Source organism: Rutidosis leptorrhynchoides, chromosome 6 (genome assembly GCF_046630445.1).
Source record: "Rutidosis leptorrhynchoides isolate AG116_Rl617_1_P2 chromosome 6, CSIRO_AGI_Rlap_v1, whole genome shotgun sequence".
NCBI lineage: Eukaryota > Viridiplantae > Streptophyta > Magnoliopsida > Asterales > Asteraceae > Rutidosis > Rutidosis leptorrhynchoides.
Window position 1 is genome coordinate 336,168,523 of NC_092338.1, and position 72,089 is coordinate 336,240,611.

At 34.2% G+C, this 72,089-nt stretch overlaps 1 protein-coding gene and 2 long non-coding RNA genes across 5 annotated transcripts; 2 read left to right on the plus strand and 1 right to left on the minus strand.

Moving 5' to 3' along the window:
- Positions 1-15,806: 15,806 nt before the first annotated feature.
- LOC139853343 (alcohol-forming fatty acyl-CoA reductase-like) lies at positions 15,807-39,356 on the minus strand. Of its 2 annotated transcripts, XM_071842726.1 has the most exons (11): positions 39,339-39,356; positions 39,138-39,234; positions 38,894-38,997; positions 20,774-20,976; positions 19,060-19,160; positions 18,765-18,960; positions 18,162-18,323; positions 16,845-16,926; positions 16,487-16,756; positions 16,227-16,354; positions 15,807-16,140 (listed from the first exon to the last, which is right to left on the minus strand). In XM_071842726.1, the coding sequence occupies exons 2-11, from the start codon at positions 39,214-39,216 to the stop codon at positions 15,987-15,989; spliced, it is 1,479 nt and encodes a 492-aa protein (XP_071698827.1). In that variant the 5' UTR covers positions 39,217-39,234; positions 39,339-39,356; the 3' UTR covers positions 15,807-15,986. The 2 variants fall into 2 exon arrangements, with proteins under 2 accessions (XP_071698827.1, XP_071698826.1); XM_071842725.1 differs by lacking the exon at positions 39,339-39,356 and having other exon boundaries at positions 39,138-39,263.
- Positions 21,697-25,414, plus strand: LOC139852702 (uncharacterized). 2 transcript variants are annotated; one of them, XR_011761154.1, is made up of 3 exons: positions 21,697-22,592; positions 23,477-24,824; positions 25,300-25,414. It is a non-coding gene; the product is annotated as an uncharacterized lncRNA (long non-coding RNA). The 2 variants fall into 2 exon arrangements; XR_011761155.1 differs by lacking the exon at positions 25,300-25,414 and having other exon boundaries at positions 21,697-22,124; positions 22,438-22,592; positions 23,477-24,924.
- LOC139856149 (uncharacterized) lies at positions 25,522-26,731 on the plus strand. Its single transcript, XR_011761691.1, has 3 exons — positions 25,522-25,658; positions 26,061-26,429; positions 26,522-26,731. It is a non-coding gene; the product is annotated as an uncharacterized lncRNA (long non-coding RNA).
- Positions 39,357-72,089: the final 32,733 nt, after the last annotated feature.

Genomic DNA, 72,089 nt, shown 5'->3' on the forward strand with positions numbered 1-72,089 from the left:
AGTCTTTAATGCAAAAACAACCGCGCCTAATTCCAAATCATGCGTCATATAATTTTGCTCGTGAATCTTCAATTGTCTAGACGCATAAGCAATCACCTTCGTTCATTGCATTAATACACAACCAAGACCTTGCTTTGATGCGTCACAATAAATCACAAAATCATCATTCCCTTCAGGCAATGACAATATAGGTGTCGTAGTTAGCTTTTTGTTCAATAACTGAAACGCCTTCTCTTGTTCATCCTTCCATTCAAATTTCTTCCCTTTATGCGTTAATGCAGTCAAGGGTTTTGCTATTTTGGAGAAATCTTGGATGAATCTTCTGTAGTAACCAGCCAATCCTAAAAATTGACGTATATGCTTCGGAGTTTTTGGGGTTTCCCACTTTTCAACGGTTTCGATCTTTGCCGGACCACCTGGATACCTTCTTTGTTCACTATGTGACCGAGGAATTGAATTTCTTCCAACTAAAATGCACACTTTGAAAAATTAGCGTACAGTTTTTCTTTCCTCAATACTTCTAGCACTTTTCTCAAATGTTCTTCGTGCTCTTGATCATTCTTTGAGTAAATAAGTATGTCATCGATGAAAACAATGACAAACTTGTCAAGATATGGCCCATACACTCGGTTCATAAGGTCCATGAACACAGCTGGTGCTTCAGTCAATCTAAACGGCATAACCATAAATTTGTAATGACCATAACGCGTCCTAAAAGCAGTTTTTGGAATATCATCCTCCTTTACTCGCATTTAATGATATCCAGAACGTAAATTCATCTTCGAATAAACTGACGAGCCTTGTAGTTGATCAAATAAGTCGTCAATTCTCGGCAGTGGATAACGGTTTTTGATGGTAAGTTTGTTCAACTCTCTGTAGTCAATACACAACCTAAATGTACCATCCTTCTTCTTGACAAATAAAACAGGAGCTCCCCATGGTGATGTGCTTGGTCGAATGAAATCACGTTCTAATAGTTCTTGTAGTTGGCTTTACAGTTCTTTCATCTCGCTGGGTGCGAGTCTGTAAGGAGCACGAGCTATTGGTGCAGCTCCTGGTATAAGATCTATTTGAAATTCAACAGATCGATGTGGAGGTAGTCCCGGTAATTCTTTCGGAAATATATCGGGAAATTCTTTTGCGACGGGAACATCATTGATGCTCTTTTCTTCAGTTTGTACTTTCTCGATGTGTGCTAGAACAGCATAGCAACCTTTTCTTATTAGTTTTTGTGCCTTCAAATTACTAATAAGATGTAGCTTCGTGTTGTCCTTTTCTCCGTACACCATTAATGGTTCTCCTTCTTCTCGTGCAATGCGAATTGCATTTTTGTAACATACGATCTCTGCTTTCATCTCCTTCAGCCAGTCCATGCCAACTATTACATCAAAACTCCCTAACTCTACTGGTATCAAATCAATCTTAAATATTTCGCTACCCAGTTTAATTTCTCGATTCCGGCATATATAATCTGCTGAAATTAATTTACCGTTTGCTAATTCGAGTAAAAATTTACTATCCAAAGGCGTCAATGGACAGCTTAATTTAGCACAAAAATCTCTACTCATAAAGCTTCTATCCGCACCCGAATCAAATAAAATGTAAGCAGATTTATTTTCAATAGGAAACGTACCCATAACAAGCTCCGGGTCTTCCTGTGCCTCTGCCGCATTAATATTGAAAACTCTTCCGCAGCCTTGTCCATTGGTGTTCTTCTGGTTCGGGAAATTTCTAATAATGTGGCCTGGTTTTCCACATTTATAACAAACTACATTGGCATAACTTGCTCCGACACTACTTGCTCCGCCATTACTCGTTCCGAAACCATTTGTTCCTTTCGTTCTGTTAACCCCTGGTCTTTAGACCTCACACTTCGCCACGCTATGACCATTTCTTTTACACTTGTTGCAAAATTTGGTGCAGAACCCCTAGTGATACTTTTCACACCTTTGGCATAGCTGCTTCTGATTGTTGTTGTTGTTGCGGTTGTTATTGTTGTTGGGATGATTATTGTAGTAGTAGTAGTTGTTGTTGTTGTTGGGCCGTTTGTTGTAGTTGCGATTGATGTTGCGATTGTTGGGATAGTTCCGCCCATTTTCTTTTGACTAGCTTCACGTTGGCCTCTTCGGCCGCCTGTTCTTTAATTCTTCCCTCAATCTGGTTCACTAGTTTGTGAGCCATTCTACATGCCTTTTGTATGGAGGCAGGCTCGGGTGAAATTATATCTTCTTGGATTCTCTCCGGTAACCCTTTCACAAACGCGTCGATCTTCTCTTCCTCATCTTCGAACGCTCTCGGACACAATAGGCACAATTCTGTGAATCGTCTTTCGTACGAAGTAATATCGAATCCCTGTGTTCGTAACCCTCTAAGTTCTGGCTTGAGCTTATTGACCTCGGTTCTGGGACGGTACTTCTCGTTCATCAAGTGCTTGAATGCTGACCACGGTAGCGCGTAAGCAGCATCTTGTCCCACTTGCTCTAGATAGGTATTCCACCATGTTAACGCAATACCTGTGAAGGTATGGTAGCGTACTTCACTTTGTCTCCTTCAGCACTCTTACTTATGGCAAACACCGATTCAACTTTCTCGGTCCACCGTTTCAATCCGATTGGTCCTTCGGTCCCATCAAATTCTGAAGGTTTGCAGGCAGTGAATTCCTTGTAGGAGCATCCTACACGATTTCTTACGCCGTTAGTTGTATTGCTAGATTCAGAGTTATTGTTGGTATGTAGCGCGGCCTGTACTGCGGCTATGTTTGAAGCAAGAAAGGCACGAAATTCCTCTTCGCTCATATTCAAGGTGTGTCGAGTAGTCGGTGCCATTTCCTTCAAAATAGTCAAATGAAACAAGTTAATCATACAGAATATTAAGAGTAGTCAATAGTATCTCGTAGCATAATATGAACTCATTTATAAAAGCTTTTTCTTCATATTAGCGTTTTATAAGTTTAAATTCGGGTACTACCTACCCGTTAAGTTCATACTTAGTAGCTAATATACAATTCAACTACTACAATTCCATATGAAAAACTGATTATAATAATATATCACATACAAATATTCTTCAAACTTACAACTTCGCTATATTACATATAACATAAAATATAGTACACTATGATACAGGACAGTTTTGAAGATAAATCTAGTTAATACCCAAGTTGTTCAGCAAAGGAAATAAAGACACGTAATTTATAAGTCCAGAAACAAGTCATGCATTCTGGTTTTACTAAGACGACTTCCCATCCTTGGTCTTGTGGAAAATAACTGTTATGACCATTGGCTAGGCAGCATGTTGTAATGTCGTCAAAAGGACGAGGGTTTCGTAATGTCCAACAGCCCCGTAATAATCTAAAAACCTTGTTTCTCACCCCAACTACTGAATCCGTCACTTGTAGGAAAGTTTTATTTAAAAGCTGCAATCCGATGTTCTTTTTCTCACTTTGGTAAGAAGCGAACATACTAACCCGTAAGCATAGCATGCTTCTTTATGTTGCATGTTAGAAGCTCTTTCTAATTCACGAAATCCTATGTTGGGATATGTTGAGTCAAAATAGGTTCTTAACCCGTAGCGTAAAATTGCATTTGGGTTCCCCGCATTTAACGCTTTAAAGAAAACACGGCGTAACTTAAAGTCTCCCCAATGTGATATACCACACCTATCAAAGGAAAGCCTTTTATAAACTAAGGAATTTCTGAAAAGTCTTTCAAATGTTTGACAAGTTAATTTCGCCATAACTAAATGTGCTGATGAATTCTGACCGACTCTAGACAAGATTTCCTCAATCATATCCTCTGGTAGGTCTTCTAAAATATTCGGTTGTCTACCCTTAACGTTCATTTTGTTTTTATACTGTAAAATAGACAAGGATTAGATTCGTAATAATAAACAATACAAGCAATTTTTACATAGAACATAAAAGTACAAGCACACTACAATACATATAATACACAACATGATTACAACCCTCTAATCTGAATCACTGGTTTCTTCTTCTTCAGACTTGGTTCATTTTCCTAATTTTCTAGGAATATATGGTGTTCCTCTAATACGAGCTGTCGTTTTCCACAATGGTTTAGAAAAACCTGGTGGTTTAGAGGTTCCCAGGTCATTGTTACATTTTAAGAAATACGGATGTTGTCGATACATATAAAGTTCATCGGGGTTGGAATCGGGTTTCTCTATTTTTATACCTTTTCCCTTGTTATTTTCTTTAGCTTTATTAAATTGGGTCGAGGTAATTTCTATAACATCATCGGAATCCTCATCGGGATCTGATTTATTGGAAAATTGGTAATCTTCCCAATATTTTGCTTCCTCGGCGGAAACACCATTGACCATTATTAACTTTGGTCTGTTGGTTGAGGATTTTCTTTTATTTAATCAATTTACTATAGGTATCAATATTTCTTCCTCCGAAACCTCTTCTTCTTTTGGTTCCTCCTCTTCCGATTCCTCCTCTTCCGGTTCCTCTTCAGGAATTTGTGAATCTTCCCAAAATATATTTGACTCTTCATTATTATTAGGTGAATCAATGGGATTTGTACTAGATGTAGACATCTATCACACAATATCAAACACGTTAAGAGATTAATATATCACATAATATTTACATGTTAATAATATATAGTTTCCAACAAAAAATGTTAAGCAATCGTTTTTGAAGAAAAACACGGTCGAAGTCCAGACTCACTAATGCATCCTAACAAACTCGGTAAGATATACTAATACAATTTTCTAGTTCTCTAAGACCAACGCTCGGATACCAACTGAAATGTCCCGTTCATATTGATTATAAACGTTCCATATTAATTGATTTCGTTGCGAGGTTTTGACCTCTATATGAGACGTTTTTCAAAGACTGCATTCATTTTTAAAACAACCATAACCTTTATTTTATCAATAAAGGTTTTAAAAACATTACGTAGATTATCAAATAATGATAATCTAAAATATACTGTTTACACACGATCATTACATAATGGTTTACAATAGAAATATATTACATCGACATATGTTTCTTGAATGCAGTTTTTACACAATATCATACAAACATGGACTCCAAATCTTGTCCTTATTTTAGTATGACACAGCGGAAGCTCTTAATATTCACCTGAGAATAAACATGCTTTAAACGTCAACAAAAATGTTGGTGAGTTATAGGTTTAACCTACATATATCAAATCGTAACAATAGACCACAAGATTTCATATTTCAATACACATCCCATAGATAGAGATAAAAATCATTCATATGGTGAACACCTGGTAACCGACATTAACAAGATGCATATATAAGAATATCCCCATCATTCCGGGACACCCTTCGGATATGATATAAATTTTGAAGTACTAAAGCATCTGATACTTTGGATGTGGTTCGTTAGCCCCAATAGATCTATCTTTAGGATTCACGTCAATTAGTAGATCTGTTTACTAATTCTTAGGTTACCAAGCAAAAGGCGAATATTCGGCTTCGATCATTCTCCCATATAATGTAGTTTCAATTACTTGTCTCTATTTCGTAAAACATTTATAAAAGCAGCGCATGTATTCTCAGTCCCAAAAATATATATTGCAAAAGCATTTAAAAAGGGAGTAATGAAAACTCACTTTTACAGATATTTCCTTCCTCGGAAATAAGACTTGGCCACGGATCGATTCACGAACCTATACAAATATGTACATATATATATCAAAGTATGATCAAAATATAATTACAACCATTTTTAATATGTTTTAAAGATTTGAGTGTATTAAGTCAGCTGTCCTCGTTAGTAACCTACAACTAGTTGTCCACAGTTAGATGTACAGAAATAAATCGATATATATTATCTTGAATCAATCCACGACCCAGTGTATACACGTCTCAGGCTAGATCACAACTCAAAGTATATATATTTTTGGAATCAACCTCAACCCTGTATAGCTAACTCCAACATTACTGCATATAGAGTGTCTATGGTTGTTCCAAATAATATATATACATGGGTCGATATGATATGTCAAAACATTTGCATACGTGTCTATGGTATCCCAAGATTACATAATATATTAGAATACATGTATAATACAATAAGTTAGCTAGGATATGATTTGTATAGATTTGTTAAACATTTCTCGTAGCTAAAAAGATCAAAAATATCTAATCTTGTTTTACCCATAACTTCTTCATTTTAAATCCGTTTTGAGTGAATCAAATTGCTATGGTTTCATATTGAACTCTAATTTAAGAATCCAAACAGAAAAATTATAGGTTTATAGTAAGAAATTTAAGTTACATGTCAATTACTAAAGAGGTAGTCATTTCCGTCGAAAGAACGACACCTTGATGACCATTTTGAAAAACATACTTTCACTTTGAGTTTAACCAAGATTTTTGGATATAGTTTCATGTTCATATGAAAAATCATTTTTCCAGAAGAACAACTTTTAAATCAAAGTTTATCATAGTTTTTAATTATCCAAACCAAAACAGCCCCCGGTTTCACTACGACGGCGTATATCCGATTTTATGGTGTTCATCGTGTTTCCAGGTTTTAAATCATTAAGTTAGCATATCATATAGATATAGAACATGTGTTTAGTTAATTTTTAAAGTCAAGTTAGAAGGATTAACTTTTGTTTGCGAACAAGTTTAGAATTAACTAAACTATGTTCTAGTGATTACAAGTTTAAACCTTCGAATAAGATAGCTTTATATGCATGAATCGAATGATGTTATGAACATCATTACTACCTCAAGTTTTCTGGATAAAACTACTGGAAATGAGAAAAATGGATATAGCTTCAAAGGATCCTTGGATGGCTTGAAAGTTCTTGAAGCAGAATCATGACACAAAAATAGTTCAAGTAAAATTTTCACTCAAAATAAGATAGTTATAGTTGTAGAAATTGAATCAAAGTTTGAATATGAATATTACTTTGAATTAGAAAGATAACTTACTATAAATAACAAAGGTTCCTTGATCTTAGATGATTACTTGGAATGGATTAGAAAGCTTGGAAGTAGACTTGCAAACTTGGAATTATTCTTGATTTTTATGAAACTATACTTATGGAATTTATGAAGAACACTTAGAACTTGAAGATGGAACTTGAGAGAGATCAATTATATGAAGAAAATTGAAGAATGAAAGTGTTTGTAGGTGTTTTTAGTCGTTGGTATATGGATTAGATATAAAGGATATGTAATTTTGTTTTCATGTAAATAAGTCATGAATGATTACTAATATTTTTGTAATTTTATGAGATATTTCATGCTAGTTGCCAAATGATGGTTCCCACATGTGTTAGCTGACTCACATGGGCTGCTAAGAGCTAATCATTGGAGTGTATATACCAATAGTACATACATCTAAAAGCTGTGTATTGTACGAGTACGAATACAGGTGCATACGAGTAGAATTGTTGATGAAACTGAACGAGGATGTTATTGTAAGAATTTTTGTTAAGTAGAAGTACTTTGATAAGTGTCTTGAAGTCTTTCAAAAGTGTATGAATACATATTAAAACACTACATGTATATACATTTTAACTGAGTCGTTAAGTCATCGTTAGTCGTTACATGTAAATGTTGTTTTGAAACCTTTAGGTTAACGATCTTGTTAAATGCTGTTAACCCATTATTTATTATATCTAAAGAGATGTTAAATTATTACATTATCATGATATTATGATGTATGAATATATATTAATATGATACATACATTAAAATAACGTTACAACGATAATCGTTACATGTAAGTCTCGTTTCGTAATTCTTGAGTTAGTTGTCTTGTTTTTTCATATGTAGTTCATTGTTTACACACTTAATGATATATTTAAATATCATTTTATCATGTTAAATATAGTGTATCAATATCTTAATATGATACATATGTATTTAGTAGACGTTATCATAACGATAATCGTTATATATATCATTTCGAGTTTCTAAACTTAGTAATCTCATTTCTTATGTATATCACACATCGTTAATATACTTAGTGAGATACTTACTCATCATAATCTCATGTCAACCATATATATATATGTCTATATATACCACAACATGTAGTTTTTACAATTTTGTAACGTTCGTGAATCGCCGGTCAACTTGGGTGATCAATTGTCTATATGAAACTTATTTCATTTAATCAAGTCTTAACAAGTTTGATTGCTTAACACGTTGGAAACATTTAGTCATGTAAATATCATTCTCAATTAATATATATAAACATGGAAAAGTTCGGGTCACTACATAAATCAGATTCTCTACCGGATTTGGAGAAAGGTGCTTAGTGAAGCAACAAATCCCGATTAGTGAATTGGGTAGTGGATTAAGGTGGATTAGTTAACATCCACCCGAACCACTATAAATCTTTGTGTTATGTTCTTTACTTTACTTTCTGCATCATTACAAACATAAACACACCACACATGAGTTTGAGTTGTCTAACGTGATCAAGTATCGTTCATATTGTATTGATCATCGAAAAAGTTTTTAAAATCGTATTAAGTAACTATTCACCCCCTCTAGTTACTTACAGGTTGTAATGTAGGCTTTTATGACAAGGAAAATAGTAATTGTGATGAAAATTGGAAGATGATAGTGAGAGAATAAATGTAGTTCATTTATTCCGACCAAGTTAAGTACATCAATGTGTTTGTAAAAACAATGAGAAGTTTCTTAGTCAGAATCCGTCGGGTCATTAAACTAAATGACTTTAGCATTTAAATTCACTTAATACCTAAAAATATATCATTAAACTGTTTCGTTTAAAAAAATCCGTGATTTCACGGGTCATTTCACTAGTCAACATATATAAATTTTAATTTGATACAATTTTATCCTCTCGACTATTATAACTTTCTGCAAACTACTTCTTTGTCTTCTCAACTTCTTCCCTACTATAAAATATAAATATAAATACTAGTATTGAAACAAGCACAACAATATCCTCCATTGAGAGCCGTCTCATTAATTTTGATGATCATGTTAAAAATATATAATGAGTTCTTATAAAAATTAAACTTTTCAATAGACATATAAATTTAATATTACTTAAAGTAATCAACAAACAAAAAATTATCAAAAAACGCATCAAAATGTTTTATTATCAAATAGTTGTCATCTCATTATAATTAAAGTATAAATAGAACGATACTACTAACATTTCTTAAAATAAAAAAGTTGAAACTCTTTATTAGTCAATATTCTCTAATATATCATTATCATCGGTTATCTACATAATTTCTTTACAACTCTTAATTAGATTATTAAATGGTCATCTAAGGCGTGTACATGAGTTAAAACTTAATGTACATTCAACTAACAACATTCTCATATTTTTCGCATCTTCATAATATTTGCGTTCGTCTCCAACTTTTATTTTATTTGCGCAAAAATATTTTGAAATTTATGTATTTTTTCATTTCATCATTAAAAGAAAAGAATAATATATAATATAGGGTCATGTAGGGTTACACCCTTTGTTTTATCAAACAGTTTTCAAGCCAACGGATTATCCTGTCAAAAGTCGTGTTGTTTCGGTTAACGACTTTTCTCTGCAAATGAAGGGTTACACCCTTTGATTTCTCAACCGATTATAACAGATTTTTCCTCCGGAAATTCAGGCACATGCTTTTCATTCAAAATCACATAATACACACATCCTTTATAATACCATAGATCTGTATTGCTCCCGCCTGCAACTAAATCACGTTATTATTTAATTTCAATTAAGATTCCGTGATATTTGAGACTTGTAGGGTCGAGTTACTTAATTGTAAAAATTATTTCTTGGTTCAAGAACCAAACAGATTATTAATTATGAGTTGTAATCCTTGAATCCAATAATTTGCTTGAAATTTAACCGATCAATAAGAGCGCGACATGTGGCACGACAATCACATGTGATTGGAAAAAAAATTCAAAATTTTTTTATAAAACTTTTTTAAATTTTTTTTAAATTTTTTTAAAAAAAATATTGTTTTTTTGAATTTTTTTTAAATTTAGCATGTCAAAAATCAAATCACATGTAATTGTAAAATTCAATCACATGTGATTGTAAAACACAATCACATGTGATTCTGCATGTCAAATCCAATCACATGTGATTGAAAAAAAATTCAAATTTTTTTTATATAAAAAAAATTTCAACCGGAAACAAACTTTAGTTCGGTGATTTGATCAAATTTGTTAGCGTTTCGTGATCATATCTTCAAAATTTCATACTTTAATTCGGTGATTTGAAAATTTTGATTAAAAACTTGGTGTTAAAAGTTTTAGCACAAACTTACTGAAATTCGTCATTTTATCAACAAAAAAAAAAAAATTCAATCACATGTGATTGTATTTGACATGGAGGATCATATGTGATTGAGTTTTACAATCACATGTGATTGGCATGCAGAATCACATAGTGATTTACTGCATGTCAAATCCAATCACATGTGATTGGAAAAAAAATCGAAAAAAAATTTTGAAAAAAAAAATTAAAATTTTTTTTTTAAAGAATTTTTTTTTTCAATCACATGTGATTATCGCGCAACGTGTCGCACTCTAATTGGTCCATTGAATCTCAAACTTAAAAGTTGATTGTATTTGAATATCCCTCTATTAATTATATCCCTGTTTTTTTAACATACGTAAAAAAACTGAGGTGATTGTTGAAGCAATTTGTGACTTGGTCCTATTGACCGAGTTTTACTGATGGTTGGTGGTTACCCAACTCCTAAAAAATCGTGGTTTATATGAAGCAGGGTTCCGTTCCGTTTTCTTTGTTAGTAGATTAGGTACTTATATTTCCTATTCTTTAAGTAGAAGTATAAGTATGCTTTTCATTTGAGTTTGGTAATCTCAGTTTTCTCATTCAGGAATACACCTTATTGGTTTTGACCAAGGTACCTTTATGGTCCTAACTGTGATAGTAGTTCCAAGATGAATTTGTTGGAAACTAAACTTGATTGTGGGCTATTTGTTTTGAATTTTGACTTGCAAGTATATAACTATTTTGGATCAAGATTATAGCTCATTATGTAGAAACTTCTTGTAATATGTAGTAGTGAAAGTGTGTAGAATGTGTATAGAATAATCTTGTAAAATATCTAAGTCTAGAATTATCATGAGAATACTTAGGAAATATCTAGATATTAGATGATGAAGTATTCTAGACTAGTCCATGGTGTAGTATAAATAGATGGATTCACCTCTCATTTGTAATTAAGCAACAAAGCAATTCAATAAGCAAATCAAGTAATAAACAAAGCCTTCAAGATCAATCAAACATGTAAATCATCAATCCTCTCTTCCACAAATAATATACACATAACCTCCTATTTCTAACAAATTGGTATCAAGAGCTTGGTTCGACAAGATGATGACCAACAATTTCATCACGTTTCCTCGCCTCACAAAGGATAATTATGATCGATGGAGCATCCAAATGAAGACCTTCCTAGGTGGACAAGACTTATGGGAGATTGTGGAGGAAGGCTATGAGGAACCTACAGAAAAAGGTTCTCTCAGCAAGGAGAAAAAGTTATTGAAGACCAACGATCAAAAGGCTCTTTCCATCATCCAACAAAGTGTAGATGATGGAGCTTTTGAGAAAATTGCAAGTGCAACCACCGCCAAGAAAGCATGGGAGATCTTGGAGAATTCTTATAAGGGAGTTGATATGGTGAAAAAGGTTCGATTACAAACATTACGAGGTAAGTTCGGATCCTTAAATAAGAAAGACTCAGAATCAATTTCTGATTATTTTACAAGAGTCTTGGCGGTTGTCAATCAATTAAAAAGGAATGGTGAAACTCTAAGTGATGTAAGAGTCATTGAAAAGATTCTTAGATCATTAGATTCAAAATTCGACTATATAGTTGTAGCCATCGAAGAATCTAAAGATCTAGAATCAATGACTATCGATGAACTCATGGGTTCACTACAAGCCCATGAAGAGAGGTTCAATAAGAAAAATAAGGAGCCTTTGGAGCAAGCTTTACAAGCAAAACTCTCTTTCAAGGAAGAGAGCAGTGAAAAGACTCATCAAACGAGTCAACGAGGTCGTGCTCAAGTACGTGGCCGAGGACGAGGACAAGGATATATCAAACGTGGAGGTTATAGTTCTTACAGAAATGAAGAAAGAAGTCAAAATTTTCACCCGACAAGAGGTCGCGGGAGAGGCTACACAAGTAGAAGGCCAAGGTATGAAAATTCTCAAACCAAATGCTATAATTGTCATAAATTTGGCCACTATGCTTCGGAATGTGAGAAGTCTAACAATTACGTGCAAGAAAGAGCAAATTTTGCACAAGAAGATACTGGAGCCGTGGAAAACACTTTGTTACTAGCATGCAAAGGTGAAGATAGCAGAGAATCAAATTTGTGGTATCTCGACATGGGTGCAAGCAACCATATGTGCGGTGACAAAAATATGTTTGTGGAGTTAGATGAGGTAATAAGTGGAAATATCATCTTCGGAGATTCCTCTAAAGTCCCGGTTAAAGGCAAAGGTAAGATTCTCATCCGCTTGAAAAATGGAAGGCATCAATTTATCTCTAACGTGTATTATATGCCCAGTATGAAGACGAATATACTGAGTATTGGACAACTCTTGGAGAAAGGCTATGATATTCACATGATAAATCGTACCCTTTCTTTAAGAGACCAAAAAGGAGGTTTGATTGCTAAGGTGCCAATGTCAACGAATAGGATGTTCATGCTAAATATTCAACATGACATTCCAAGATGTTTAAAAGCATGTTTCAAAGATAATTCTTGGTTTTGGCACATGAGATACGGGCACTTAAATTTTGGAGGCTTAAAATTATTATCAAGTAAAGGAATGGTGAAGGGTTTGCCTCCAATTAATCATCCGGATCAAATATATGAGGGATGCCTTCTAGGAAAGCACTTCCGAAACAGTTTTCCAACAGAAGCTTCTAGTAGAGCGAATAAACCTCTAGAACTTATTCACACGGATGTGTGTGGACCCATAAGCCCACCATCTTTTGGTAAAAATAGATATTTTCTTCTATTCATTGATGATTTTAGTCGAAAGACATGGGTCTATTTTCTAAAAGAGAATTTGGAAGTTTTTGGAATGTTCAAGAAGTTTAAAGCGTTTATGGAAAATCAAAGTGGTCTCACCATAAAGGCGATGAGATCCGATCGTGGAGGAGAGGTCACATCCAAGGAATTCAAGGAATTTTACGACAACAATAGGTTACGACGTCCTCTAACTCTTCCATATTCACCTCAACAAAATGGTGTTGCGGAAAGAAAAAATAGGACCATTCTTGATATGGCCCGGAGTATGGTAAAGAGCAAAAGGATGCCTAAGGAATTTTGGGCTGAGGCAGTGGACTGTGCGACCTATCTAGCTAATCGTTCGCCCACTAGAAGCGTCAAGAACAAAACGCCCATTGAAGCTTGGAGTGGAAGGAAACCCGGCATCTCACACCTTCGAGTGTTCAGAAGTGTGGCATATACTCATGTGCGAGATCAGAAGAGGACGAAGCTCGATGATAAAAGCGAGAAACTCATATTCGTGGGCTATGACTCAAGTTCGAAGGGTTACAAGCTATACAATCCCAAGAATGGTAAAGTAATCTCAAGTCGAGACGTGGTGTTCGATGAAGAAGCAACATGGGATTGGAATGTTCCCGAAGAGGAGAACTACGACTTTCTCCCTTATCCATTCGAAAGTACTGCAAGGAATGAAGAATATCTAGAAGTTCAAGAACCTTCTAGTACAACATCTCCGCACTCTCCACGTACTCCAACCACTACACCTAATGAAGTGACACCAACATCAGGAGGAGAATCAAGTAGGCTACAACATCACACAAGGAGCATTGAGGAGTTGTACGAGGTAACACAGCCTATGGAGGATCTATCATTGTTCTGCCTTCTTGCCGATTGTGAGCCAATAAGCTATGAAGACGCAACAAAAAGTCAAAAATGGAAACATGCTATGGACGAAGAGATTCAAGCAATCGAGAAGAATAATATGTGGGATCTTACAACACTACCAAAGGGACATAAGGCTATTGGTGTAAAGTGGGTGTACAAGGCCAAGAAGAATTCCAAAGGTGAAGTTGAAAGATACAAGGCAAGGTTGGTGGTGAAGGGATATAGTCAACGAGCTGGCATAGACTATGAAGAAGTATTTGCTCCCGTTGCTCGTCTAGAAACTATAAGATTAATAATCTCACTTGCGGCTCAACATAATTGGAAGATTTATCAAATGAATGTCAAATCTGCGTTCCTTAATGGCCACTTGGAAGAAGAAGCCTATATAGAACAACCTTTGGGATACATCGTGAAAGGCCAAGAGAATAAGGTGCTGAAATTGAAAAGGGCCTTATATGGGTTGAAGCAAGCGCCTCGAGCATGGAATAGCAGGATAGACAAGTATTTCCAGCAAAATGACTTTACAAAATGCCCACATAAGCATGCTCTCTATACCAAAGTAAGCAAGGAAGGAGATGTTATGATTGTGTGCCTATATGTGGATGACTTGATATTCACTGGCAGTAATCCCAAAATGTTTGAGGAGTTCAAGAAAGCAATGGTTCGGTAGTTCGAGATGACCGACATTGGACTTATGGCTTACTATCTTGGGATCGAGGTAAAACAAAAGAAAGAAGGAATATTCATATCACAAGAAGGTTATGCGAATGAGGTGCTCAAGAAGTTTAAGATGAATGACTGCAAGTCAATGAACACACCGGTGGATTGCAATCTCAAATTGTCAAAAGATGATGAAGGATACTTGGTGGACCCAACACAATACAAGAGTTTAGTTGGAAGTCTGAGGTACCTAACCTGCACGAGGCCATATATTCTCTACGGAGTTGGACTAGTAAGTCGATACATGGAAGCACCTACAATAAATCATTTGAAGGCGGCCAAGAGGATACTTCGCTACATCAAAGATGATCATAAGAGTACGAGTGGTTTCGTGTTCTATATGGGAGATACGGCGTTCACATGGAGCTCGAAGAAGCAACCCATTGTGACTCTGTCAACGTGCGAAGCCGAGTTTGTAGCAGCAACATCGTGCACCTGTCATGCAATATGGCTCAGGAAGTTACTAAATGAGCTTAAGTTTTTCCAAAAGGAAGCTACAGAGATATATGTGGATAACAAGTCTGCGATTGCTCTAGCAAAGAATCCAGTCTTCCATGATCGAAGCAAACACATCGATACAAAATACCATTACATAAGGGAGTGTGTTACAAATAAAGAGGTGCAGATAAAGTACGCAAAGTCACTTGGCCAAGTTGCTGATATTTTCACAAAGCCCCTAAAACACGAGACATTTCAGAGATTACGGAATATGCTCGGAGTGACGAAATCAAGTTTAAGGGGAGCTGTTGGAAACTAAACTTAATTGTGGGCTATTTGTTTTGGATTTGGGCTTGCAAGTATACAACTATTTTGGATCAAGATTATAGCCCATTATGTAGAAACTTCTTGTAATATGTAGTAGTGTAAGTGTGTAGAATGTGTGTAGAATAATCTTGTAAAATATCTAAGTCTAGAATTATCATGAGAATACTTAGGAAATATCTAGATATTAGATGATGAAGTATTCTAGACTAGTCCATGGTGTAGTATAAAAAGATGGATTCACCTCTCATTTGTAATTAAGCAACAAAGTAATTCAATAAGCAAATCAAGTAATAAACAAAGCCTTCAAGATCAATCAAACATCTAAATCATCAATCCTCTCTTTCACAAATAATATACATAACCTCCTATTTCTAACATAATTATGAAAATATATATGTTGCTTTGTTTTCAATTTATAAGCTGTTTTTCTAGCTTCTATCAATGATACGCAACATATTTTCACCAATATTACATATATATGACAGATAACTATATAATACAATTCGTGAAATCAATCAACTTAGAAAATAAACACAATAATTTATCGTAAATTCGTATATCGTTGTTTTATACTAACAACGTTTAATCAAATTTGTGTACTTTGATCACTTAAATTCGCGTTGTCTTACTCCAGGAATGTGTATATGAAGAAAGTAATCTTCCCAATTTATTATTCGTGGATCAAAATAGAAGACGTTTTCTTCATTGCCGCTTTTTCTAACAGCCATACGTAGCTTTTCAGTATTCAAATCGTCATAGCTGACATAAATTAATGACAAAGTTAGGCAAGATATATAGTTGCACATCAATGTTGTATTAATTAACCAAGAATTAATGATACTTACAAGCTTTTAGAGAACAAGTAGGGTTTATAAAGGTCGACTAGCCGCAACACAAAGTTTATCTTTCGTTTAAGATTCTTGTATGTGACCCCAAATGCTTGACAAAATATGAGATTCACAAATGCAAGTACCTGGAAAAAAAAAAGTAAAAAATGGAATTTTATGTGACAAATAAGAGCATTCGATGTCAATATCGTCGTTTAAAACAAAAGTATTGCACACTTTTTATGTATAGATGTTAACTAGAATATGGGCGAATTAACCTTTAATGGAAACAAGTAACGAACGGTGATATATTTATAGAAGCTATCCATGGAATTTAATACAGTAACTTCTCCAACGATAACGGGATTTCCATCTTTTTCAATCCATGGATGCTCAGCAAAATACTCGTAGCCACATTTTTGAAATCTAGTGAACCTCATAGGGTTTGATACCGATGATCCGACATGGTAAATTGTTTCTGAACAAGTTTCATTTGCATGAGCCACCATTGCCGCAATCATAGCATTAACTACCATATCAGCCGGTACCTACGAATTTTGTACTTATTCAAGAAATGAAATAGAATAAAATTGCAAAATTATTCATTTAGTTTATTAGAAGTTTTATGGAAGTCACCACATCGTATACAGCTTCAGGATCACCTAGAAAGCATGTTAATTTGCCTTTTCCATAACCAAGAACCAAGCTGTCAATGGTCCTGCAACATTTAAATCAAGGATCATTTTTTTTTTGTGTGTTCAAAAGTTATAAGACCACCCGTTATGTAGAGGAAAAATTGATACTTTTTGGAGGAGAGATGAGATTTTGACTGGGACATAGCAGTGTCAAAATTTGAAGTTGTGTTATGGTTAATGTCAAATTTGAATGAGAAAATTTTGACATTTGAATGATGAGGTTAAATATGATTAGAAATTGGGTTTAGAATAAACAAATTGATAATATGGATATATACATGTTAAAATTTTGATTGGTTATTAACTAAATCTCACGATCCAACTTTAAGCGTCACGTTTTAACTGGTGAACTTCAAGCGTTAGATATTATGCCTGATAATGGGTGTTAGAGCATTCAAAGTCGTGGCGTTTTTCGCCATGTGCAGCATCTGACGCTGGGCTTCCCAACGTCGTCCACTCCGTGCCAGCGTTAAACCAATGTCGAGAACCAGCGTCACCCTTCAGTGTCGAGCCCAATACATTGAAAAGCAACGGTTTTATTCTTTTCTCTAATTTTCTTTCTTGTTTCTTTCTTTTTACTTTCTAGTTTTTTGTTTTTTATTTGTTAAAAGTTGATTTTTGCAGTTGTGAAAAAGATGGAGGAGGTTGACTAGATGAAAAAGAGGGGTGAAAAAGATGTTTATAGATTTAGGTTAAAAAGTACTAGGCTTAAAATAAATAAATAAAAACTGGATCAAATATGGGCAAAATTATTTAACTAGTTGGACGAAGATTATTTGTTAAATGATACTATTATATTCTTTTATATATTTATATTTATTTTTTATATTTATGTTATCAAAATAAATTAAATAATAAATAAAAATAATTTTGAATGAATAAAATAATAATTGAATAATAAAAAAAGTGTTAAAAATAATTAAATAATAAATTAGACACTGGAATTAGACACTGAACAATTTCTTTACATTGGACTTCAATGTTAAATTTTAATGTCTTGGAACACACTGAATTAGACAGTGAGTTCAGTGTCACAATTCATGTAGCTTCAAAGTTAGGTTGGAGTAAAAAATTTGGCGCTGCAATAGGGATAGTCTAAAGTAATTGTCTTTGCAACATTTAAGTTATGATAGATCATTGACACTGCTCGTTTCAATATAAATGTTTTTCAAATATTAATGTCACTATTTCGATGTACTAGTGTGTAAATATTTGTTCTTTTATGTCTATTCATAACAAAAGCTAGCTGAGAATCTACCTGATGCCTTCAACCCAGCCCGGGAAAGGTTCTCTGAATGTACTAGTGACGATGGTTGGGCGAAGAATAACAACGGGCATACAGCCCTTCAAGTGGCCAATAATCATCTCTCCTAACGCTTTAGTAAACACGTATGTATTTGGCCAACCGTAGTGATTTGCTCTGTAAGAAGAAAAAAGACTCAATAATATTTGTGTACAAAAACATAAAAGAAATTTATTCAATAATCAAGCAAGTATATAATTAAAATGATCAAGCATAAAGATGCACTGTGGAGTACAAATTATGTGACAATCACTCTCTGAATATGTTGGAGATAATTAGTTAATGGGTTGAAAATAAATCTCACATCGGAATACAAAGGAAATCAATGTGTGCATATAAGTATTACATAACCTCTTTCTTTCATTAGTTGTTTTTTAAGTACTAAGAAACTTATGTTCTTATGTATAGAACTTGTTCGGCTAAAACGTAAAGCAGTATCTATTTCCTTATGGTAGAGAAGAATTATGATTACCTACTTAAAGTCCATAGCAAAGCCCAAGTGTGAGCCCAAATATATATTATATGCATATCATCATGAAACAAATACAAATTGTTTACCTTTGCATTCCCAAATCTTTCATGGCCAACTTAATTGATTTTTCATCATTATTCAGATCAGATTTGAGCTCTCTTAGTTTATCTTCGACGATCTTTCCCTCTTCATCAATGTCTAGCCCATTTGTTCCATTGAGCGAGTCCCCCAATTTGTAAGGAGTTTCAAGCATTAGACCTGGTTTCTCACCAGAGACATAGGCTGGATACACGGATAGATTTAATTACAACGTTATTGGAACAAGGAAATCATTCATGCCATTATGATCTGAAATAAATTAATTGGGATTAAAAAAGTGACCGGTCGACACATGGAGAAGCAGCTTAACATTGACACATTTGTTAGCGAAGTTCAAAACGTTTTTAGCACCAAACGCATTTAGAGTCAGCGCAACATCGTATCTGCAATAAAACCAAGTTTTGATGCTACAAATGATTCAACTTTTGATCAATGCCAAATGAAATAATGTGATACAAACTTATGATATTTGGTATATATATATATATATATATATATATATATATATATATATATATATATATATATATATATATATATATAGTGGTAGGATCAAGAGGGAAGTAACCATTAGAGGGAATCGGGTGGAAGCAAAAACTTTTTTTTTTTCGTTTTTTGAAAAAACTTTGTTCACGAACATTATAGATGAGATGAAAATATGAACATTTAGTAGAGACACTTTGTGATAAATGTTTTTATATTGGCGGGAAAACGCTCGAAGAAGTAATATATAACAATTATCGTGTTTTTCGAGCATATTTTGAGGTTTTAACTATTGGGTTTAGATATTAGGGTATAGATATTAGGGTTTATAGGGTTTAGATATTAGGGTTTAGAAATTTAGGGTTTAGGGTTTAGATTTAGGGTTTAGATTTAGGATTTAGATTGAGTTTTTAACACGAACGGTTTAGAGTTTAGGGTTTAGGGTTTAGGGTCTAGTGTTTAGGGTTTGGTGTTTTGGGTTTATGGAATAAACCCAAAACACCAAACCCTAAACCCTAACCATAAACCCAAAACACCAAACCCTAAACACTAAACCCTAAACCCTAAACTCTAAATCGGGCTAAATTTTATTTCACAAAACATGAAGAAAAAAAACGTTCATATTCTTCACGAACAATATTATCTTGAATGTTATTTTTGTCGATCGCTTTTTCGCCTAAATAATAACATTCATCACCAAGTGTCTCTTCTAAATGTTCATATTTTCGTGTGATCTTGATGCCGGAAAAAAAATTTAAAAAAAAACGAAAAAAAAAATTTTTTTTGCTTCCCCCCGATTGGTTACTTCTCCATTTATCCTGCCCATATATATATATATATATATATATATATATATATATATATATATATATATATATATATATATATATATATATATATATATATATATTTCAATGCCAAATGAAATAATGTGATACAAACTTATGATATTTGGTATATATATATATATATATATATATATATATATATATATATATATATATATATATATATATATATATATATATGTGTGTGTGTGTGTGTGTGTGTGTGCATGTACAGTGACAAGCTTGAAGAATTTTATAAGGGGCATGACATGAAATATTTTATCAAGATGAATAAATGTTTTTAGCTTAGAATAAAAAATTTTAGTACGTTGCCACATTGGTGATATCCAAACAAGATAGGACCTCATCTATATGAGAAGATCTGAATTTAGGGTAATCATGAAATAAAAATTTGTAGCCCATAAAATAAAAAATTGTAGCCCTTTGAGTTATGTTTGAACTTTTGATTCAACTAAATCCAGATCTGTACGAAGGAGATATGACAAAAACATTGACAACTCAAAAATTTTGCGACTATTCACCAATTTAATCAAATCTCCTTCATACGGACTCCAAAATTAATTGATTTAAAAGCTCAAACATTTTAACTCGAATTACGACAACTTTCTTTTTTATTACTCTTGCCCCTTAAAAGTTCCGTCTCTGTATATGTGTAAATATAGTACCTTTCATCAAAGTTGGTGGTGGCAGCAATGTTAACAACAACATCAACATCTCTCCACATTTCTTCTTTTAAACTAGAGTCTAGTACTCCCATATCCTCAAAAGTGATGTCTCCGGCTACCATAGTTACTTTGTCGGACAAATATTTTTGCAAGTCCGTACCATGTTTCTCTTTAAGGAGCTTAAACAAGTCCTTTGCCACAGCCTATAAATATTCATTCCAAAATAAGCTACCTAGTGATATGAATTCAGTCTTCACTTACTACTCTTTTTATGTAAAATCACACATATATACAAAGCATTCTTTTTTGTTTTTAACGCTTGTACTCTTGAGATCGAGCCCTAAATTGGGCTTTTTCTTTGGATTGTTTTGATTTTAAAGCGTTCTTTTTTTGTTTTTAGTTTTCACTTTTAGTTTTATTTCTTACTAGTTAATTAATTCAACTATATTTCAATACGTAGCTAGGAAATAAAGGTCGTTTTAACTTCTATGCATGTAACGTGTCGAGCTTCAACGAAAGACAAATTGTAGACGTTTTTTTATTAGAATAAAACATGTTTTTTAACTTTCTGTTTGTAACTGAATCATAGCGTGTTACATATAATTTTTATGACTCGATGTATATACTTAATATAAGAATCCTTATAACCTACCAATTTGTTTCTGAATCTATTTATTTTTCTTATATTTGTGATTAGCTAATTACAGATTGAGTCGAAATTGTTGCTATTTATTATTATTATTATTATTATTATTATTATTATTATTATTATTATTATTATTATTATTATTATTATTTTAATCCTATATCTATTTTTGTAACCATATATTTTTATAGTAACAAAAGTAGATATTTTTTGCTACCTCTTTTCAGCTGACCATCCCTCATGTCTTCTTACTTTTTTTCATACTTTTCATCATCACCCTCTGACTCTTCCCATACCATTTCCTTATCATCCCCACTCTCCCATCTTATCTTCTATCTCTCTTTATTAATCTAATTTAATCTATTTCTACTATCTACTTTTTTTTTTATCATCATGGACACTCTTCAACACATCCCAAAACAAAACCCTAAAACACCATCACTATCTTCATCACTTCATCCCAAGTTTATTCAGGCATGATAAATGTGTATATTAATTATTTTAAGTGTATTGTTATTTGATAATTGTATTATGTTTTTGATGCGTTTAAGACACATCATTCTAATTCAATTCAATGTTATTTTTAATTAAAATTTTCAGTTGCAGTTATTATTGCTTATGAAGGTACTTCCTAGTTCATATTCACAGGTGGAAGGATGACATTTTGTTATGTGTTACTGTAACACCCCGTTTATCAGTTACAAGGTATGTAATCATATATTTTGACCCCAAATAAAATTTGAGTTAATGTTTTAAAATCTTACCATTGAAAAGTAGACCTTACTACGTTTCCAACGATATTGATTTTTCAAAAACGGAGTTACGGTCAGAAAGTTACGACCAAAACAAGTTAGCAGTTCTGGGGTATGATCGTGGTCGCGATTTGTGTATTGCGGTCGCGATTTGGGGTCTGGCAGGGGCTTTTTGAACGTATTTTTGAGGGGTTTTAGAGGGGCAAAGTGGTCTTTTCACTTGTGAACGTGTATATGGCTAGAAAACTAATTCAAGGCTCATCTAGAGCTCATTTCTTATCTTCTCAAACACTCCCAACTAGAGAGAATTGTAACCCTAGAGAGAGGAAGCTTGAGTGGGTGAAGATGGTGGTGATTCTTGCCCAAATTGAAGTGGATCTTGGTACATCTTGATGTTTCTAGCTACTTTTTGATGCTTGAGGTAAACCCTAATCCGAATTGTGTTGTTTAATTTCCATTTTAGTTAGGGTTTGAGTTAGTGTTGGGTTATAAACCCCATTTCTCATGAAATTGAGAGTTTTGTTGTATGTATTGTGTAAGTAAACCCAATTATTGTGGGTTTAGGGTTAGATGACGAATTTGGAAGTATTTGTCATGGTTTGGATGTTAAATCACTAGATTGGAAGTGTGTTGGTGTTTTTGATGTTCTTAAGAACAAGTATTGGTCAAAATTGGGTGTTGACTTTGATTTGGTGTCAAACTAAGTTTTGAGTCAAGTTTTGGTGAATCAAGTATGTAAATACTTGGTTTAGGTGTTAATGGGTGTTTTGAAAATATAATCACTTGCCGTTAGTGATTATGGGCGTTTTTGTGACTTGTGTCAAAATGGGTAATATTGAATTGGGTCGAATTTGGTAATAACACTAGTTTGGGTCAAATGAGTGTTTAAGCACTTGTGTTAAGTGTTAAATGATGATTTTGAATGTAATTACTCGTGAGAAGTAATTTTGGGTTAAAATGATACTTTAACAGAAGTCAAAGGTGGTCAAAAGCAATAAGAGTCAATATTGCACGCGTTGTGGTTTTTGTGTAAATGGCGGTTTGAAATGATCACTATCTAAGTAGTAATCTAGTGTCGGGACCTAGGTTGGTCTAATTAGTGTAAGGCATAATTTGGGCTAAATTGTACTTTGTAGAGTGAGTTTGAATTACCACCGAAAGTGGTAATTGGTTTGTGTCTATCAGGTGTTGAATGGGCGGCTTTTTGGCGAGCAAGGTGTGATCCCTTGGCTAAGGGATGATTGTGTCGGATTCTCTTTTAGAGAATGTATATTTATGTGTATATTGTGCATATGTGTGATATAGGTGGTTACTTGCTCGGATTTGCAGGACGGAGATCATGTTATACATGACTTGTGCGGGTATTCCAAGGTGAGTGAAATAATTATACGTGTATGTATATAGTGCATTTATTTCTGTGGGATGCTATGTGGGTTTAAAGTTCGGGCGTGCGATACCACATCGTGTTGGCATTGGATGAGGGTTTAAAGTTTGGGCGTTCGATACATCATCATCATGTGTGGCATGTGATATGGGCTTAAAGTTCGGGCATTCGATACCATATCATATGTGTGCGTGGGCGTGAAGTGTGGGTTTAAAGTTCGGGCGTTCGATACCACATTTCACGTGACGGGTGGGTTTAAAGTTCGGGCGTTCGATACCACCCACGGGTTAGTGATACAAGGCGTATGTACATTAATGGATGTTGTGAACACCGATGGTCATTCACAAGTACACCCACGGGTTAGTGATACAAGGCGTATGTACATTAATGGATGTTGTGAACACCGATGGTCATTCGCAAGTACCATTCCCTTGTGCTATTGGTTAACCATGGTTGTGTGATTTTGTATTAGCATATTAAATTGTGAACTATATGTTATTGGCGATTATAGCTCATTGTGAATTGCGGATATTTAGTATGCATTGTGATTGCATGGTTGTTGAATTGCTAGCTCGTATCTGGTATTTGTGTAAGTGTTTGCAAGTAACTAGATTATATATGTATATGTATAATTATTGCATTCACTAAGCTTTATGCTTACCCCTCTCGTTGTTTACCTTTTTACAGGTACTGCGATTGTGAAGCTAGCTAGTTGTTGCACTAGATGCGTAGGAGCGCTTGGGCTCGATGGGGTAGCTTTTAGATATTTGGACGCAAATTGGGGATTTGGTAGTCCCCGGGACTATGCTCTTGGTATTGGGTTGGATTATTAAGTATTAACCCGTATTTTGGGTGATTGAGTCATTATTACAAATGCTTTTGTAACGTGTCATTTGTGTACCAAGGATCATTATAAATTGTTAAACACATCATTATGATATTATGTTTTTGATTAAAACAGAGTTGGAAATGTTATGTATTATGAATGCTTTAATGGGACCTAACTTATAAAAAAAAATAGTGCTTCGTTTTTGGTAAACGGATATGGGTCGTTTCAGTTACTTGCAGCTGAAAGAGTTGTAAAAGAAGCACCTGACTCGGTCGAAATTCAAAAGGAAAATGATGTTTTGAATGCTTCACATGTAGCGGATATCAAGGGATCTGGTTCTGGTGAACAATGACCCGAGCTTCCATCCGGTGAGTTATAACAAAGACCGCGTTTACAAGTTAAAATGCACAAAATGTTGCAACTATGATTCTTCAAGCAGAGTGAGTAACATGTTATCAGAGAATCTGTCTTATTTTTGGTTAATTTATTTCACTACACTTTTCCTCAATGTTTTGATTCTATTGCACTCACTCAAATTTTGTTTTTTTGCTCTCATTTTGTTTCTTGATATCTATGAGTAGTGATCGGGTGGAATAGGTAAGGTAGCATTACATGTAGTTCAAATTTAAATAATTAGTGATGTATAAGTCGAATGGATTATATCCACCCGAAATTTTGAAGTTGTCGAAGATATCACATATGGTTTAGAATCTCGAGTCATGTTTTGTAATTGATGTGGCCAAGTACGTGTTTGTGTTGCTGGCATATACATTAGAAAATAATTCATATAATTTTGGGTCGAAATTACCAGCTTGCATATATAGTCTTAGTGGCCTTGAACACTTTGTAACATCTTTTATTGGTGTTAATTCTATAGCTTTACTAATTATCTTTTGTTTATATATTGTAATTCAGGACATGTTTGTCTAATTCAACCATACCCAACAGCTAAAAACCAATTGCTAGGGCTCATATAATAATTATTAGGACTCGAAGAGCAGGTACACAGGAATTAATTCCGAAGAGCAGGTACATCGTACACATGTGCATACTAAAAACTCTTTTACAAAAAAAGGTCACAACTATCGATCGTTTTTTAAATATATTTTGAATTAAGTTTTATTATTGTCACAGGATGCTATTATCAGAGTTGTTGTTGCTGCAATTCTTTACCTGGGTAATATAGAATTTGCAAAAGGAGAAGAATTTGACTCATCTGTGCCCAAAGATGAAAAGTCTTTCTTCCACTTATCGACTGATGCTGAGCTGTTCAAGTAAGTGGTGATAAGCGTTACACAAGAGATGGAATAATGAGCGGATCGGGAAAAATAGGTTGAAAGGGTTGTTTCTAACTCACCCTGAAAGAACTTTTTTGTCCATATTTCAAACTGATCAGTGTGTTAGTTATAATAAGACTATAGTATTACAATCATGATCTAATTTTGTAAAATAAAACAATATTGGAAGTTGTAAGCATTTAAAAGATCAACATACACTTTGACTGAATCTCAAACTGTTTCTGTTTTAGCCCAGAAATTATAATTGAAAACATAACCCAAAATGACACATTTATGAATAAATGGGTCAAACAACTGTTTTTTTTTTAGAATTGTCTATTTGGTTGACAGTGGAGGCACTTGTATTTCTATTAAGTTATTATATATCTTATTATCCAGGTGTGACGTAAAAGCTCTCGAAGATTGTTTATGCAAACGTGTAATTGTAACACGTGATGAAACCATAACCAAATGGTTCGATCCAGAAGCTGCCGCTGTCAGTCGAGATGAGATGCTTTAGCAAAAGTCACTTACTCGAGATTATTTGACTGGCAAGCCTCACTTTCATTTTACATAAAGTTTTGACTTTTGAGCTGTTGACTAAACTAGGTTCAGAATAACTTCATTTGTTCGGGAGCTGTAACCTTGATAATGGCACTTAACAATTATATATTTACAGGCTTGTAAATAAGATTAACAGTTCGATCGTAATTGGAGTACTGGACATTTACAGTTTCGAGAGTTTCAACACAAACAGGTGCTTCACTGGTATGCCTTTTGTTTGCATTTTTTAACTGATGTTTATGAAAAAGCTCAAATCTTTGATTAAAAGTGTTCTGATTTATCGAAGCTATATATAGGATTCAGTCAACCACACCTGGTGTGTTACCGTCGACTGTAACTTCGGTTTTCAGTCGAATTATGTTCATTAGTTAGCACTTGATCAACTAACATTGCTTCACATAACAAAGGTATGCAAGTAAAAATTACTGAATATTTGTAAATGTGCTGTGTATATGTTTAGTATTTTACTGAATATTTGTATATGTTTAGTGTTTCGTTGCAACAAAATAGACAAAATAAATATAGATACATGTTTTTTTTTTTTTTTTTTTTTTTTTTTGTAGCTTACAAGCGATCAAACTATTGAGTTTGAAGTTAAATTATATGTTGAGAGATCGTTACCTTTGAGCATGAAGACGGGTTAGTTTCGTCAATTAAGGGTTCACTTAAGTCTTAAGGTAATTTCATTGCTCACACTCATCAATTATTTTGATTTATGATCCAGTTCTCTTGGGTTTAGATTTGGATTTTGTAAATTTAGTTTCATGCTTAGATAGATTTTTGTCTAATTCAGCTTCATTCATTGATATTGTACATGTTTAGTGTTACGTTATTATGGTAAGGTAACTCCAAGGCTCACCACAATACACCAACTACAACGAATCTTATGAGAATGTCAAATTATATTATGTTGATCTGTATAACATTTAATTTGGTAGATGAAAATTATCTATTATATTTTTGGATAGACTGATCTTTTGCTTATATAGCGTTGCTCGGGTCATTTAACAGTCGAGGTGTCAAAATGGGATAGGGTGGATAGGTTAGGTAGTGGGTCAAAATAGAATGGTGTCAAAATGTGTCATATTTTCTTCCACTTTAAAAGTAGACGGATCGAGTTGACACATTGTCTCTTTTTCAAATTGATACTCTGATTAGTATTATGTTTCTTAAATTATTAATTCAGAACATGTTAGTAAGTTGAATGCAATTTGGTTACAATTAAAGTGATTTAACATTCTGTCGTGAATTTGTTGTTAACGATATGCGCGGTTTCTGTTTTTGCTTGCGTCTCTTAATTTGGTGATTCTTTTATTTTTTCAGTTGCGTACATGCGTGTCAGTTTCCGTTCGCTGATTCTCTGAATCTTCTGTCAATTCGAAAGGTATGTGTGTTGTTCCCTTTGATATTTTGTTATTTCAAGTTTCCAGTTAACTATTGTACTATTTTTGTTGTTTCGCGTTGAAAAAAGTGTTCATTTGGTGGTTAGTTTTATTGTTAACTAGCGTGATGTCACCTGGAAAAAAAAGAAAAGAAAGAAAACTAATGAGTTCGTGCTGGTTAATGATCATTCTGTGCCCGATAATGACTGCATGTGTGATGTTTCTTTGATGTCTCCGAGGCAAATCGCTAGGAGAAATTATTTGAGGAGAAATATAACCCGCACATTTGTTGCTCCTGCTGCGTTCTCTTTTTTTTTTTTTTTTTTTTTTTTTTTTTTTACTATTTCGTGCTTTTGATGTTCATTCTAACTTTGTAACTTTGGTTCTGGATTGTTGTTAGAGGTGTTCATTCTAACTTTGTAGCTTTGGTTCTGGATTCTAACTTTGTAGCTCACGGTTTCTCTTTTTCAGTTTTACTTAATCTACTATAGAGTTAATGCATAATGAATACGCATTTAAACAATTGCAAACGTTTCTTAGCCGCTAAGCGTGTGATCCATCGTCTTATACATGTTCAAAGTGTGAAGAGTTCAAGTGATGTGTCATGTGTTCAAGAGTTGATGCAAAATCTAAAAGCTTGGAAGTTCAAGGGCTAAAGTGTAATTTAGTTTTTAACTAGTTGTGGAGCCCTCGCTTCGCGCCGGGGGCTCCGTTTTGAATGCGAGTTAAAAAAAAAGTCTTGATCTATTTTGTAAAAAAGAATTTTTTTCGACATAACATTGAAGGGTTGTTCATTTTGTAGAAGTTGCTTCTTTTAGCGTTCGGGTTTTATTTAAAAAAAAAAGTTAGTAAAGTGGGGGTTCTATTTGTATTTTAATAAAAGTTAGTGGGTTAAGTTTGTGAAATTTGAAAAAACTTTACGTATAAAGTGGGGGTTCGATTTGTATTTTAATAAAAGTTAGGGGGTTAAGTTTGTGAAAATTGAATATTAGTAAAAAAAAAAAAAGTTAGTAAAGTGGGGGTTCGATTTGTATTTTAATAAAAGTTAGGGGGTTAAGCTTGTGAAATTTGGGGGAAAATATACGTGTAAAGTGGGGGGTTCGATTTGTATTTTAATGAAAGTTAAGGGGTTAAGTTTGCGAAAAGTGGAAAAATGAATAGTACTATTCATTTCCACTTTACCTTTTAGATAATTTATTTAAAAAAAAAAAGTTAGTAAAGTGGGGATTCGATTTGTATTTTAATAAAAGTTAGTGGGTTAAGTTTGTGAAATTTGAAAAAACTTTACGTATAAAGTGGGGGTTCGATTTGTATTTTAATAAAAGTTAGGGGGTTAAGTTTGTGAAAATTGAATATTAGTAAAAAAAAAAAGTTAGAAAAGTGGGGTTTCGATTTGTATTTTAATAAAAGTTAGGGGGTTAAGTTTGTGAAATTTGGGAAAAAAATATACGTGTAAAGTGGGGGTTCGATTTGTATTTTAATAAAAGTTAAGGGGTTAAGTTTGCGAAAAGTGGAAAAATGAATAGTACTATTCATTTCCACTTTACCTGTTAGATATAGGTATATAATATTACGAATACCATTTTTACATTTTAGTTCTTATTATGATCATAATGAGGTTGGTGGTAGTTTTTTTTTCGGCGAAAATATTAATATGTATATATAAAGATTGTAAAGATCCGGTGGTACACACGAAAGACAATAATTGAAAGGTCTCGCTCTGATCGTTCTACAAACATTCAACGATAATAATTGAAGAGAGCGAGCACATTGAAATTGTAAAAGATAAAATACACGAACAGACCACCAAACCTAAATCTAACATATACATAAAACCGATCTCGTATCTAACCCCGCATTCGTCACTACTCAAAAGCAGCACATCTAAAATGAACACCGGGCACTCCAGTAGCAACTAACCCGAGGCCTGCAAACCAAAAAAACCTCTCGTACCCGATAAACTCGTATCAAACACGAAACCAGAGAAACACTCGCCCGTCGAATAAGATCAAATCCCCGTTCTAGCGGAGAAAAGGACCCCGAGAGAACAATTCCAGTAAACATCAATTTTTCGAGGTTAACTAAGTCAACACACGTCGGCAACGACATCGAGTCCTCCCGAAAAAACTTGACCACGGGAGGTTGGTGGTAGTTGTTCGTTGCTATAGGTGGTGTTGTGTTCTTATGAAGCGTTTTTTTGTTTGCGTTTGTAATGTCGATGAAATATTTAACTTAATTATCTGCATATTATAGTAGTAATTGTCCATTGTTTCAACATTATCGATTCTTTGCAGCGAAAATTTGTTTTAACCAAAAATGTTAAATTTAATTTTAATAATTTAAAATTGATTCGGGTGGAATTAGTTTATTTTATTTTAATAAAATTATATATTTACACTTTCTACCTCTGGAAAAGTATAAACTTGAGGAACCACTATGTAAATTGAGCCGGAGTTGACTAACCCTAATCAATTCTAGATTATTCTAGAAATACATTAATGTTTAACACTCCTCCTTAATGTATTTCGATGTTACTCCGAGCATGTTGCGTAAGAACTCGAACTTTGGTCTTGGTAGTGTTTTGGTGAATATGTCTGCAATCTGCTCTTCGGTCTTGCAGTATTTTAATTCAATATCTTTCTTGGCGGAGACTTCTCGCAAAAAGTGATATTTGATGTCAATATGTTTTGTTCTGCCGTGAAACACAGGATTCTTTGCCATTGCAATTGCAGACTTGTTGTCGCAGAATATTTTTGTAGCTTCATCTTGTTTTTCGCCCATGTCTTCTAGAATTCTCTTTAGCCATATAGCTTGATTAACTGAGTTTGCAGCTGCTACGTACTCGGCTTCGGCTGATGATTGTGCCACTGTTTCTTGTTTCTTTGATGTCCATGAGAATACACCAGATCCAAGTGTGAATACGTATCCGGAAGTACTTCTCATGTCATCCACCGATCCGGCCCAATCACTATCGGTGTATCCATGAAGCTTCGAGTCTATAGTGGGCTTGTACCATATTCCATAGTCCATGGTACCTTGCAAGTATCTTAATATTCTTTTAGAAGCTCCATAATGTATTTGAGTAGGGTTTTGCATGTACCTGGATAGTAGACTTGTTGCGTACATGATGTCTGGTCTTGTTGCTGTTAGATATAGTAGACTTCCGATGAGACTTCTGAATCTTGAAGCGTCTGCTTTCTCCGATCCATCTTCTTGTCTCATCTTCTCATTGGCAACTACGTCGCGACGGTTTTACAACAGTATAGTTTAAACTTTTTCAGGAGATTTTCTGTGTATTTCCTTTGGCATATGAAGATGCCTTCCTTTTCTTGACTGATTTCGATGCCAAGAAAATAGCGCATCAAACCAAGGTCGCTCATCTCGAACGTTTTCATCATGTCTTCTTTAAACTCTTGTATCATTCTCTCATTGTTTCCAGTATATATTAGATCATCGACATACAAGGAAATAATGAGAGTGTCAGAGTTACCTTGGGTTTTAATGTAGAGTGTAGGCTCACTTTGACTCCTCCTGAATCCCGAACTTGTGAAGTAGTTGTCTATGCGACTGTACCATGCGCGTGGCGCTTGTTTAAGTCCATATAAGGCTTTCTTTAGCTTTAGGACTTTATCTTCTTTTCCTTCCTGGATGAACCCTTGTGGTTGCTCTACATATATTTCTTCTTCGAGAAACCCATTTAGAAAGGCAGATTTCACATCTAGTTGATGAATCTCCCACCTTCGTTGAGCTGCTAATGCCACAAGAGCTCTTATAGTATCCAGTCGAGCTACAGGTGCGAAAGTTTCATTGTAGTCGACTCCAGGTTGTTGTGAATAGCCTTTAGCTACTAGCCTTGCTTTTTATTTTTGTATAGATCCATCAGGGTTGAGCTTTGTTTTGTAAACCCACTTTACTCCAATGATTCTTTATTTTATGGAGGATCAACTAACTCCCATGTGTTGTTTTTCTCTATCATTCTGATTTCTTCGCTCATAGCAGTCACCCATTTTTCATCTTTGGCTGCAACTTCATAGCTTTCAGGGTCTATGGTTGTAAAGTTACATGCCTCGTATACCTCTGCTAACGCTTTGACTCTTCCAGGTGTGGACTCTGGGCTTGACTCGTCTTGCGCCAAAGGTAATCTTGTCGATGGAGAAGTTGGTGTAGCAGGGCTTGTTTCACCGGTACTTTCTTGTTGTTCAGAATGCTCCATTTGTAATGGTTGTCGAGCTGGAATTTCCATAGATATCTGCGGCAGATATGTTTGTCTTTCAACTTTATCTTTCTCCCAGTTTCAAGAAGCGTCTTCATCAAACTCCACGTCTCGGCTGATCACGATGTTATTGGTCTTCAGGTTATAGACCCGGTAGCCTTTTGATTGTGTGCTATAGCCCAAGAATATTCCCTTCTCTGATTTTTCTTGGAGTTTGTGACGTTTCTCCTTAGGAACATGGATGTAGCAAGTAGATCCAAATACTCGCAGATGTTTCGCCGACAGTTTCCTTCCACTCCATGCCTCTATTGGAGTCTTGTATTCTACGGCTTTCGTGGGACATCGATTTAGTATATATACAGCCATGTATACAGCTTCAGCCCAGAAACTGTTTGGAAGGCCTTTTTCATGTATCATTATTTTGGCCATTTCCATTACAGTTCTATTCTTACGTTCAGAGACGCCATTTTGTTCAGGAGCGTAACCAACTGTGAGTTGGCACTTTACTCCTTCATCTTCACAAAACTTATTGAATTGTGTAGAGGTGTATTCTTTTCCTCTATCACTCCTTAGTGTTTTTATATAATGGCCACTACTTTTTTCTACGAAGTTCTTGAACTTCTTGAATATCGCAAATACTTCAGATTTTTCACGCATGAAATAAACCCACGTCATTCTAGAATAGTCATCGATGAAGAGAATAAAGTACCTGTTTTGGTTAAGTGACGGGGCCCTCATTGGTCCACAAACGTCAGTGTGCACCAGCTCCAGTATACCTTTCGCTCTCCAAGCTTTGTCACGAGGGAAAGGTTTTCGATGTTGCTTGCCCATCATACAGCTTTTACACGTGTCGGTGATCTCTTCTATGTTAGGCAAGTCTCTCATCATATTCTTATGTTGGAGGATTTTTAGTGCGTGAAAGTTAAAGTGGCCAAATCTTCGATGCCATAGCCATGATTCTTCAACTTGAACTTTCATGGCTGTGTCTTGAATATACTGCCAACGAAGCGGAAAGTTGCGGTTCTCCATTGGCACTTCAGCTATTAATTTATAGTTGTTTTTCTTGTCACGAATAACACATGATTTATCTTCGAAGTGTAAAGAGTATCCGTGCTCCATCATTTGGCCAACACTTAGCAAGTTACTTGCTAGGCTTGGTACTAGAAGAGCGTCATTAACAGATCGAGTGGCATTATTAGTTTGAACAGTAATTGTACCTTTACCTTTAGTGTCAACAAGCGCTCCATTCCCTAGTTTGACGCGGGACTTTACGGACGTGTTGATACTATCAAATAACTTTTCATCTCCTGTCATGTAGTTGCTGCACCCACTGTCGATCAACCAAGTATCGTCCCTCTGTTTATTTGCGACATGGCTGGCATAGAATAGCTGATTTTTGTTCTCCGGTATATCTTCACTTTCTTCTGTGAAGTTAGCTCGATGATTTTGTTTTAAACGGCAATCTTTTTCTATATGCCCAAATCTTTTGCAATTATTGCATTGTGGCTTCCCTTTGTAGAAACAATATTTCTCCAAGTGATTTGTCTTTTTACAAATGCCACATAGAGGGTAGATTTTTCTTCTTTGATCGAACCCGGTTCTGGGTTTTTCTCCTCCTCTCGAATTTTCTTCAATATTTCTTTTCCCCCCATTATTATATTTTTGAGACCGTAATTTGAGTTTAGACTGAAAGGCACTTTCAAGTGAGTTTTCACTACGCCGACTCAGTCTAGCCTCATATGCTTCAAGAGAGCCAATTAATTCCGTTACTGACAGAGTCTCGATATCTTTTGACTCTTCAATGGCGGTAATGACGTGATCGTATTTTTCAGTCATGCTGATAAGTATTTTTTCTACGATCCTCTTATCAGTTATGTTATCTCCATAGGCTCTCATTTGATTTACTATTTCTTTAATTCTAGAATAGTAATCTTTTACGGTCTCAGTCTCTTTCATATTTAAATTTTCAAAATCTCTTCTGAGAGTTAGAAGTTTGACGGATCTCACCTTGACATTTCCTTGAAATTCTTCCTGAAGGATCTTCCACGCCTCCTTGGCTGTCGTAGCTCCCATGATTCGTGGAAAGATAGACGGTGTCAAGGCTTGTTGAATGTAGCCTAGAGCAGCAGCATTTCTGACTACATTTTTGTTGTATTTTTCTTGATCTTCCGTGGACAGAGTTTCGTCGTCTTTTGGAGTTGTAAACCCGACTTCGACAATATCCCATAAGCTTTGTGCTTGAAAATTTGTCTTCATTCGGATACTCTAAAAATCATAGTTGTCGCCATAAAAAATGGGGACGGGAATATTGTATGCACCAACAGTAGTCATGGTGTACTCGAACAACGTCCAAAATGGCTCTGATACCACTTGTCAGAATTAGTTGAAGTGTTTGATTAATTAGAAGTGTTGATTAGTTTTAGTTTGAATGTTTTAATATTTGTATGAGGGGTGTTTTAGAGAGTAGAATTGATGGAGAAGAGTTTTTAGAAACTTGATTTTATTATTCAAATGTGTTTATGGTTTTTTTGGTTACATCAAATGCATTACATGTTAGCCTATTTATAGGCTCAAATGTAGAATAAATATCTAGATATTTTGTTAGAAATATCTAGATTTTTTGTTAATAATATCTAGATATTTTTATTAGAAATATCTAGATTTTTTTGTTAAAAATATCTATTACTTAAATATCTAACCCTAATTAATTCTAGATTATTTTAGAAATACATTAATGTTTAATAATAATATAATATAATATAATATAATGGTAACTGGTAACTGAAATAAAGGCTTAACCATGACTTGAAACTTAGAGCAACAAGTCACATTATGGAGTATATGTTTTGAAATTGTAGGGTATCATAGGTATAAAAAGCCTTTCAATTAAGGCAGATCCAAGTCTTCTTTCTCTTCTAATAATTCTTCTTCCAATAATTCGTCTTCCATTAATTCTTCTACTGATACTTCTAGCAATACTTTTCCTTTTTATTTTGTCAAATAAATAAATGGAAAAGTTATTGAATTTTTTAAACAAAACTCTTCCTGGTCAAAGTGATGTTTATAACTATAATGTAATTTTTAACAAATATTTTCGTAGATTTTTTGTAGTTTTCATAGTGGTGTTAATGAAAGTCAAGGATTGATTATAGATTCAGGTGCTTATCATCACTTGACTATTTCTGATCATGGTTTATACGATGTTAACATTTCTAATCTGACGTTAAAAAATTTTCATCATGTTGGAACTAAGGCTAAAATTAATAAAATCCGTTCTCTTGCTCTACGTAAGTCCATTACTTTACTTGATGTTCCTGTTGTTTATGGTTATTGTTATTATACTTTCTGTCAGTGGGCTAATTAAAGATGATAAACTTAAGATAAGTTTTGATGAAACTAAGTGATATATTTAGGATTTCAAATCAAGGATGATAAAGGGGACTGGTAGTGAGTAGGGTAGCTTGTATCTATTTAATAAATTGAAAGGTGCTAATGTGTCTGTTAATGGTAGCTTTCATTTTTTTTTTTTTTTTCTTTTTTTTTTTTAAATTCTTTCTCTAGTTTTTTTGAACGACAATATCGGCATCGAATGCTCTCATTTGTTAGCCACACACACGTTAGGAGGAAACCCAATTCGCAATGATGTTGGCAGTACATCAAAAGTTGAGAAAAACCCCCTAATCGCATTGATGTTGGCAGTACTATTAATGGTTGGAAACTCCGTACTTATAGTGAGAATCGAATATGGATTGGCAGTCCCCCAAGTAGGATCTCACCCCATACCACTCAACTCAAGCTTTGGTGGTAATTATTTCTCTAGTTAGCACACTTGATTGGGTCATCCTACATCTCAAGTGTTACATGTTTTTTAAAAAATAAACTTCATTTGGACAATATTTTGAAAATGAAACATGTGAAATTCGCTATAAAAACTAAGGAACCATTTCCGATAAGTGAATATAAGCGTAAAAGATTTGGTGATTTGGTGCACTTAGATATGTGGAGTTCATATACGGTTGCTAGTATGGAAGGATATAAATTTTTTCTTATTGTAGTTGATGACTACAGTAGTGATGTTTGGCTTTATTTGTTGAAGTTCAAAGATGAGGATTTTGATAATGTGTAGTCTTTTTATAATCTAATTAAAAAAAAAAAAAAAAAAAAACTCTTAAAATCTTTAGAAGTGATAATGACATTGAATATATAAATATTCAAATGGTAACTTTATGTAATATTAATGGGATTGTTCATCATACTTCGTGCATATACACTCTTCAACAAAATGGCATTATAGAAAGGAAACATAGACATTTGTTAAATGTTGCTAGAGCTCTTATGTTTTAAGGGTAATACCTCTATATCTGTGGAGTGAATGTGGTCTACTAGCTACTTATATAATTGACAGATTATCATCTAAGGTGTTAGCATGAAGGTCTCCTTTTGAAATCATTTATAGCTATGAGCGATCTTTATTCTATATTAAGAGTTTTGGGTGTTTATATTTTGTTAAAAGTTCAAAGTGATTAATAATTTTTTTTTTGAAAGATATGAAAAAAATATGTCTTTATGGGATATTCAAATAAAAAATGGGTTATAAAGTTTGGGTTTAGATTATAAAACTATTTCTTATACATATGCTAGATTTTTAGAAGGAATTTTTCGTTTTAAAATGATTAGTGAGACAAACAAACTCATCTACGAGTATATCAATTAAATTTTTTTGATCAGTTTTTCCCTGAGAAAACTTATACCCAAAGTTCTATAAATTTCAATGATGAAGGGAGATTTAATACTGATAATGATCATGGTAGTGCAACTACTTCTTAAGCTGGTGTCAGCCTTCTGGTATAGGTACATGTATGAGGGATGATGGTATGCATGATTCATTATCTAATAATGATCAACATGATATCGTTGAGGGTAGTGTTCAAAACATAAATGAGGATTAGCCAACTAATACTGAAGGTGTTTGGAAATCTGATTAGACTTCAAATTTTTCTAGAAGGTTTGATAGTATTGTTATTGAGGGTAATGTTAAGTATAGCTTAGATAGAGTTGTTAAGTATTCCTATTTTGAGTAAACAAATTGAATACCTACCATGAACGCTAAAATGGAATCCCTTCATAGAAATAACACTTGGTTGCTTACTGATCTTCCTTGGGAAGAAAACTCGTTGTATGTAGATGAATATATAAAATTAAGTACAAATCCACGAGGGAAATAGATAGGTTAAAAGTTAGGTTTGTAACTAAAGGTTGTAACCAAAGTGTAGGCCTTGATTATGAAGAAATCTTCTATCCTATTGTGAATGTAAGTGTTATATGTTTAATATCTCTTGTTGTTCAGAATAACTGGAAGTTTTTTCAGCTAGATGCAATCCTTGATGTTTAATATCTCTTGTAAGTGTTATATGTTTAATATCTCTTGTAAGTGTTATATGTAAGTGTTGTATGTTTAATATCTCTTGTCTCAAAAGAAATACCGTGTTATGCTTATTCATGAATTTGTAAACCTTATTCATGAATTGCTTATTTGTCTTCTAATTTTGTCATTCTCTTGAAAATGTAACTAAGTTTCAGTAACTTGATGGGTAAGTTAATATACATAACTATAACTATGCTTAAATCTTTTACTGTTCATTTTATAAGTAGATATATGATTAGTCCTCTTAATTCTCATCTTAATTTGCTATGAGATTGTTGAGTTATTTGAAAGGGTCTCCAGGTAAGAGTTTTATCATTGCAAAATCTGATACCTTTAGCTTATCAGCATAGCTTATCAGCATATGTTAATGCAGATTGGGATAAATGTTTGTCTTCAAAAAGGTCGCAGTACACTAAACACCAACCCGATTTTTGTGTTTTTCTTGGTAGTCTCTTGTTTCCTGAAAAAGAAAACAACAATCCACCAATTCCAGCTCCCTTACTCAGTCAGAGTACAGAGCTATGACTTTTGTTACTTGTGAAATTATATGGATTGTAAATATTTTATCTAATTTAAAAGTTAAAGATCTTTTACCTCTAAATCGTTCTTTTTTTTTTTTTTTTTTTTTATTTTTTTTTTGAAAATAGATCTGCATTTCACATTGCAACTAATCCAATTTTCCATGGACGAACTAAGAATTTTGAAATTATTTGCATCATGTTAGGGAGAAATGTAATACTCGAGAAATTAAATCGTGACCATAGATTCTTCAAATCAAATTACAAAATATTTTTACAAAAAGGTTGTTTGTGTCTCAACATAAATTTTTGTGTGGAAAACTTGGGCTTATAATCTATTAATCTGTTTCTGGATCTGTTTATCTATCTTATGTTTGTGATTAGCTAATTGCAGAAGTTGATGCTGTTAAGTTTAAAATCTTTTGAGGTCAAAGTGTGATGAGTTCAAGTTTTATCTCCATGTTTAAAGAATTGGTGGTAGAATTTGGAAGCTTGGAAGTTCAAGGGCTAATGTGTAAGTTGTTTAATTATTATATATACCATTTTTACATTTAGTTTTTATTATAATCATAACTAGATATGAAACCCGAGCGTTATGACATAGCAAATTTTTTATATAAAAAATAAGATAAGGATAAAAAGTTGACGTCACCATGACATCAGCAAACGACTACTGTTCACTTAACTTCACGTTTTAGTATCTTGTCATTCTCACACACATATTCTCTCATTTAAAATACGGTTTTCATATTTATTTTCAGATTTATCATTTTAATAATATGTGATTTTATTTGCTTCCTTAGATTACACTTTACAAACGTAGTGTTTGTGGTTGTCGTTATTGATGTGTGTTACTCTGAAACTGATTCATACTTCTTTCTGTATTTTTTTAGCCTGCTGATATAATCAATCGCTCAGGTTAAGTTTTCATATCATTTCTTATTCGAGATTCATTTAAAAAAAAACTTTGCAATATCGATATCTTTTTGTGCCACCAGCGATCTAATATAATGCTTGGTCTGGCTATATATCTTTTTTTTATTCTCTCCATTATTAGTTGTGGCCAATTATGTGTAAGTAACCAAAATTAACTAGACAAATTAGTAAACAACAAAGTCGTGATTGCATACCTCGGTGTTAAAGCGTTGCAAGGCAGACTCTGCATTAGCAGCTCTAACTAGAAGATAGAGTTTCTTCACATTTGGTTGAACTCTTAATATCTTCTCTACAAAAACTGCATTTATACACAAACACATCCACAACGTAGTGTCAAGACTTTTTCTTATATTAACTTGAAATGATTTATATCCAAGCTACTAGATGAATTTATGTTCCATTGTTAATGGAGAGTTAAAGAGAAAGAAATTTACTTACTTTTGGCAAGAAATCCGGTAGCACCAGTGACTAATAAGACTTTATTTTCAAGAAAGTCAACAATGCTGCCCAACTCCATTATGCACCAAGGATGAACCTTGCAAGGAGTATAGTACTTAGAACAAGATGATGAGTTGAAGATATATATTATTATATTATATTATATTATATATTATATATATATATAGGTAAAAGTAATACCTTTAATATATTTATAAATAAAGAGAAGGGTGAGAAATGTTGGAGTACACGAAACTACACTTTTGATCTCCACTCGTTCACTTGTCCTCGACGGCTCGAGAGAGAGAGAGAGATATATATATATATATATATATATATATATAGTGGTAGGATCAAGAGGGAAGTAACCATTCGGGAGGAAGCGGGGGAAGCAAAAACTTTTTTTTTTCTTTTTGTTTTTTGAAAAAACTTTGTTCACGAACATTATAGATGAGATGAAAATATGAACATTTAGTAGAGACACTTTGTGATAAATGTTTTTATTTTGGCGGGAAAACGCTCGAAGAAGTAATATATATAACAATTATCGTGTTTTTCGAGCGTATTTTGAGGTTTTAGCTATTGGGGTTTAGATATTAGGGTTTATAGGGTTTAATATTAGGGTTTAGAAATTTAGGGTTTAGGGTTTAGATTTAGGGTTTAGATTTAGGATTTAGATCGAGTTTTTAACACGAACGGTTTAGAGTTTAGGGTTTAGGGTTTAGAGTGTAGGGTTTGGTGTTTTGGGTTTATGGAATAAACCCAAAACACCAAACCTTAAACCCTAAACCCTAAACCCTAATCTCTAAATCGGGCTAAACCATAAACCCAAAACATCAAACCCTAAACCCTAAACCCTAAACTCTAAATCGGGCTAAATTTTACTTCACAAAACATGAAAAAAAAAACGTTCATATTCTTCACGAACAATATTATCTTGAATATTATTTTTGTCGATCGTTTTCCCGCCTAAATAATAACATTCATCACGAAGTCTCTCTTCTAAATGTTCATATTTTCGTGTGATCTTGATGCCGGAAAAAAACGAATTTTTTTTTCTTTCCTTCCCCCCGATTGGTTACTTCCCCATTGATCCTGCCACTATATATATATATATATATATATATATATATATATATATATATATATATATATATATATATATATATATATATATATATATATATATACACTATCGAAATCACCTGTGGAACCACGAGTTTGTTTAAACGAAACAGTTTAATAATATGTTTTAAGTATTAAGTGAAAGTAAATGATAAAGTTATTTAGTTTAATGACCCGTGGAACTACAGAGTCCGACTAAGAAACTCGTCAGCTGAACATTTCACCAAACACCTAAAATGCATATTAAACAATCCACATCCAATCATAAGTAAAATAATATTGGTTGTCATTTTATTTTAAAAATGTAAATTAAAATATAAATTTAAAATTAGTTTCCTTCTGTCTAGCTTTTATACATTCTCGTACTCAATTCAAAATAATTAATTAAAATTATTTAAAATTATTTAATTTTAATAATTAAAATAATTATTAATAAGATTTAATAATAATAATAATTAATTAATAAGATATAATTTTAATTCAAAATTATTTAGATTAATGACGTCACCCACCATGTTTAAATTTTTTTCTTTTTCTTTTTAATTTTTTCTTAACAAAGAAATTAGTCTAATAATGACATCATCATTATAAGATTTTAATATTAACTATAGATATATAAGAGGGAAGCACTTTTTTAGGGGAAGTGGGGGGAAGTAAATTTTTTTCGTTTTTTTCGAATTTTTTTTCAGACATCAAGTTTAGGTGAAAATATGAATATTTAAAAAAGATATTTTGTGATAAATGTTATTATTTAGGCGAAAAACAATCGAAGAAATAATTGATAACATTCATCATGAGTAATGTTATTCCTAATAATATTTTTGGAATGTTATTTTCTATCATCTTATATGAAGTTTTTTTTTTCAAAATTTAGCCCGATTTTGAGTTTAAGGTTTAGTGTTTTGGGTTTAGTCCCTAAACCCAAAACTCAAAACTCAAAATCCTAAGTCCTAAACTCTAAACCGTTCGTGTTAAAATTTCAATCTAAATCCTAATTTCTAAACCCTAAATCCTAATAGCTAAACCCTAATTTTTGAACCATAATTATTAAACCCTAAAAAAAACTCAGAAGCATAATATTACTCACGATGCATGTTTTTTTTCTTCGAGAGTTTTTCGTCAAAATAATAACATTCATCACAAAGTGTCTTTTTTAAATGTTCATATTTTCATGTGATCTAGATGCCTGAAAAAAATTCGAAAAAACGAAAAAAATTACTTCCCCCCAAAAAATTGCTTCCCTCTTGATTAAATATATATACATGGTTTTTGCTTATGTGTCATTTTCTTATTAAATTGAATTAATTATTAATTATAATTTAATATATACATATAAGTTTATATATATAATTTATATATATATATATATATATATATATATATATATATATATATATATATATATATATATATATATATATATATATATATATATATAGTGAAAAGATCCATAGAGAACTAAAGTCTGTAGAGAACCCATAGAACTCATATATTGAACTTCAATATATGTGGAGATTGAGCTTCAAAAAAAAAACTAAAAAAAATAGGCAATCTGCACACTAAAAAAAGTCAATCTGCAAAAAAAAAAAAATCTGCAAAAAAAAAAAAACTGAAAAAAATGTCAATCTGAAAAAAAAACTGCAAAAAAATTCAATCTGCAAAAAAAAAAGTCAATCTGCACAGAAAAAAAAAAGTCAATCTGCAAAAAAAAAAACTGCAAAAAAAGTCAATATGCGCAGATTGACTAAATCTGCACAATAAAAAAGTCAATCTGCACAGAAAAAAATCAATATGCAAAAAAAAAAAAGATGCAAAAAAAAAGTCAATATGCACGCAGATTGACTCAATCTAAAAAAAAAATGTCAATCTGCAGGAGATTGACTCAATATGCACGAGTTCAATGGGTTCTCTACTATCTTTGGTTCTCCATGGATCCTCACCATATATATATATATATATATATATATATATATATATATATATATATATATATATATATATATATATATATATATATATATATATATATATATATAGGGAAGTAGCCAATCGGGGGGAAATCGGGGGAAGCAAAAACTTTTTTTTTTCGTTTTTTGAAAAAACTTTGTTCACGAACATTATAGATGGGATGAAAATATGAACATTTAGTAGAGACACTTTGTGATAAATGTTTTTATTTTTTCGGGAAAACGTTCGAAGAAGTAATATATAACAATTATCGTGTTTTTCGAGCGTATGTTGAAGTTTTAGCTATTGGGGTTTAGATATTAGGGTTTAGATATTAGGGTTTATAGGGTTTAGATATTATGGTTTAGAAATTTAGGGTTTAGGGTTTAGATTTAGGGTTTAGATTTAGGATTTAGATTGAATTTTTAACACGAACGGTTTAGAGTTTAGGGTTTAGAGTTTAGGGTTTGGTGTTTTGGGTTTATTCTATAAACTCAAAACACCAAACCCTAAACCCTAAACCCATCACTCTAAATCGGGCTAAATTTTATTTCACAAAACATGAAGAAGAAAAAAACATTCATATTCTTCACGAACAATATTATCTTGAATGTTATTTTTGTCGATCGTTTTCCCACCTAAATAATAACATTCATCACGAAGTGTCTCTTCTAAATGTTTATATTTTCGTGTGATCTTGATGCCGAAAAAAAATTCCAAAAAAAGGAAAAAATTAAATAAATTTTGCTTCCCCCCGCTTCCCCTCGATTGGTTACGATTGATGTGTATAATATATTTCAAAAGCTGGTATGTAAATAAAGTTATCTAAAAATATACTCCGTAGCTGTTTACCACGATTGATGTGTTTGCCCGTGGATGTTTGTGTAAATTACCACCCTGTTGGTGGCGTTTTTTGTCCGGGGTTTACGGGTTTGGAGGATTTGGTGGCGGGTTTGGCTTCCTTGTGGGTTCGGGGTGATTTTTAGCCGTGGTTGTATCTCGGTTCCTTGCCTTTCAGGTTACGCCTTTGGGTCGGACCAGGCGACGATCTCCCCGTTGGAGATCTGGTTCAGATCTTGGGTTTGTTTCTGGTGTTTTGCAGGTTTTGGTTTCATTTTTAGACGGCTGGGGTTACTTGTGGCTGCTGGACTGTTTTAGTGTGGTGGTTGGCGTTCTCCCGACCACCGTCATTTATTTAGTTTGTTTGCATTTTAGTACAGTCGTTACTTTGCGTCCATATGTTATAGTTTTAGCCTTGTTTTTACTTCCTAGATGAATGTGTTCTCACTATCGGTGAGGCGGTTTTGTTAGGTTTGTTTTCGTTTGGCTAGATCTCGTTTTGGATTATTTGTATCGATTGTACTTGTTGATCTTCGGATCCGTTATAATGTTATTAAGTTATTTGCCAAAAAAAAAAAAGCTTTTTACCACGTCATAGATGAATATATGATGTATGTATAAATCAACTTTCCATTAATGTTTCAATTATAAACACGTTTCACATCATCCTACCTTTTATATATATATATATATATATATATATATATATATATATATATATATATATATATATATATATATATATATATATATATATATATATATATATATATATATATACACTAGGTTTTAGAGTCCGTGCATTGCACGGGTGTGTAAAATATCGTGCAAAAATTGTAATTTGCAATCTATATTGGTATATAAATAGAGATACAAAAAAATAGGAAAAATATAAGAATTATTTAAGAGCCCGTAGTGTTAACAAAATTTTAAAATTCTTTTAAGTTTAAGAGCATGTGGTGTTGACGAATTTTAAAAATTCCTTTTGAATTTAAGAGAAAGTGTAATTGGCGAATTTTAAAAGTTCTTTTGAATTTAATAGGTCGCGATGTTGAAAAAAATTTAAAAGTTATTTTTAGTGGTGTTAGTAACTTAATATCTACAATTAATATATAAATTATATACTACGTAATATTTAGAGTACATTGAAAATTTACTATGGAACGTAACATTAGTAAAGTATAAGCTATGTTATTTTAGTATCGTTATATACAATTATTTTTTAAATAAAATTGTAACCCGACAATTTAATTATAGAAAAGTTGTTGGTCATTTCAGCAAAATAGGTACTCGGAGGAGTCGTCATGTATAATTAATATTATAATAGTTATATTTATGTGTTCATAAATATTTTAAAAACTTGAACTATAAATTCAAACCACTTCCATATTTATTGCCAAAAAGAAATATTTCGTTGGTAGTGCATCGAAGCTCCATTTCGAATACAGATTATTGCGTTCTGTTCGTAAAATTATTACGAGTTGAAAGGTGATGGCGGTGGAACCTAACTCGCGGCGAACAAAAAGATAAATGCGTAAGAAAATTTTGGGGAATTTATATTAAATAGTGAATTTAACTTTTACACCCCTGAAATTATCTTTTATATCCTAATAAATTACAATTAGTACCCAAGTATGATGGGAGTAAATTGTAAATTTAAAGAAAAAGACAAAAAAAGAAGATAGAAAATTTGAAGGAAATTCACGTGATAATATATATATATATATATATATATATATATATATATATAGGGGGAGGATCCAAAAAGAACGAAGGGTAGAAGAGAACTCAGAAAACTCACAACCTAAACTCATTCTGTGTGTTGAGGTCAATCTGTGTGCAGATTGAGGTCAATCTGTGTGCAGATTGAGGTTAATCTGTGTGTAGATTGAGCTTAGTATATGAGTTCTATGAGTTCTCTCCCACTCTTAGTTCTCTCTAGATCCCTTCACTATATATATATATATATCACAAAGTGTCTTTATTAAATGTTCATATTTTCATCCAATCTATAATGTTCGTGAACAAAGTTTTTTCAAAAAACGAAAAAAAAAGATTTTGCTTCCCCTGCTTCCCCCGATTGGTTACTTCCCCCTTGATCCTACCACTATACTATATATATATATATATATATATATATATATATATATATATATATATATATATATATATATATATATATATATATATATATAGTGTTTCAATCAAGAGGGAAGCACTTTTTGGGGGAAAGTGAGGGGAAGTAATTTTTTTCTTTTTTTTTTTTGAATTTTTTTCAAGCATTAAGATCACACGAAAATATGAACATTAAAAAAAAATACTTTGTGATAAATGTTTGCGGAAAAATGTACGAAGAAATAAATGATAACATTCAATGCAATGAATGTTTTGCTTCTGAGTTTTTCTTAAGGGGTTAGAAATTAGGGTTTAGTACTTAGGATTTAGAAATTAGGGGGTTAAAAATTAGGGTTTAGAAATTAGGGTTTTGGGTTTAGAAGTTAGAGTTTAAGGTTTAGAAGTGCTTCCCTCTTGATGATAACTATATATATATATATATATATATATATATATATATATATATATATATATATATATATATATATATATATATATATATATATATATATATATAGGAAAGGTTTCCTACCCACTGGCTACTGGCTACTGGCTACCGGCTTCAGCGGGAGCTGTCGTCGTGGGATCCGTAATAGTGAGCATTGTAACTGATACCGGGAGTTTCATATCTAGTTTTTTCTGCTTACGAAATGCTTTTCCAGTTCTTTATCCTTCACATTTCTTTACGGCTCGAGGGGAGAGAATAGAAGCAAGCATTTCCCGTTCAGTCGGTAATGAATCAATTTGCAGCACGTTCGGTAGTTAACTCCTCGCGCCGCTGCCGCCGTTTCTAGGACCGACCGACGCCTCAAACTAAAGCGCTAACGAGCAAGAATGCCTATAGATAGCGCTTTAGTAATAATATAGATAGGGCTTTTTCAGGAATCGATTCTATGATTGAATAGCAGAAGTGCGTTTTGTGGTCCGCGATATCTATGTTATGTAGATGATATTATATTATGCTGATAGTAAAGATCCATATATATATATATATATATATATATATATATATATATATATATATATATATATATATATATATATATATATATATATATATATATATATATATATATATATATTTGTTCGATTACAAGTATATGTATTAATATATATGAATGATATAGGTTCTTGAATGAAGTGCGTTTTGTGGTCCGCGATACCTATGTTATGTAGATGATATTATATTATGCTGATAGTAAAGATCCATATATATATATATATATATATATAATGATAATGTATGTATGTATGTATGTATATTTTTTAAATTATATAAAGCGTGTGACAATAATCATACGTGTCAGCTCCTCATTAATTCTTACCACGTGTCATCTCCTCCTTTATTCCTATCACGTGTCAGACTATCAGTTATTTCCATCTATTAATCAAATTATTTGATTTCCTAATTTAATTTAATATACATATTTCATTATCTAAAATATTATATTATATTATCAAATAATATTATATTTTATTAAGACAAAATTGCTGAAATGGGCCCTGTGGTTTGTACCAAAATGCTGATTTAGTCCTCCTGGGTTTTTTTTATGGATTTCGTCCTCGTGGTTTGCAAATGGTGCTGATTTCGTCCCTCTTTCCGACGGACGTTAAAAAAGTCCGTTAACTCTAGTCACATGCCACGCACATGAAGGTATTTACGTCTTTTTCCTTCCTTCTCTTCTCCAACACATCTATCACCTTCATCCTCCATATCCCTTATCCCTTTAAGGAAGAACAAACCCTAAATTTTTTTATTTTATTTTTTTTTATCATTTTTCTCCTCTATTTCATACATCATCATCCAACTTAATCATAATCTCAAAATTATAAAATCTAATTTTAATTTTCTCCACCTAATTATAAACCCAACTTAACCATGAATAATCATAAATACAAGTCACATATGAAGCTATAAAAATCACATACCCCTAACAAAACCCACAAACAATTACCTGCACTCTAACTTCGATGCTGATTATTAACAATTACTCTGTATCTTTGTGACTCGTCTTTTACATTCATCATATATGGGCACTTGTAAACAAATAAAGTGGAAATATCTATCACTCTTTCTCAGTATCACTAAACAAATAAATTAATTGATTTTACCAATCATTCACGTCCTCGAATCCTTGAAATCGAAATCGAAATTGAGAAGCATGAACTGAAAACGCAGCCATAATCGTTCAGGTTTACCGAGTTCGATTAGGATGATTGTGGGTTCTTCATCGTTCAGATCTACTGAGTACGAACTCTGGGAATCATCTCCGCCGTATTCCACCACCGTAAACCCGTAACCATTGGGGATGAATTTTTGTTTTTATGTATGCTGGTGGATATAATTTGTGTATTAGAAAAGATGGAATCGGGTTGTGTATGTGCAAGCTACAAAGCTTGTTTCTAGATCTATATTGGTGATGATATAATTAGTTGGGGTTTATAATTAGTGATAAAATTAGATCTATTACTATTACAGAGGTGTATGTGAGAAAGATGAAAATATAGGGTTGAATTTTGTGTTTAATTTATGTTGGTGGTGAAGAAATTAGGTCTAGTTAAACATGGTAGGAAAAGATAAAGTTCCTCAAAGCAAAAACAACTAAGAGGGATTATATTAGCAATTTTGTTCAAGAAAAAGATAAAAGGACGAATTTACCCTCATGTGCGTGGCATGTGACTAGAGTTAACGGACATTTTTAACGTCCGTCGGCCAGAGGGACGAAATCAGCACCATTTGCAAACCACGAGGACGAAATCCATTAAAAAAACAAACCACGGGGACTAAATCAGCATTTTGGTACATACCATAGGGACCATTTCAGCAATTTTGTCTTTTATTAATATTAATATTAATATTAATATTATTATTATTATTATTATTATTATTATTATTATTATTATTATTATTATTATTATTATTATTATTATGAAATTGTTTTAAATAGTCATAAATAATATTGTTTTTAACGATACATTACTTTAATATAAATATTGATAATATTTATATATATATATAATTGTTATATATTGAATATCAATTACAATAATTTTTTCTGTAATAAAAATTATAAAATTGATAATTCTTTATTAACATTATAATATTATTTATGAATGATATTTCATATAATATAAAACTAAGTTACAGTTGTGCATAAATTTAAAAAATTAAGTTAATATAACATTTGTAGAATATTATATAAATACACGGGACTCATGTTATCAATTGAAGTACAAATGGTTGCTTCATTTGAAATTTTTGACATAATAAAATTAGTTTGTAATAAAAATATATACAATGAGATATGTAAATAAAATATTATTCTTAATGATCAATTTCAAAACAACTATTTAGGGGCTTATGTTTGGTGTTTTATGTAGTGACCCGAACTTTTCCATGTTTATATATATTAATTGAGATTGATATTTACATGACTAAATGTTTCCAACGTGTTAAGCAATCAAACTTGTTAAGACTTGATTAAATGAAATACGTTTCATATAGACAATTGATCACCCAAGTTGACCGGCGATTCACGAACGTTACAAATTTGTAAAAACTACATGTTGTGGTATATATAGACATATATATATGGTTAACATGAGATTATGATGAGTAAGTATCTCACTAAGTATATTAACAATGTGTGATATACATAAGAAATGAGATTACTAAGTTAAGAAACTCGAAATGATATATATAACGATTATCGTTATGATAACGTCTACTAAATACATATGTATCATATTAAGATATTGATACACTATATTTAACATGATAAAATGATATTTAAATATATCATTAAGTGTGTTAACAATGAACTACATATGTAAAAACAAGACTACTAACTCAAAAATTACGAAACGAGACTTATATGTAACGATTATCGTTGTAACGATATTTTAATGTATATATCATATTAAGAGATATTCATACATCATAATATTATGATAACATAATAATTTAACATCTCATTTGATATAATAAATATTGGGTTAACAACATTAATTGAGATCGTTAACTTAAAGGTTTCAAAATAACACTTACATGTAACGACTAACGAAGACTTAACGACTCCATTAGAATGTATATACATGTTGTGTTTTGATATGTATTCTTACACTTTTGAAAGACTTCAAGACACATATCAAAGTACTTCTACTTAACAAAAATGCTTACAATTACATCCTCGTTCAGTTTCATCAATAATTCTACTCGTATGCACCCGTATTCGTACTCGTACAATACACAGCTTTTAGATGTATGTACTATTGATATATACACTCCAAAGATCAGCTCTTAGCAGCCCATGTGAGTCACCTAACACATGTGGGAACCATCATTTGGCAACTAGCATGAAATATCTCATAAAATTACAAAAATATTAGTAATCATTCATGACTTATTTACATGAAAACAAAATTACATATCCTTTATATCTAATCCATATAAAAATGACCAAAAACACCTACAAACACTTTCATTCTTCAATTTTCTTCATCTAATTGATCTCTCTCAAGTTCCATCTTCAAGTTCTAAGTGTTCTTCATAAATTCCATAAGTATAGTTTCATAAAAATCAAGAATACTTCCAAGTTTGCAAGTCTACTTCCAAGCTTTCTAATCCATTCCAAGTAATCATCTAAGATCAAGGAACCTTTGTTATTTATTTAAGTTTGTCTTTCTAATTCAAGGTAATATTCATATTCAAACTTTGATTCAATTTCTACAATTATAACAATCTTATTTCGAGTGAAAATCTTACTTGAACTGTTTTCGTGTCATGATTCTCTTTCAAGAACTTTCAAGCCATCCAAGGATCCTTTGAAGCTAGATCCATTTTTCTCATTTCCAGTAGTTTTATCCAGAAAACTTGAGGTAGTAATGATGTTCATAACATCATTCGATTCATACATATAAAGCTATCTTATTCGAAGGTTTAAACTTGTAATCACTAGAACATAGTTTAGTTAATTCTAAACTTGTTCGCAAACCAAAGTTAATCCTTCTAACTTGACTTTTAAAATCAACTAAACACATATTCTATATCTATATGATATGATAACTTAATGATTTAAAACCTGGAAACACGATGAACACCATAAAATCGGATATACGCCGTCGTAGTGAAATCGGGGGCTGTTTTAGTTTGGATAATTAAAAACTATGATAAACTTTGATTTAAAAGTTGTTCTTCTGGAAAAATAATTTTTCATATGAACATGAAACTATATCCAAAAATCTTGGTTAAACTCAAAGTGAAAGTATGTTTTTCAAAATGGTCATCAAGATGTCGTTCTTTCGACGGAAATGACTACCTCTTTAATAATTGACATGTAACTTAAATTTTGGACTATAAACCTATACTTTTTCTGTTTGGATTCTTAAATTAGAGTTAAATATGAAACCATAGCAATTTGATTCACTCAAAATGGATTTAAAATGAAGAAGTTATGGGTAAAACAAGATTGGATATTTTTTTTATCTTTTTAGCTACGGGAAATGTTTAACAAATCTATACAAATCATATCCTAGCTAACTTATATTGTATTATACATGTATTCTAATATATTATGTAATCTTGGGGTACCATAGACACGTATTCACATGTTTTGACATATCATATCGACCCATGTATATATATTATTTGGAACAACCATAGACACTCTATATACAGTAATGTTGGAGTTAGCTATACAGGGTTGAGGTTGATTCCAAAAATATATATACTTTGAGTTGTGATTTAGCCTGAGACCTGTATACACTGGGTCGTGGATTGATTCAAGATAATATATATCGATTTATTTCTGGTCATCTAACTGTGGACAACTAGTTGTAGGTTACTAACGAGGACAACTGACTTAATACACTCAAATCTTTAAAACATAATAAAAATGGTTGTAATTATATTTTGATCATACTTTGATATATATGTACATATTTGTATAGGTTAGTGAATCGATCCGTGGCCAAGTCTTATTTCCGAGGAAGGAAATATTTGTGAAAGTGAGTTATAGTCCCACTTTTAAAATCTAATATTTTTGAGATGAGAATACATGCAGGTTTTATAAATGATTTACAAAATAGACACAAGTACGTGAAACTACATTCTATGGTTGAATAATCAAAATCGAATATGCCCCTTTTTATTAAGTCTGGTAATCTAAAAATTAGAGAATAGACACCCTAATTGACGCGAATCCTAAAGATAGATCTATTGGGCCTAACAAACCCCATCCAAAGTACCGGATGCTTTAGTACTTCGAAATTTATATCATATCTGAAGGGTGTCCAGGAATGATGGGGATATTCTTATATATGCATCTTGTTAACGTCGGTTACCAGGTGTTCACCATATGAATGATTTTTATCTCTATGTATGGGATGTGTATTGAAATATGAAATCTTATGGTCTATTGTTACGATTTGATATATATAGGTTAAACCTATAACTCACCAACATTTTTGTTGACGTTTAAAGCATGTTTATTCTCAGGTGAATACTAAGAGCTTCCGCTGTTGCATACTAAAATAAGGACAAGATTTGGAGTCCATGTTTGTATGATATTGTGTAAAAACTGCATTCAAGAAACATATGTCGATGTAATATATTTCTATTGTAAACCATTATGTAATGGTCGTGTGTAAATAGTATATTTTAGATTATCATTATTTGATAATCTACGTAATGTTTTTAAAACCTTTATTGATAAAATAAAGGTTATGGTTGTTTTAAAAATGAATGCAGTCTTTGAAAAACGTCTCATATAGAGTTCAAAACCTCGTAACGAAATCAATTAATATGGAACGTTTATAATCAATATGAACGGGACATTTCATTTTATCGTTATTTGTCAATTGAAGTTACAATGATTTCAACGGGTGGACTCATAATCTATGCATTAGTATTCAATGCTAATGTTTTCGATACAAATATTATCAGTAATATATGATTTTTTTAATGTAACTGTATTATACAATTAATAAGTATCAATATTAACGTTATCGACTACTAATTTATACAAATCTCGTGCAACGCACGAGCTTATAAAGCTAGTTTTAAAAAAAATGATCTTGCATAATGTTAAATAATAAAGTGAAAGGATCAAGAGGCAACTTGTGATCAGAGAGAACCTAGAGAAAAATGTTAAATAAAAACTGATGCTTGAAATTAATGTTAAAATGTCAAAAATACCACTGCGCGTAAATAAGTTTCTTTAGGTTCTCACAAGCCGTTGAAGAGAAGAAGGCAAGTGAAGTTAAGATTGAGTTGTTGGAGGAGGATAATAAAAAGTTGTGGAGACGAGTTAATCGTGAGAAGGAGAAGACGGAGAAGTTGAAGAAACAAATTGTTGAAGTTAAGAATGAGAATGAGGTCAAGTTGAAGGCAATGAATGATAAAATCAAACAACTCACGTCCGGGAAAGCTAAACTGATTACAGATGGAGGAGAAGCGTATTCCTCTGATTTGGGAGGTGATGATGAAAAAGATGATGAAGATGCTGGCACTAGAACTGAAGGACCCTCTTTTGAATATCCGTTAGTGATACCTATTCAAAGTTTCAATGAATATGGTGAGGTGTTTACTGCTGAATATTATATGAATTATTCAAATGTTTTTAATGATGCAGAAAAGGGGGACGTTCCACCAAGTGATTTTCCAGTTGAACAGCTTGCCGCTCTGGCATACGACAGTGATTATGATACAGAGGATGCAGATGCAGTTGAAGCTGATAATAAGGCTCCACAAGAAGATCCCGTTAATGAAGTCCCTCCCGAATCAATCCAAAATATCGATTTAAGTGATGTTGATAATTTGTTTGAAGATGAAAAGAGTCAAGGTTCTGTTGATGAAGGAAGTGTGAAAGAAGATGTGATAGTTGAGTGTGAGGATGAACTGGAAACAGAATTTGAGAAGGAAGAAGAAGAAGAAGTTGAGATTGTTATAACTTCGCTTGAGCCGTACTCAAATCCGTCACTCAATACTTTAAGTTACTTTTTCAATTTGAGTAGTAAGGTGAAAACGAAGAATTTGATTGAATTAGAAAAGGAGAGGAAGGTATACAAGAGACAAATTGAGGAAGTTGATAATTTGATGGAGAAAAACAAGAGAATCCGACATAAGAAACTGCTTGATGGAAGAGAGAAGAATGAATTTGAGAAGAAAAGAAAGAAAACTTATTTCGAACAAGCTAAGGCCGAGGGATGGAATGAAATTAAGCATTGGTTTGATCGTGCTGATAGGGTTAATGTGAGTCGAAATGTTGAAGAAGATGAGATCCGATAAAGCTAGTGGAAACAAAATGTTGTAAACTCTAATCAAGGTAACAAGCCTAAACTCGAGCCAAAGTTTGTCAGTTTCTATGAGAAAGGGAAGAGAACCAAGAAGTATGCCAAGGGTAAAATTTTGAGATGGGGCTATTTCAAAGAAATTAATTGTGTTGCGATCAAAAGGGAAGGAGGAGTTGACTACATGGCTCGTCCAAGTCACTTCAAGACTCTACCTTACTTTGAGATCATGCAACTTGCTAAGTTGAAGATGTTGAACGCTGAGGATAGTGACCTTTCCAGATGGTTTCAAAGAAAACTCAGAATTGAGTACAAAATAGGAAAGTGGGATATCTTCAAGTCAACAGCCGCCAGGTTCTCCATGCATCCAACAAAGAAAAATTCAAAGGGTGGACCGGTGCGTGTTGTCAAGTTCGACCCAGCAAAGTATATGAAATAGTCTCCTTTGATGCCATTACCCAAGGACATTTGCAAAAACTTCAGGTGGTGGTTCTATGATGAATTGGCGGAAGAAGCAGTGATCCTTACTGCAGTTGAGAAGAATGATGGAAGCATACAGTTCGACAATGTTAGGATTTTGGATCCTATGTGGCTGAGGAACTTATTGAGATTTGATGTGGAGATACTTCACCTCCATCACATTACATTCAGAGAAGATAGGAAAGAGGAAGCTATGAGATATCAACGTGTAATCGATGTCTACCATGCCTACCTCAGCAGAGAAAGTGATGCTCAAAGCTCGAACCAAGCTCATGCCAATTGAATCATGTCGTATACTGTGTTGCTAGTTTGTATTTTGTTTATGATGTTTCTATGTGTGAGAGAGAGAATTTGGGACTGTAATCTTGTTTAAACTGTTGGTACTTATGAACTTTTATGCTTTTATGGACGTTTACTTATTATAATAGATGTGCTAGGTCCTAGGGGGAGTTGTTGATGCATTTTGCATAAGTCCCTAGACATCTACCCCACGTCCTTTGCAGGTACTTCAGTATGTACGTTACCATGATCGCTCGTTGTTATCCTATCTATGTTTATAGGAAATTACAGGTACTGCAGGAACTAGATATGGAAGTTTGACTATCTAGACTCAGTCAGACGTACGTGTGAAGCCTCACTCGTACGGCTGACAAGCTCATACGCACGATTGTGCTGAGCTGAGTCACAAACCTAATTTGTGTTCACATACACGAGTGAGTGATCACCCGTACGGTTGAGTCTGTCCACTCGTACGAGTGAGACATGACTCGTGCGGTTGACTCATCAGCAGGGGTATATATTGTGTTTATATTCTTCATTTTAGGTTAAGCCTCTCATTACACACAATCACTCAGATCTGGTAACCTGTCCGATTTTCTCTCAGCCCAAATCCTTGCAAAAGGTGAATAATAGCTCTAGGTGTTGATCTAATCACACAATCATTGTTGTGGTTTAACTAAATCAATCCCAAAAAGCATTTTCATATTCACTAGAGGGTTTGATTCACTATTCCGCCATTGTGTGAGTTAAATCTGTTGATTTCGAAGTTCCTAGTCATGTTTCATAAGATACAATGGGAACCGCACGGTTGCAACCTGCAATCGCATGATGACAAGTGCGGACCCTATATATTTAGGATTTCGGGTTCATTATTGAGGTTACGAACCTTTACATAACCCTAGGCGTGTTTACCATTCCATGCAGGTCTAGCACTCATCAAAGTCGATCTATTACATCTACAAGTTGTTTTTTTCGAAAGGCAACATTTTATTAGCACGAGAAGATAAGAACAACACGAACATAGATGCCCATTATATACCAATTTAACACTATGGATATGAAACAAGCATTGCAAAGAGAGCATCTTTGAAATAAATACTAACAAAGAAAATCTAAACAAGGCGGGTGATTAGATTCGGATGTTCGTGCAGGGGTTGGTGCAGTTGGTCTGGGACTCGTGGGTTCTGGCTCACGGTTGCAGACTTCGATTCAGGTGAGGACCTTTTTTGGGGTCTGACTTTCTTCGTGGTGGTTACGTCAATTTGCAACAGGCACGGAGTTTATAGTTTGTTTGTTCGGGTCTACGGGATTTTTCTTCCCGGTTTGTGATGTTGCTTTCAATGTTTATTAATTCTATACATTAGCTCGTCTTTGTATAGGTGAGTTCAATAGGGCGGTTTGTGATACGCCTGTCAAACAGATTTTATAATCCGTCTCAATTGTAACACCACAAGATCGTCAGATCTTCCTTTTATTTTTTTTATATATATGTTTTTTCGCCAAAAAAAAAGAATAATCTATACAATATTGAATAGGATCTGACAACCATTCCAACCAAATGATATTTTTCTTTTTGATCCGAGAAGAGATCCAATCGAAGGAGATTAATTGTATTTCCATTAAAGCAGCCAGCCCATTCCAACACTCTTTAGAGAAGACTTTCCGATTGCGATTCTTCCAATTTAGATACCCGCAAATCCATTCCAAAGCTTGCCATGTACTCGAACGTGTTAAAGATAATGCACATCCACTTTTCCCACAAAAAGCCTCGTTAATACTTAGACTGGAGAACGAACCCAACTTCTACCACTTGTATACTCTTTTTCATATATCCAACGAAATTCGGCAAAAGATCATTGAATGCACAATTGTTTCCACGTCGTCATCACATAGAGGGCATCTAACTTTATCAAGGTTGATGTGTGAAATCTAGTATATAATTTATCTCTAAAAAATGCCGGTTTAAAGATTACTACACACTAACGGGCAGTGTACCCGATCGTGGAATAGTATAAAGTTGGTAATTCCGAAATCGTTCCAAGGACATTTTAAACGTGAGAATTAAGATTGCAACTAATGAAAATAAACTAAGTTAATCTATGAAAATTGAAAGTACGAGATAATTTGTTTTGTGGCTATTTAACAATTAGCCAAATCAAAGATAGATTAAAAGTAAAAGACAATATTTTTTGTGTTTTTAAGTTTATAGAAAATAAATGCAGACTTAACGAAAAGTAAAGATATTTGAATTCAATAGATAAAAGAATGTTCGCCTAGATCTCATATTCGCAGTGTCGGATCATTTGTTATTAAGTACTAGTTCAATTTATCAATACATGGAACTACATAGTCGGTTTACCCAGAGTTCTCTTTTAGCAAACACGTCAAACTAGGATTTATTGGCTTAGGGTTCCCTTTCACCAAAGACTTCTTTCGTTTGTGACTTAATAATTAGCTAATTATAAGATTAAGATTCAATTGGTTACGCGTTCGCTCCACACAATTCACCCCTATTTTGTTCAATCTATGTTACCCGGTTTACCCCCTTGGTCCAGTAAGCACCCAATTGGTTAAGACAAATCAATTGGAAATTAGTTCACTAAATTGAAACAGGATTCTCTTTGTCCAAACAAGATCACTAATCAAGCCTAGTAACAATAATCAAATCCCATAAGAACGGTTCTTAATCAAAACTCATAATTATCATGCATTAATCAAATTAAACATTAAAGTATCATCCAAACACATACGAATATTCAATCTAGACAAACATTAAATAATTAGCCAATAACCATGGCTAAAACCAAAATCACAAATAAACAATTAAGAGTATTCATTATGATGATAAGAATTAAACCTAATGAAAATTGTGTTCTTGAATGATAAACGGATCGAGACGCGTTTCTGGAATGATTGAGGTGTTAGAATGATCTTAGGATTCCCCAAAATTCACCCTTTTTCGTCAAAAAGCTGCTGGAATTCATCTGGATGCAAGAATGAATAATTAGGGTATTTTACGGGCTTAAATACCTTCCAAAATTACCTGGGCCGACATACTGCCGCGCCGCAGCCAATATCGTGGCGCCACGACATACACCGTGAACTGGGACCTTCTTAAATCCTTTCCTGATATTGAAAATAAGCAACCGCCGCGCCGCTGCCCCATTTATGGCGCCGCGACACACAACTGGTTCTGAGCCCACCTTTAACCCCTAAACTGCTATCGAAATCGGTTAATCTCCGCGCCGCGGCATAACACGTATTCTGGCTCTCACTTTTCTTTGCACTTTTTTCAACACTAACACTAACTTAAGAACCAAAATACCCGATATGGACTTAACATTTCCAACCCCGGAGCACCAATAATAATAATCAAATAACAACATGCCTCAAAAACTCCATAAAACGCCACTCTTCAACAATAAACTCTTCAAACTCAGAAGTTCTCAATATCATCAATATAACCGCCAAATCGTATCCGAACGGACTAAAATGTGATCGATGTCGCTAAGGAAAACTTGTATAAAATATGCGATATCAAACCACCCCACACTAGAGTTTTGCTTGTCCTCAAGCAATAGAACTCAAAATTAATCTTCTACCATATAATAACATATTCAAAAGCGTAAGTACAACCATGCGTACAACCAACTAACCAACAGCTAGCGTGGGCACGATTTTGGAGTAAATATCAACCATACCTCTCACTTGCATTCCCCCGAAATTAACTTCCCAATCCTCAAGCAATTAAATATGAACAAAGTAGCTAAATATAGTCTTGAATAGTGTACCATAATAATGAGGTAGAGAATCTCGAACCATAATATGTGTCTTCAAAGAAACCGGGAATCAAGTGGGAGCCAGCACCAAAGATATAGCAAACGAACGCATGTGCCAAAAAGAACTCTCGGGCTACCCCGCAATTGGTCAAGCCAATGCCTCCCACAGTACCTAACATCGTGAGATGTCGGTAAGAAAATAATGTGCTTAGGAAGATACACATTACGTCCAGATATCATCAATAATCATGAGGTAATCATCTAATCTGTTAAGTCAATCATAAAGATTGAGGTTCATTAGGCTTAAAAGCTGATATCTTACCTTTCCGGAGGTTATCCACTGGGGATCTGATCAATCACAAATTTGTGTATCATGGTGCGCTCCCCATTTGACGAGACAGATCTCCCTCATCGAGATAAGTCTAACTACCAGTTTCCCTGTTTGATGTTGAGGCCTGGTAGATTTCCAGTCGATTTTAGCAATGACTTTTCAAGACTTTTCGTCACCCTACAACTGGTCTGGACTATAACTTCTGAAATAAATCAGCAAGTGTGTCGATTTGGAGACTTTACTCCTCGAGTTATACAAAGTGGTCGGGTGCAACATTGTCCTTGTTAGGAGAAACAATGAGGATCGCCCTATTAAAGTTTTCGATCTAGCGCATGGCCCAGTTTTGACCACACGATACAATCATCGTTCATACGGTTGACACCCGCCTTGGTGCAAGTGACCTACGATTGAATTCTTAAAGAATTCGTAGGATTTCACATTCAATGGTAATGAACGTGGTTGGAATTAATTCCAACTTGTCTACTTCCCACATGACAAGCTTTTCTGCTTGTTTTAAGAAAGGTAAGAAGTAGATACTACCCTTTCGATAAATCCCAAAAACCTTTGGGTGCCATAGCTTTTGGCTATGGGTTGTGTTGTCTAAGAAAACACAAGCATGTAGCTATTGTTCCTAAAAAAGACAACACTGGTGAAGCTCAAGGCTCCTCTTCCCACAGTATCACACCATTAGATGATGTAATAATAAAATGGTATAGTTTCGAAAGTCTGCTATAATAAGTAACCTAAAGTTTTTGATCTGGCACGTGATTCGGTCATAATCACGCTATGCAATCACCGCTCTCTCACGGTTTACACCCGTTTTAGTACAGGTGACCTACTATTGAGTTCTCCGAACTCATAGGATTTCATGTCCAAGAAAATGAACATGTGGAACAATTTTGGCTTCTTTGAAATCACGAAATGTGCCATAAAATACAAGCCAAATCAAAACCAATTTTCATAACAAAGGCTTTGGCCGAATTTTCAATTGTTTTTCTACTTTTTTTTTCTTTTTAAACTAACTTTTCTATTTTTTTTAATTTTCCCCTAATTTTTCAAATTTTTTTACAACCAAAATCGTGATACGTCAAGTCTTTTTTTTTAGATCAAAACTAATATGATGATGATTCCATTAACAACCAACCCGAGAGATTTTACATCCCCCACCCCGCACTTGAGATCAAGTAATGTCCCCATCACTTGAGATAAAAATAGATAAAAATCGAAAGGGTTATGTGAGAAATAAAATATAAAAACTTATCGAGCTTAACCACTGATCGCGGAAAGCCAGTGACAGATGGCGCTGAACTGACTGCCAGCATAAGAACATCGTCCATTCCGGATCATCACACCAATATCATCAATCATGTAGTTTTGTTGAACTTAATGACAGACTTGAAAAATCATTTCACCAACAAATCTAAGAAAAGAAAAACAAAAGAACTACATAAACAGGACAAGGTGGCACCACCCGATGCCTAAACGCCTTGCCCCAAAATAAGTTTTCAAAGTACATAAGCAGAATACATAATTATCCGAATACAAACCAAAGGAAAAGAAATAGTTTTAAACAAATTACAACATAATCAACGGCCTCACATGCCCTCCTCACTGAAAACCATCATACGGCCAATTGCCGTACGGGTACTGCTGCTGAAACCTCTGACGCGCATCCTCCAATGATTCCTGCTCACTATAGATTGGGGCCTGCACTCGTGGCCAAATTGGACTACGATAATACATGGGAGTCTGAGAAGTAGTACCATAATACTGATCGGGGTTGAAGTAGAAGAGACGAATACTGTGCCTTTGTCAATCGTTCCCATAAGCAATCCATTGCTGGTCATGCACGGACTCGGCCAACCTTTCTTCTTGACGTAACGTACTCTCCTCAACCCGCTACTAACTTTCCCACATACGGTCATTATGTGACCGTTGATCTCCCCGAAAATCATTAAAACTATCCGACACACCAATTTGCACATTATCAACCCTCGAGACCAAGTTATCCCAAATTTCTTGGGAAATACCCCAAGGCTAACCCCCTGTAGGAACATTCGGAGCAACCGGCTCCCCATCATCACCTCCTTGATTATTACCACCAGCCTCAGGCGCTTGTGGCCGAACATACTCCACCAAGCCAACTCGATTTGCATTCCACATTACAAAATTTGCACTAATATAAAACCTTAAATTAAAAGGTTTCATAATCTGTAATGGGTCGTTCAATTTCGTACACCTGCTAAAATCAATGTTGAAAAACCTCGCAATTTTTGTAACAAAATGACCACCAAGAAGTGGCCTTGATGCTCTTGTTTCCCTCGCATGATTAGATAAATTAGTAGCAATTAACATACACAAATCAACATGTGCATCGGCCCGAACTCGATGCATAATCCACAACTCGGTCGAATTGACTTTATTGTTCCTATTTTGTCGACCGCAAAAAGTACACGAAAGCAATTTATGAAGTAACCGAAGCTGTCTGCTCCAAATATCGGACCCTTTTGACTCATTGGAAACAAACGGAGTCAAACCCGAAATTTCATACCAAAAGTCTCGCTCGTTATAATCCTCCGGATGTCCTATAAATTCAGTTTCTTTTTTAAATACCGTGTTAAAGACTTCTCATCCAATTCCTCATACAAGTTGAGTGCTCGAGCCAAATCCATTCGACTCATGGCCCGGTTCTCTCCCCCTTGTTGAAATGTCATAAACCCTTGATCCGTAGGATCCCTTCTAGAACGCACACTTAAAGAGGAGAAGAACTCCACAACCAACTCACGATAAAGGTCGTCTCTCAAAGACATAGCACGTTCCCAAGTGCCAAGATAGACTCTATTTCTCGACATTGCTAACATATCAGTAATTTCATCCCTTATCTCACTAGTTGCTCTATCCAACTCATCCCAACTAAAATACCAGGTCGCTTGTATACTCCGAACCGAAATAAATTTAAAATATTGGGAGTAGTTTTCTCCAACTTTTTGTAACCAAATCTCTGGGTTCATTCTTCTCTCTTCATCCCTTTGTGATTGAGCTGTGGAGGACGAGGGGACATCAACTCTGCTTCTCTGCACACATAAAACAAGAACCAAACCAAACACCAAACCTTGAAAAGTTAGCGTTAGGACAATAATAATAATCAAACCAACATGTTCCACATACTTGCATCAACTACCATTAATACTCGTTTCAACTTCAAATAGACATTTAAACAAAAGCAAGTATTTAAAACATGTGTTTTTGTTCCATGGTACCAAATTCAAACCAATTCTCAAAACACTATATCATGTAAGTGCCCCATTAAACAATCCCCACTTAACTCAATTTCACAAACTCGTCTAATTAATTAACCAACCTATGATAAATCATTCCTATAATCACGAGTTAACTTCTAAACTTGCAAGAAGATTAAACAATTCCAACAACCAAATAAACATCTCACAAATCACAAAAATCATCATGCTTTACCATTTACCAAAATCACATATGACCCGCCCAAATCACCCCACACTATCTTAAAACATGTATCTTGTAGCAAACATCTCCCTCACAAACAAAATCCCCAAACATTCAACATCAAATTCGGAATTATTGCTGCCCTAATCTCAAGAATCAATATTATACATAAACTAAACAAGAATTCATGAAGAAAACACAATAATATCATATTCATAAACAATTCATCACATATCAAGGCATAAAAGTCTCAATTAAACAAACCCCACAAAATTTCAAACATAAACCCTAGAATTAATAAAATTAATCAAAGAAACATGAGAGAAAAAGATAGAGAATAGCAAAATCGGACCTTAACAGGCATGATTGAACAAGGAATTGAAGAAATTAGTTAAGAATTAGAGATAACTGAAATTAGGGTTTGAGGGCTCTAAGTGTGCTTGAGAGGTAAGTATAAGAATGGTGGGTGAAAACAGATCCAAAAACTCCTAAAAAGAGTGAGATTCCCGTCGGGTTTAATATTGGGTCGGGTTGACCCATTTGATTTAAAACATTCACCATCGGGTATGAATCTGTGCGGCAGGAATGTCGCGCCGTGACATTAATCGCCGTGCCGCGGCGATAAGCTGTACCTGATACTAATTATTTTCTTATTAGGCGACCTCGAAACATTGAAAACTCGCGCCGCGACACCGAATCCTCGCGGCGCGGCAATAGACATGGTCAGGCACCAATTTAAAACGCTGACTGATCATGAAAACCTTGTAATCTCGCGCCGCGGCCAAATGTGTCGCGTCGCGGCAATGTGCACAACCTGATACCTTGACGTTTTCATTTATTCATCAACTTCTATTCATCTTTAAAAGCTAAACAACCAATAAAAGCAACAAACAAAATACCACAATCAATCAAATAGCATTTTAGACACAGCAAACCCGTGATCAAACTTACATATACAAACTATACAACGATGTGAACTATATTTAACGAGTCATTCACACGACTCGTCCCCAACTTCAAGTGGCGTTGGGATCGGGTTCAATGTGAACCCCGTCATCAATCTCAAACGGACCATCGAAATATTTCTTCACTCGATGTACGTTAACTTTAAAGGTAGTACCACTCGCATTTTTCAACTCAATCGTACCATTTGGGTACACCTTAACAACCTCAAATGGTCCCATCCACCGGGACTTAAGTTTTCTCGGTAAAAGCTTCAATCTAGAGTTAAACAAAACCACTCGATCGCCCTCATTAAACTCTTTCGGACCCTTTAACCTTCTATCATGCCATTGCTTGGTTTTCTCCTTATAAATCAACGAATTTTCATACGCATCAAGGCGTAATTCACCAAGCTCATTCAATTGCCCCGCCCTTAGGCATCTGGCTTCCTTTAAATCCAAATTGCACTTTTGAAGTGCCCACATCGCCTTATGCTCAATCTTCAATGGAAGATGGCACGCTTTTCCATAAACCAACAGATAAGGAGTGGTACCAATTGGTGTTTTGTAGGTGGTTCGAAACGCCCACAAAGCTTCATCGAGCTTATTCGCCCACTCCTTCGGATTCGACCCCACAGTTTTCTCAAGAATTCCTTTAAGAGCTCGATTGGTATTCTCAACTTGTCTGCTTATTTGGGGATGGTATAAAGTAGAAACTTTATGGAGAACTCCATATCGCTTCAATACCTTCTCCATTTGGGCGTTACAAAAATGAGTACCCCTATCGCTAATTAATGCTTTATGAGTTCCAAATCGAGAGAATAAATGCTAAAGGAAAGAAATCACAACTCTTGCATCATTTGTGGCTAAAGCTTGCGCTTCGGCCCATTTAGACACGTAGTCAATGGCAACGAGTATGTAACTATAATTATGAGATTTCGGAAATGGCCCCATAAAGTCAATTCCCCAAACGTCAAATACTTCGCATACTTGGATGATTTGTTGAGGCATCTCATCCCGTTTGGTGACTTTACCGGCTCTTTGACAAGAATCGCATGATTTAAAAATCAGGTGAGCATCCTTGAAGATTTTCGGCCAAAAGAAGCCGGCATCATAGACCTTACGCCCCGTGATTTGGGGTCCAAAATTCCCACCGGTAGGCCCACTATGTCACTCAGTTAAAATTCGCATACACTCTTCACCGGAAACACGTCGGCGGATAACCCCATCGGGACAACAACGAAAAAGATAGGGATCCTCCCAGAAATAGTACTTAAGGTCACTAAAGAATTTCTTCCTCTTTTGATGTGACCACCCGTTTTCCAAGAATTTCCCAAAGAGATAATTAGCAATGTCCACGTACCATGGCTCGTCCACCTTGTCCATCTTCATGAGATATTCATCGGGAAAATCATCATGGATACTCGACTCATGAAGGACTTCGAGATTTGAATTCTTGAGTCTAGACAAGTGGTCGGCCATAAGATTTTCGGCACCCTTCTTATCCCAGATCTCGATATCAAATTCTTGCAAAAGAAAGATCCATCTAAGCAGTCGAGGTTTGGCATCCGGTTTGGCGAAAAGGTACTTTAGAGCAGAATGGTCCGTAAATACTATAGTCTTAGATAAGACTTAGTAGGACCAGAACTTATCAAACGAAAAGACCACCGCAAGGAGCTCTTTTTCAGTGGTAGTATAATTTAACTGTGCTCCTTGCAAGGTCTTGCTTGCATAATAGATGGGTCGGAAGTGTTTCTCGACCCTTTGGCCCAAAACAGAGCCAATGGCAAAATCGGATGCATCACACATAAGCTCGAACGGAAGGGATCAATTTAGAGCAATTATGATAGGTGCATTGATGAGTTTCTCCTTATGAAGTTCGAATGCCTTTTGGAACTCTTCGGAGAAGTTCCATGGTGTGTCCTTTTCGAGGAGTTTGTTCATCGGGTTAGCGATTTTGGAAAAATTGTTAATGAACCGCCGGTAAAAACTGGCGTGCCAGAGAAAACTTCGAACACCCTTAACATCGGTGGGAGGTGGAAGGTTCTTAATAGCAGTTACCTTTGCGAGATCCACCTCAATACCATTTCTAGAAATCTTGTGCCCGAGAACTATGCCCATTGTACCATGAAATGGCACTTTTCCTAGTTGAGCACAAGATTAGATTTCTCACACCTTACCAACATCCGCTCTAAATTAAGAAGGCATGAATCAAAAGTGTCACCGAAGACCGAAAAGTCATCCATGAACACCTCCATGCAATCTTCTATCATATCATGGAATATGGCCATCATGCACCTTTGAAAAGTGGCCGGAGCGTTACAAAGGCCAAAGGGCATGCGACGGTATGAGAATGTGCCATACGGGCACGTGAAAGTGGTTTTCTCTTGGTCCTCGCGCAAGATAGGAATTTGAAAATAGCCCGGAAAACCATCAAGAAAACAATAAAAGCTGTTTCCCTCTAACCTCTCTAGCATTTGATCTATGAAAGGTAACGGGAAGTGGTCTTTGCTTGTGGCGTCATTCAACTTACGATAGTCAATACAAACACGCCACCCCGTGACAGTCCGAGTAGAAATTAACTCATTTTTATCATTGGTGGTAACAGTCATACCACCTTTCTTAGGTACACAGTGTATCGGGCTAATCTACGGACTGTCAGAAATTGGGTAAATCAGACCTGCATCGAGGAGCTTAATGATCTCTTTCTTCACGACATCTTGCATGTGCGGGTTCAACCTCCTTTGATGTTACACCACAGGTTTGGAGTTATCCTCCATTAGAATTTTGTGGGTGCAATAGGAGGCACTAATACACTTGTTGTCGTGAATTTTCCACGCAATGGCCGGTTTATGGGCCTTTAGCATGGTCACAAGTTCAGTTTTATGACTTGTAGTAAGAGAAGAAGAAATAATTACCGGGAGCTTAGATTCCTCTTGCAAATAAGCGTATTCCAGATGATCTGGAAGTGGCTTCAATTATAACTCGGGAGGTTCTTCAATCGAAGACTTACTCCGGTAATCCACATCACGTTCGAGTTCTTTGAACTCCTCCTCAGTCGGCTCATAGCCATTTTCCATCAAGGCTGTTAAAATATCCACCTCCTCAACCTGCAACTCTTCATCAATTTCAACCAAGGAGCATTCTCCTAAACCCTGTAACTCTGGGAATTCCTGCAAAAACTCAGACTGGACATCCACAGTGTTAAGAAAATAACATGTATCATCAGTGTAGGCAGGGTACTTTAAAGCATGGTCGATTGAGAATGTTGCACTCAAGTCATCTATCCTAAGGGTCAACTTTTGGCCATAAATATCGATGATACGCCCAGCAGTATTCAAAAATGGCCGACCCAAAATAAGTGGAATCCTTTCATCCACTTCCATATCCAAAACCACGAAATCAGCCGGGAAAACCAACGACCCGGTCTTAACTAGCATATTCTCTATAATTCCATGAGGGAATTTAATAGAGCGATCAGCTAGCTGAATAGCCATACGCGTGGGTTTTAACTCCCTGTGGTCTAGCTATAAATAAATAGAATAAGGCATTAAATTTATGCTAGCCCCCAAATCCGCCAACCCCATCACACAGTCCAAATTACCAAGTAAACAAGGAAAGGTGAAACTCCCATGATCCTCAAGCTTCTCGGGAAGCTTGTTTGCAACTACTGCTGAGCATGCAGCATTCAATCTGGCTGAAGACACGTTCTCCAGCTTTTTCCTGTTAGTTAGCAAATCCTTCAGAAATCTTGCATACTTTGGCATACCTGCAATCACATAAATAAAAGGCATATTTATGTTAACTTTTTTAATCAAGTCCATGAATTTAGAATTTTCTGCCTCAAGCTTCTCCAATCTCTGCTTCCTCGGGAATGGGAGTGGTGGTTGATACTCTTTAACTACCTGTTTTGCAGCAACAGTTTTCGGTATCCTCACAACCTTCTCAATCACCTGTTCCTGCTCCTTTTCCCCTCACCGGTTCACTAACAAAAAACCGGTTCACCATCCTTAGCTAATGGCACTCGCAAATCATACTCATTGGGCTCCCTCGGTAGATCATATGCTAAACCACTTCGGGTGGTGATAGCATTAACGTGCCCATTCTTCGGGTTAGTATCCATTTTACTCCTTAATTCCTCCGATTTCCTCTCATTACTCTGATTAGCAAGTTGACCAATTTGTTTATCCAGATTCTGAATTGTCCCTTGTTGATTTCGAAACATTTGATCATTCTTCTCATTTTTTGAGTAACAGTATTAACAAGCTGAGTTTGTGATATCACAAGCTTTTCGATCATAGCTTCAAGGTTGGACTTTTTCTCTTCGGCTTGGGGTTTCTGAAAATACCCGGGAGCTTGCTGTTGATATCCTCCACTAGATCCTGGCTGGAACCTCGAACCTTGATTACCTTGAGGATTATAGGGATTGTTGAAATTCCTATTAAACTACGCACGTTCCTGAAATTGATTGTTGTTCTGTTGACTAATATAAGCGATCTCTTCTTTCTGGTTCATAGTCAAACCTACATCACAATCTTTTCCTAAATGTAATCCCCCGCAAAACTCACAACCAACCTTATTACCATGCATGTCCTTATCTAACTTCTCTAAATGCCTACCAAATTTGTCTAACTTAGCATTAATAGACCCATAATCATCATACGCACCAGTGCTTTCGGTTTTCTTAACTGAAGCTGAACGGGATGACTCATGATCTTGATGCCATTCATGAGTGTAAGCAGCTTGCTTTTCAATAATCTCTAGTGCCTCTTCTTCTGTCTCATCTATTAAAGTTCCCCCTGCTACTTGATCAATACTCTGGCGAGTTGGTATGTCACAACCCTTATAGAAAATCTGGACCTTTTGTAAATCATTCAACCTGTGTTGCGGACACGAGCGTAACATAATAGAATAACGATCCCTAGCATCAAATAATGTATCACTGCTCTTTTTTCTGAATTGCGAAATATCTGCTTGAAGTCTAGCAGCTCGAGATGCAGGGAAAAACATTGATAAAAACTTATCTACCAAAACTTCCCATGAGGTAATCGCTCCCTCTGGTTGCTTATCTAACCATCTCTTAGCTTCTCCCTTAAGAGTCCAGGGAAAAAGGCTTGTCTTGATCGAAGTATCGGCAACCTCATGCAGCTTGAATAGGTTGCAAACATCATTGAAAATACGAAGATGCTCGTTAGCATCCTCACTATCCTTGCCCTAAAATTGGCAGTCAGAAGAAATCAAACTTGGAATTGGACCTGTGATTTGGAAAGGCTGAGTGATGTTTGGTTGAGTAATCGAATTGCCTTGGCCAGCTCGGGTGGCCTTCAGCTTTTCTGCCATAGTCTGAGGACGAGGTGGTTGATCAGCCATCTCTTCAGTCTCTAAAATATCTAATGAAACGTAAGAGTCTTCTTCTTCGTCGATTTCAGGTGGTGTATCGGGCACCACAGTCTCAGCACTACTACCCAAATTAATTATATTATCACTCAAAGAAATGAGTGAATCCACTGTAGACTGTCGCTCTTGACTTAACTCTCTAAATAACTCTCTTTCAGGTTCGTCAAATGGTTGAAGAATCGGAGAATTAGAAGAACGCGTATGTGGCATGCACTACCTGTTATCTGCGAAATCACAACTAACAACTGATTAAACTTACCGATTCAACTGAGAATAAACGAAAAGTAAAAATAAAGTATAATTAAAACTAAACTAAGAAAAATTAGATAACAATCTTAATTTCCGACACAACTGTCACCGGCAGCGGCGCCAAAGAATTGATGTGTGAAATCTAGTATATAATTTATCTCTGAAAAATGCCGTTTTAAAGATTACTACAAACTAACGGGCAGTGTACCAGATCGTGCAATAGTATAAAGTTGGTAATTCCGAAATCGTTCCAAGGACAGTTTAAACGTGAGAATTAAGATTGCAACTAACGAAAATAAACTAAGTTAATCTATGAAAATTGAAAGTACGAGATAATTTGTTTTGTGGCTATTTAACGATCAGCCAAATCAAAGATAGATTAAAAGTAAAAGACAATATTTTTGTGTTTTTAAGTTTATAGAAAATAAATGCAGACTTAATGAAAAGTAAAGATATTTGAATTCAATAAATAAAAGAATGTTCGCCTAGATCTCATATTCGCAGTGTCAGATGATTTGTTATTAAGTACTAGTTCAATTTATCAATACTTGCAACTACGGAGTCGGTTTACCCAGAGTTCTCTTTTAGCAAACACGTCAAACTAGGATTTATTGGCTTAGGGTTCCCTTTCACCAAAGACATCTTTCGTTTGTGACTTAGTAATTAGCTAATTATAAGATTAAGATTCAATTGGTTACGCGTTCGCTCCACACAATTCACCCATATTTTGTTCAATCTATGTTACCCGGTTTACCCCCTTGGTCCAGTAAGCACCCAATTGGTTAAGACAAATCAATTGGAAATTAGTTCACTAAATTGAAACAGGGTTCTCTTTGTCCAAACAAGATCACTAATCAAGCCTAGTAATAATAATCAAATCCCATAAGAATGGTTCTTAATCAAAACTCATAATTATCATGCATTAATCAAATTAAACATTAAAGTATCATCCAAACACATATGAATAGTCAATCTAGATAAACATTAAATAATTGGCCAATAACCATGGCTAAAACCAAAATCACAAATAAATAATTAAGAGTATTCATTATGATGATAAGAATTAAACCTAATGAAAATTGTGTTCTTGAATGATAAACGGATCGAGACCCGTTTCCGGAATGATTGAGGTGTTAGAATGATCTTGGGATTCTCCAAAAATCACCCTTTTTCGTCAAAAAGCTGCTGGAATTTGTCTGGATGCAAGAATGAATAATTAGGGTATTTTTCGGGCTTAAATACCTTCTAAAATTACCTGGGCAGACATACCGCCGCGCCGCGGCCAATATCGTCGTGTCGCGACATACACCGTGAACTGGGACCTTCTTAAATCCTTTCTTGATATTGAAAATAAGCAACCGCTGTGCCGCGGCCCCATTTGTCGTGCCGCAACACACAACTGGTTCTGAGCCCACCTTTAACCCCTAAACTAAATTATAAATTATATATATATATGTATATGTGTATATATATATATATATATATATATATATATATATATATATATATATATATATATATATATATATATATATATATATATATATATCGTAAGAGTGAGAGATAGATTAAAGAAAGGTATGTTAAAATCGATCAGAATGTGCGACTTTTATAGCCCCACATTTCATGGTATATCTCCGCGAGTGCTGAACTTTTAAGCTTTAAACCTCCGCGAGTGCGGAGGTCTGGAATCCAGCTCACAAATTGAATTAAACGTGGGCTGCTTTGATTAAAATAATGTATAATATATATATATATATATATATATATATATATATATATAATTAATTATATATAATATTATATTCTTGTGCATAGTTGATTTGTAATTTTTGGTCCGTTGCGTCGCACGCTGAAAGTTAGTTCATGTCTCGGTTCCGAATTTTCGAACGCCTTTTCGAACAATTTAATATCTTGTACTTTGTGTTTCACGGCTTGTACTCTTGTAATTTTTAGACGTTTCTCATCAATAATTTGAACCACTTTGATTGTACTTTGTACTTTTTAGCTTTTTGGTCATTTGCCTCTTCAATTCGTCGAATCTGTCTTTTATCTTCACCTTTTATTATTTAAACGAATATCACTTGTAAATAGAACAATTGCAACTAAAAGCTTGTCTTTCTTGAGGGATAATGCTATGAAATATATGTTCGTTTTTAGCATTATCAAATATTTCCACACTTGAGCGTTGCTTGTCCTCAAGCAATATAGTCTTGAAATAAAAATACTAGAATCACTTCTTTATTCTTCACACTTTGTACATCAGTGATTTCTATACAGCGGTATGAACAATGGTAATAACGATGTGGTTTACAGTCCCACATGACTATGAAAAATTTAGATCCTTTAGGAAATTGGATCTTTATGAAAACATTTGATCTTTTGAAAATTTAATCTAGCTTTTACCCTAGATAAGTTTTCCGGAATAACCCTTCACCGGTGTTTGCAAACTGTTTTTGGGTTTTGTGGGTTTCAGATTTGAAAATTTTAGCTCAAAACTTATGGTTTTGTGTCACCCACTTGATAACCTTGTATTGGGAAAGCAACACGTCCAGTATACTTGCTCCGTATATTACCTTTCGGTAAACTACCGTCCGGTTGTAAAGGAAAGCGTTGAACAAGCAACTGTTAAGGCAATGTCCCGTGACATGCTTTTGATTATGGTCTATATCTTGTCGGATGCAATTACTATCCTTTATAGGAGCAATAGTAAAGATCACCCTATAGTTTTTCGGTCTGGCACAAGGTCCTGTCTTCGACCCTGCTATGCAACCACCGTTCTTACGGTTGACACCCGATTTGGTTCAGGTGACCTAATGAATTCCAGGTGAAGTCCTAGGATTTTACGTTCAATGGTAATGAACGCATTGAAAATAGGGTTTTCAGAAAACAAATCGGTTTATAATTTGATCAAAATATTTTCTCGTTCAAGCTCGAGTTTAGATATCATCGAATTCCATGAGTTTGAATTCTCAATCTTTATGGTTAATCTCAAGGATTGAGTAATATCAGTCTTAAAAACTGATTTTTGATCTTTAAGGAGATTATCCTTTCTGGGGATCTGATTCATTAGTCTTATAAGCTAATTTGCATGGTGCCCCCCATTGTACGAGATAGATCCTCTCATGGTTAGGATAAGTCTGACCACTTGGCGACCCTGTTTGATGTTGAGGTCCGTGGATTTCCAGCTGATTTTCGAGAAAACTTTTCAAGGTTTTTCGTAGACTCTACAGCTGGTCTGGACGACAACTTCCTGACCTAAATCAAGAAGCGCGTGTATTTTTCTCTCGGAAGACTTTATTTCCTTTTAATGATGGAATTGATTCATCGTGTAGATCCATCTTGCTTTCAAATATATTATAATATACCGGGTAAAACAGTTAATTTTGTCCAAAACAAAAGTATCTTCAATTATTTGTACAAAAATATGTGATATATGTTCTAAATAACTTGGTAATTTTTTCCACACTTGGCTTTTATTTTCCTTTCTTTGCCTTTTTATTTTCCTCTATTCCATTTTAAATAAATTCTAACATTTTGGGTTGTTTCTTAATTTATGTCCTTTCCGAGGTAACAATAATTTCGGTGTTAACACCTAGTTTTATCGTTCATAAATATGTATAAACATGATTTTGAGTTCATTTAGTTGAAAATTTTGAAAATTTTTACTAGAATTGGGTAGTCAGTATATAAGACTAAGGTTGTCCTTTATTATCAG

Coding starts and splice junctions, on each gene's coding strand:
- LOC139853343 (XM_071842726.1), bottom strand. CDS start 39,216: ATGGAGTTGGGCAGCATTGTTGACTTTCTTGAAAATAAAGTCTTATTA. Junction 19,161..20,773: donor ACCACCAACTTTGATGAAAG/GTACTATATTTA, acceptor GTTTTATTGCAG/ATACGATGTTGCGCTGACTC. Junction 18,961..19,059: donor GCTTCTCCATGTGTCGACCG/GTCACTTTTTTA, acceptor CCGTGTATCCAG/CCTATGTCTCTGGTGAGAAA.